This window comes from Bicyclus anynana, chromosome Z (assembly GCF_947172395.1).
Source record: "Bicyclus anynana chromosome Z, ilBicAnyn1.1, whole genome shotgun sequence".
Lineage (NCBI taxonomy): Eukaryota > Metazoa > Arthropoda > Insecta > Lepidoptera > Nymphalidae > Bicyclus > Bicyclus anynana.
This window is the reverse complement of record NC_069110.1, coordinates 7,950,823-8,015,412: the sequence shown is the minus strand read 5'-3', so window position 1 is coordinate 8,015,412 and position 64,590 is coordinate 7,950,823. Positions and strand designations below refer to the sequence as shown.

At 36.2% G+C, this 64,590-nt stretch overlaps 3 protein-coding genes across 3 annotated transcripts; 2 read left to right on the top strand and 1 right to left on the bottom strand.

Annotated features, from left to right (window-relative positions):
* Positions 1-4,746: 4,746 nt before the first annotated feature.
* LOC112056911 (uncharacterized) lies at positions 4,747-11,865 on the top strand. The gene is made up of 7 exons (XM_024097430.1): positions 4,747-4,914; positions 5,628-5,789; positions 7,857-8,037; positions 10,023-10,274; positions 10,978-11,052; positions 11,341-11,456; positions 11,746-11,865. The coding sequence occupies exons 1-7, from the start codon at positions 4,747-4,749 to the stop codon at positions 11,863-11,865; spliced, it is 1,074 nt and encodes a 357-aa protein (XP_023953198.1).
* A 3,614-nt stretch (positions 11,866-15,479) lies between these two features.
* LOC112050839 (V-type proton ATPase 116 kDa subunit a1-like) lies at positions 15,480-36,589 on the bottom strand. Its single transcript, XM_052890657.1, has 16 exons — positions 36,473-36,589; positions 34,753-34,932; positions 33,981-34,141; positions 31,175-31,340; positions 28,640-28,816; positions 27,207-27,419; positions 26,149-26,299; positions 24,931-25,092; positions 23,816-24,024; positions 21,435-21,544; positions 20,993-21,117; positions 20,076-20,083; positions 19,149-19,373; positions 18,092-18,299; positions 17,281-17,455; positions 15,480-16,234 (listed from the first exon to the last, which is right to left on the bottom strand). Exons 1-16 carry the CDS (start codon positions 36,587-36,589, stop codon positions 16,099-16,101), a joined length of 2,523 nt encoding a protein of 840 aa, XP_052746617.1. The 3' UTR covers positions 15,480-16,098.
* A 6,615-nt stretch (positions 36,590-43,204) lies between these two features.
* On the top strand, positions 43,205-62,235 carry LOC112050753 (uncharacterized). The gene is made up of 3 exons (XM_024089129.2): positions 43,205-43,327; positions 49,111-49,400; positions 61,312-62,235. The coding sequence occupies exons 2-3, from the start codon at positions 49,119-49,121 to the stop codon at positions 61,804-61,806; spliced, it is 777 nt and encodes a 258-aa protein (XP_023944897.1). The 5' UTR covers positions 43,205-43,327; positions 49,111-49,118; the 3' UTR covers positions 61,807-62,235.
* Positions 62,236-64,590: the final 2,355 nt, after the last annotated feature.

The following is a 64,590-nucleotide window of genomic DNA, read 5'->3' as shown; positions in this document are numbered from 1 at the left end:
TCGCTTCAACAACGCATGGGCCTACAAGACCCAGTGGGTCAAAGATTTGACTGATTACTGATAATATGTGACGTTTAGTAACCTTATCACGAAGTTTAATGCTGATTGAGAACGATAAACTATCTACATCCGAGATCCAGTTTAAGCCTAATGTTTTGGCTGATGTATTTATATTTACACTGTTTGAAATCTCTAAGATAGTATCAATTTTGGAAGATGAGGGTGAAATAGCTTCAAGAATTTTTAAATTATTGGACTTAAGTTTTCTTAAATTAAATTGAGCCGATTTTAATGTATCTATAACACCTTTACAAAGCTTGATAGTTTCATCGAAGTCTGCCGCACCACCTAAAAAATCGTCTACATAAAAATCATGTTGAATTGAGCGCGCGACCATTTCGTTCGGGGCACTGGATGCCAAACTAACTAAACACTTGGTCGCTAAGTATGGCGCAGATGCTGTTCCGTATGTCAAAGTATTTAGAGTATAAGTTTTCAAAGGTTCTGTTGAATCATACCGAAAAACTATTTGCTGAAGAGAGCGTTGAATAGGATTAAGTTCAATCGCTCTGTACATTTTTTCAATGTCCCCGGTGACAATATACTTATTTTTATTTATTTATTTATTTAATACACTTTATTTGTACACCACAAAAATAAAAGAAAACAAGCAAAACAGAAACACAAGAAAAAGTAGAATACAAAAGGCGGCCTTATCGCTTAGTAGCGATCTCTTCCAGGCAACCTTAGGCTTAGGAACTTATTAGGACAACTGTAGGTGGTGTGTACGTAATAATATTGTACATATACATACATACAAATAACTAAACACTAATACATAAACCATAATACACAAATTATATAATAATTATAAATATCATAAAATAAACTAATATATAAATATATCATTATGTCGTATGATAAATATTCTAATAAAATAAAATATGTAACTAGTGACTAAGATAATATGTCTTAACGGATTTTTTAAACATATCAAGGGATTTGGATTTCCGAATGTCGACTGGGAGTGCATTCCATAGCTTAATAGCACGAACAACAAATGAACACTTATAAAATTTACTCCTATGGAAAGGCATACACAGAGTAAGAGCACGACATGTTCTTAGCTCTGATTGCACTCCCAGAAATGTGAATTTCTCCTTAAGATAAGGAGGATATTTTGGATTAAAGAGCACACAGTACAGAAGAGAAAGTACATGCAGATCCCGGCGACGGCGAATAGGAAGCCACTTGAGTTTCTGACGAAATTCAGATATATGGTCATATTTGCGAAGGCTAAATATAAACCGAATTGCAACATTTTGAAGTCGCTCAAGTTTATTAAGATAGTCCTCAGTCAAACTGGGATAGCTTGCGTCCGCATAATCGAGAACAGAGAGTAGGAGAGAATTTGCTAACATAACTTTGGTAGGAATTGGAAGAAGAGAACGTAGGCGTCGTAACGAACTCAACGTCGCAAACGTCCTCCTACTCAACTCCTTGATATGCATGCACCACGATAATTCCTTGTCCATAACAACTCCAAGGTTTTTAACCGAATCACAATACGGTATCATGACACCGTTGTAAATAATAGGTGGTACGTCGCCCCAAACAACTCTTGAGATTAGACTAGGACTGCCAATAATAATTGTTTTTGATTTAATAGGGTTAACCTTAAGCCCATACTGTTTGCTCCATACTGAAATTGCATTTAGATCTTTATTAATAGCAGACACAGCAGAGCCAAGGTTCTCAAGAGTTGACGAGCGATATATTTGCACATCATCTGCATACATATGGTAGAGAGAAGTGAAACATTGAGTGATAGAATTAATGAATATGGAAAAGAGTAAAGGAGATAACACGCCACCCTGAGGTACCCCGGCCGAAACATCACACCAAGATGAGAAAGAATCGTGAACGCGAATACGCTGTTTACGGCCATTGAGGTAACTCCGAAACCAGTCAACCACCGATGGAGATATGTTAAGAGAGCATAATAAACCCAACAAAATGTCATAGTCAACAGTGTTAAAAGCATTACTAAAATCTAGCAGAACTAAGACTGTGAGTTGTCTATTATCCATCGCCCAGCGGATATCATCAGTAACTTTTGCTAAAGCTGTGACCGTACTATGACCAGGGCGAAAACCGGATTGAAAGGGACTTAGAATGGAATGCTTGCTAAGAAAAAGACTCAACTGCCGGAAAACCAATTTTTCAAGGACTTTTGACAGAAAAGGCAAAATTGAAATAGGTCGAAAGTCTGAGAAGGAATTAGGGGTAATTTTTTTAGGTAATGGAATAATTTGAGCACTCTTCCATGCCTCAGGAAATTTACTGGAGTGGATGGAATAATTTAGGATATGGGTAAGAACTGGGATAACAATATCAATGATGGGAATGATCATATTACGGCTCACGTCATCAGAACCGACAGCATTTGAGACGATCGATAAAATGCTCTTCTTAACATCACATTCAGTGAAAGACTCAAAGAAAAAGGGTAAATGATTAGGAGTTGAAGCAGAAGAAAGAATGTTAAGTGTACGTTCTTTATCAATACTATCAATCGTATCGGAAGTAGCAAAATGTTTATTCAGATGTTCGATATCAATATTGATAGGATTATTAGGGGAAGATTTACCAACTCCAAGAGATTCTAGAAATTTCCAAGTTTTGGCAGAATTGCCATTTTCTACTGATTTAAAAATGTGGCGTCGTTGTGCATCTCTACATAATGTATTACAGCGATTCCGAGCCTTATGATATTTAAGACGATTCGCTTCAGAGTCAGTTGTTATTATCTTACATCAATACTGTAATTTTTGAAGCCTTATGAGTAAGTTAATGTCTTCTAATAATCATGTACTGTAACGCTGTTTATTATAAACTAGCGAACGCCCGCGACTTCATCCGCGTGGAATTCAGTTTTTTACAAATCCCACGGGAACTGTAGATTTTTCCAGGATGAAAAGTAGCCTGTGTGTTAATTCAGAGTAAAATCTATTTCCATTCCAAATTCAGCCAAATCGCTTCAGTAGCAGCGTAAAAGAGGAACAAACATACTTACACACTTATTTTTTTATTTATTACAAGTTAGCCCTTGACTACAATCTCACCTGATGGTAAGTGATGATGTAATCTAAGATGGAAGCGGGCTAACTTGTTAGGAGGAGGATGATAATCCACACCCCTTTCGGTTTCTACAAGACATCGTACTGGAACGCTAAATCGCTTGGCGGTACGTCTTTATCGGTAGGGTGGTACCAGCTAGACCTGGACCAATTAAAAAACCAAAAGAAAACCTCAATCGGCCCAGCCGGGGATCGAACCCAGGACCTCCGTCATTAAATCCTTCGCGCATGCCACTGCGCCACGGAGGCCGTTAAAGAATAAATTATAGTAATTTATCAATCGAGCAGATACCCATTTTATTGTAAGTGTAAGCCATCGGCTATAAACAAAGCAAAACTTCATTCAAGGGGCAAGTTCTATAAAGTGCCGTCTCGTTATGTTCCAAGCGGCTCCGAGCTCATAGAGAAACCCTTCGTTTTTACGCACACGTGCAAGCTAACTAATATTATTCCTCAGTCCGCGAAATATGCAATAATACAGGATATGTGGTAGCTTTTTTAATAAACCAAATTGCCTATAGGGATCAGTGTTACGGGATAAATCTTTTGATTCATGGTTTTAATATTTGCTTGCTTTTATTAATCGATGCTTAAAAATCGGAATAGTTCTTACTTCGTGTGTGTGGTAGCGTACTCGTATTGTGTTTATTTTTTTGTGCTAACATAAATCTACCCTTTTAGAGTAGGAGGGGATGAATGGGGCTTAGACCCACCACACTATTCCATTATGGGTAAGGTGGGTAATGTTTGCCAGTTCAACAGTTTTATTTTCAGGTCCTTTTTTATAATGACTTAATTTATCTAAATACTAGCGGAAGCCCACGACTTCGTCCACGTGGAAATCAATGTAAGCTCAATCCCTATTTCACCACTTTAGGGATTGAATTAAAAAAAAAATCTTAAATCACATTATATTTCGTATATTTTTTTCATGATTTATGTTCATATTTTAAAAACTGTAATGAAGGTCTTTCTATTTAAACTTTCAACCACTATTTCACCCCTTTATATTTTTATTTTGTAGTCAAAAAGTACTTTATGTCTTGCTCATTTATTTATGCCCATTATTCCCATTATTCCAAAATTCATATTGATCGGATCAGCTGTTTAGCCGTGAAAAGGTGACAGACAGACAGACTTACATTCGTATTTATATTAGTATAGAAAGATATATATATTTAGAAAATCCATCTATATACATTATAAAAATATGAATAGCTGTTAAGTACGTAAGGCTAAAAGTCAATTTAGTTAGTTTAATCACGAGATAGATTGATATTGTGCTCTTACACTTATAGTACTTATAGTACCTGTAGTATGCCTGTAGTATGCCTGTAGTGTAGTACTCGTAGTAAAAGTATGGACTGAGAAGGTAACGTCCATGTAACGTCCACTAATTAAACCATAGATGATATTATACTCGTTACTCGTATCTATGGATTATAGATATAAAACCGTAAATTAGTGAAATCGATGACAATATGATGACAATCACAAAAATAAAATAAAAATCAAACAAGGACATTGAAACATGATCCTGGTGCAATCAGTATCTCATTGATTTGATATTGTTGTTTTCTATAAATTTTATAAATAATTATCAAACATGTCCATAAAGAAGGTAATGAAAGGAATACAAGGAGAGCAGCTACCAGCGGACGGTTTGTTGACCAGAGACTTGGAGGCTTTGGCTCCGAGTCAGGTCACATGTACTGAGAGACTTGGTAAAACTTTACAATTGGAACAAGAAACATATTTACTGCAGCATCCAGAGGTACTTCTATACTCTACTAGCTCTGCGCCGCTATTTCAATCATAGACTCTTTTATTGGACTTCTTTTCTCTTTCACCTTTCTATAGCTTTAGTATGAGATTATACTAATATTATAAAGAAGTAAACTTTGTGGTGTTGTAGGGAATAATTTCTGGATCTACTGAATTTAATTTGATAATTCTTTTACCATTAAAAAGCTACATTATTTGTGAGTGTCTGGCTATATTTTGTCCCCGTATTCTCACATGAACAGGAACTATGTAATAATAAGAGAAGGAGGCAAGATTAGATTCTTTGTTTGTTGGTAATATTGGCTCCAAAACTACTAGACCTAATTTATGAAATTCTATTATCAATGCAAAGGTACAATATACAACGGAGAAAAAGTATAATAAATTTATTGTACAATTTTTTTTGTACAATAAATTTATTATTTTTTTTTCGCGATCAATAACTATTCTGAAGGCGAAAGTTTATTATGTGTGAAAGTGTGTATACTTTCACCTTAACACTACAACTACTGCACCTTACCTTTGCCAACATTTGGAATAAGGAACAGGGCATATTATACCCTGGATTAACACGTGATAACTTTTGATACCGAGAAAATCATAGTTCTGCGGGATTGTGAAAAAAAGGTTTCCACAAGTACGGAGCCTCGAGTGTTTGTAGTAGTTGTGTACAAATTCTGATAAACAATTATCCTCTATCAGGTAAAAGCTATGCTAGAAATATTCATGAGCAAAATGATGCAGAAAAATAAAAGGAACGGAGTTTTTAAAGAGGCTGCCGAGTACTTTACAAGACCTACCGAGGAACTTAATAAAGAAATTCTTGAAAGGCTTAATTTGCTCTCTGAAGGATCTTATACACAGGTATTCTTTTGTAAAAAATCTGAAGATTTAAAATTGTACAATAATGGGGATGATGACTAGGTTTGAATATATTGATTTTTATGATACATTCGAGTAAATAAGGTCAATGTTAACTAATTTATACATAAAAAGCAACGATTGTCTGGATATTTGAAAAATAAATGAGATAATAAAATTACAAAATCTATTAAAATCTTTTATCGTAATTAGATGAAAATTCATACAGTTTTAGCTTCCTTACATTAAATGTGACATTTTTCAATAAATGAACTATAAACATAAACGCAGAAATAACAAAGATATTAGTAATTTTGTTTGAACGCCCATACAAACCTAACGATCAGCGAGCCAACGACGTCACTAAATCGTGCCATTTCTATGGAGCGTTTTTTCAGGGATCCGCGGCAGCGCCGCAAATCTGACTCTTTTAAATCCCTGTAGCTCCGAAAGTAATGATCGCAGATACCCTGTAACTTTTACAAAATTGCTTTGCTATTAGTATACTCTTAATTTATATACAATTAAAAAAAAAACTTTCATCATCCGTATTACAAGCGTGTCGCAAGCGTAACGTATTAAAACTTTAGAATTAAGCACCTATTTACCCCTTTAGTAATGCTTGATTGATTCTCAACCATCATTTTTATATTTCACAGGTAACAGAGATCACAGATCACAGAACAGAAAACGCTAAAAGCTTACGCTTACAGATCTATGTTATAGTACGTTATGATACAAAGTGCAGTAAGTTGAAAATTACAGCCGAGACGATATTGCAGCTCGAGCCAAAGGCGAGAGCTATAGTAAGGAAGCAAAGGCTGTAATTGTCAAAGCACACGTATGTCATACGACGTTTTATAACACATTTGCGAGAAAACACACTTTGAACACACTTTCTGAAAATGAATTTGCATCTTTGCCTGTTTTCCTTATGACATTTTGATACGCTTGTCATTTTTGCACAGATGACGAAGTACGCACACCAGCGTTTGTTTTTTTTAGACAAATGCACCAAAAGCAGTCAGTATTACTAATAAAGACAATTAATATTTTTGTGTTTCTGATAAAGATAAATGGTTTACATTTATTGTCAATATTATTGAAATTAAAGAAATAATTGTCTTTTTATGATATTTTATCTCACAAAGTTAATTTTATTCATAAAATGTTGAGCACTTTTCTGACATAAAAACTCTTTGCCAAGATTTAGAAACCGTATCGTTCGTTTTTAGACGGATGATAAAGGTTTTATATTATATTACATTACGGCACATGTGCGTAATGAGATACATTACGATATTGAAATTGGTGAAATAAGCGATACTTTACGAGCAAATGTGTTATAAAATATTTTAAGTAATATTCATCATCATCATCTACTGCTGGAAATAGGCCTCTTGCATGGACTTCCAAACAAAACGGTCTCGAGCCGCCAGCATCCCGCGGCTTCCTGCAACCCGCTTGATGTCCTCAGTCTACCTAGTGGAGGGTCGACCAACACTGCGCTTTCCGGTGCGGGGTTACAACACTTTGGAATTCCAACGCCCATCGGTTCTTCGAACTATGTGCTCTGCCCATTGCTATTAGAACTTCGCGACTCGCTGAGCTATGGCAGTGACTTTTCATCTGCGGATCTCCTCATCTTTGATTCGATCTCACAGAGAAATCCAAGCAAAAGGTTGCTCCATCGCCAGCTGCTCCAAAACTCTGAATGAATATTATATTCATTACAAATTCATTCATTCGTTATGAACCCATATTCAGTTCAATGCTGTGTTCGAGTCTCCTCTCAGAATGAGAGGGGTAAGGCCAATAGTCCACCACGCTGGTCCAATGCAAATTGGCAGACTTCACACACGCAGAGAATTAAGGAATGCAGGTTTCACGTTACGTTCACGTCACGTCATATTTAATTTCTTGAAATGCTCAGAACTGAAAAGTTTGAACCCACACCCTCCCAAATCGGAGGCAGAGGTCATATCCACTAGGTTATCACAGCTCTAAAATTATTATAAATAAGTTGTTTCTAATGGCTTGTGACATAAATTAAATTACAATTTATTTTAGGGTGTGACTGTACCAAAAGATTATGAAGATGATAATTTGATGGGTGATTTAAGGAAAATCAACGATTTCTATTATAAAATGGAATCACCGAAGTATTCACCCACTGCCGGGACACCAGTTGACACAGAGTCGTCAACATTTTTGTCCGTTAAAACATCAGATACAACGCTAGCTACTCCTGGTAATGAATCAGTTTTATGACTGCACATGATATTCACTACCTCAGTGGTATTTTGGTTAACCTGTGCTCAAACATAAGGTCCGTGATTCGACCTCCGGTCGTAGGTTAAAGAATGTTCGGTAGCAGCCAAGAGTTACGAAGCTGGTTAAAATTACTTTTTTTTTTTAGTGTAATTTCACGATCAAGCGATTTGTCACTCTGACGCCTGAACGTAGCTTCTGGTGTATTTTTTTGTATTCGAGGCTGGTGATGTCACAAAGAAGCTGGTATGTCCTGGTCACGGTTAATCAATCTGCCAGAATCGCTACAAAGTCAAACAATATCAGCCTTATTCTTCTTTTTATATATACGGGTGTTATTTACTCGTATACATTTTTTAAATATTTTTAGCAAAGCTTGTAAAAACTGATAACAACAAAGAACAAAATTAAAGTGCCAAAGCAATCCATGGTCAGGGCTCCATAGTGAGAAATCTCCTCGAAATACGCGCCGTCTCAAGGATTACCGTCTTTTGTATTCGATTCTTGATCCAACAGCCAAGCGAAAGCTTCTTGTGATGTTGGTTGAAGCTTGTCGCTATAAGACCTTTAACTGGCACTAGTATTATTTGTATAATTAAAACAGATTATTTAGATATAAGAGCCTTGTTGGTCTAGTGATTAGCTTAGGGTTCAAGTGTCGGGCTATGAAATAAAGAGCTTTTTTTTTTCAAAATATTCTCGGGAAAATTTTCACCCTGAAATTAAAAATCTGGTACTGTTATATCTCTGTGCCTCGGAGACCACGTTTAGCCCTAATATGATGTCCATAGCGTAATAAGAACTTTAGATTTAAGTTTTCGACCTAAATTATCATGTTATAACATTGCCTCATGTTTTAAAAGTACTTGTAAGTTAAGCCTAATTGAAATTTGGCTGGTGGCTAGTTACCACCCTACCGATAAAGACGTACCGCCAAGTGATTTAGCGTTCCGGTACGATGTCGTGTAGAAACCGAAAGGGATGTGGATTTTCATCCTCCTGACAAGTTAGCCCGCTTCTGCAATCTTAGATTGCATCACCATTTACCATCAGGTGAGATTGTAGTCAAGGGCTAACTTTTAAAAGAATAAAATAAAATTAATGAATTTTGAGTATGTTTTTTTTCTTGATCTTTGATATCAGTCACTACCACTAGTTAAGTATCACTAACATTCTGTTAGCGATCATCCATCCATCAATATCAGCCGATGGACGTCCACTGCTGCAGGATAATTCACTGTCTTTGACATATGCTAGTTGATGTATGAGCAAACCCCCGCCCTGCCAATTTGATCAGGGATCCATCAGCTGACCAAAGTGGGTACTCGAAATACGGCGAATGGCACCACGAATCGAGAGCCTTCAAGTATTGATCAGATTATTAGGCAATGAAAGACTTACGGTCAAAAGGTCGAGAGTTGATCTCGGTTGGTTGACCCTAGCTGGCGGGCTATATGCAGTGTAATATGGGGAGTGTAGGTAGAAGATTATTGAGTATCCGTGTTTCACTTTCCTGGGGTCCACAGCAGATTGTAGCTCAACACGTGCAATCGCCACTAGTGTCAATTGTCCCAACTAATTATCACATAGGTATATACACAACAGTTCATAGCCCTTCGACACGCGCGGTTCACAAATCACTACCGCGGTAGACAAAATCGGTCACAGTCAACGTCTCAGCGCAACAAAAAGGGCACACGGAAATCAAAAGCACTTCAAAACGGCACGTCCAGCGTACCGACTTCCCATCAAAAGTGACTTCAGCTTGGGACCCCAACCTCCATCGGCTCTTCGAACTATGTGGCCTGCCCATTGCCACTTCAGTTTCGCGACTTGCTGAGCTTTGTCAGTGACTTCGTCTACAGATCTCCTCAGTCATGATTTGAAACTCCAAGCATCTATAAAAGTTAATGCCCAAATATAGACTGATAACGATGATTAATATTATTCTTATTTACTTTTAAGAACCCATACCGACGCCGGAGATGACGTTGTCCGAGACATTCTTCACTTTTATTTCGAACACGGTTGATAAAGCAATATATTTGCGAGTCGATGACGAGATTTTGAACTACGATACTGCTTACATAGAACTTTGTAAAGCTGTTGAGAAAGCAATGGAGATACCAGTGATTGAAATCAGAGAAGACATTGCTTCACTATTGTACAATGCCTACGACATGTTTGAGTTTAATATCAAAGAAAAAGAGCGAATTGGTAAGTATACCTACATACAAATCTTATACTTATTATACTATGTTTTCAACCTAGACCATTGTCCTGGGATCTGCTGAAAATGTTGCTCTACCACGGGCCAAACCAAATCCGGCACCATGGTAAAGCCATAAATTGTTAAGATATTCGTCTTATCAGTCACAAAATGTAGTATCGACATATTCCTTATCGTGGTAACCACCCTCCGATGTTAACAACTGGTAATATTGCGAAAGTCGTCATCATCATTAAGAACCCATACTCGGCTCACTGCTGAGCACGAGTATCCTGTCAGTGTGAGTGAGGTTAGGCTAGAATCGAAGAAAATTGTAAGGTATGCAGGTTTTCTCACGATGAATTTCATTCACCGTTTGAGAAACGTGTTATTTAATTTTTTAAAATGCACAAAACTGCTTCCAGTTGCTAGAGTTAGACAAGTTAGAGGTACGTGCCCCAGTCCGGTTTCAAATTTACGACCTTCGAATAAATGGCAGAGATCATATCCGCTGGGCTATCATGGCTCATATCCTAAAATCGTACCACGGCGTAATTCGTAAATAAGACAGTTGTGTCTTTATTGGTGGTTTAGACCTACATTATTGTCAACGATATTGACAATGTGCATGTCTTACTTTTGCAAATACTTACATTAAAGACTAAATATAACCCTTATAAATTATAGTTTAATATAACCTATTTATTTTAGCTGCCGCTGCTGCTTGGGAAAAGAGAATGAGGAAGAAGTTGAAGAAAACGTTGAGGCGTTTAGACAATTTTAAAGGTCAATTGTTATTTTATTAATTTATTAAATTATATTGTATGGTAGCAAGATGGTTGAATTTCCGTGTTAGACAACAGTTGACCTATTCACTATTTTGGTCTTTAACAGCAACCTATTATAATAAACAACAAATCAATTGACAAAATGTCATCTATGGAGTCCTTCGCGCATAAATAAGAATAGCTTCTAATTACCTACAATTTTATTTTATTTATTCCATTTACTTAAGTCTCCATTTCAAATGTGAAAACTGATTAATACTTATATTAACTAGCTTCTTTTTCCAAGGATACGCAACGCCGCCTACGCCAAAGAGTGAGATTTCTTCCCACGAGAGCTATAAAATACCACCTCCTCGTCCATGTATATGCCATCCGCAATTTCACTATAATCGATATCCAAAGGTACGTACATAATACTACTGAAGTTACTTCATTTACTTACATTCACGTTTATCAAATAGTGTATATGTTTTGAGAGCTTGTATCAGTGTTTAATTGTATACAGGATCAGGCTTTGATGCAATGACAGGGGATATAGAGGATCCTTAGACTACGGTTCATGACTATCTCATAATAGATGCACGTAAACTCAATCTGCTGATTATATTAGATTACATATTTAGATAATATTTTTACTATGCTAGTCTAGCCGAATATCAAGTAGTCACAACATTAAATATAATTATTTCAGGATAGATTTGGCATATATTTGCCGAGTGAAAATAACTTCAACGATGGAAACGTGACAGTAACGCCGGATATATCTGAACCGAGTGATGATGAGCAAGAAAAAGTTGCAGCAACTTGCTAATACAGTTTTTGAATATTGTGGTTGTGGTCTTAGTGACGTTATTTGTGTAGACAGTTTATAAATAAACATATTAGAACAATATACACATCATTTATATAGCCCCTAAAATAAAGCTAGCCTGTGATATGCCTAACAAAATACGAGAGCTGATTTAATTTTATTTATTTATATAGTCTATAATTATTCTGTTAAGATGAAGCGCTGACTATATAAAATCTTACCAAAATAACGTATAAACACACCCACACATATTGGAAAGTCATACTCATCATTAGTTGAGTTACATCCCAGTTGTGGGAATCAAACGCACGGAAGTGGGTGCAGAAAACAGATTCATTACTCGGCCACGCGACCAAACCACAATTTCAAGTATATTTCATGCAAGCTCCACATTAGTGCAGATTGTGCTCGCTAAGATTTCACTGCTCCAATCCATGCCCTCTATATTCACAGGATGCTCACAATCGTTTGAAAGCCGCCGCGAAATGGACGTAGAAACTGCTGCTGTGAATGTAGATGTGTATGCGTAAACGCCGCGCGACGGTGGCGCGAAAACCCTTTGTCGCGGGTCAAAATACCGACCCTGATAGGGGAACAGGCGTGAACGTGCGTGAACCCCGCAAAAACCGTCCACATTCACGTTTGCGCCTGTTTGCGGAGCTTCACGGCACTAATGTGGAGTCGGCGTTGTAGTTATCCTGAAAATGAGTTATACTAATCCGTATATTCCTGAAGGGTAGATTATTGTCACAAAGATATAATGTCAATGATCAAATTGTCCAAACAAAGACTACGTTGTCATCGTACTGGAAAATGTAACTGCGCACCAAGTGTGTTATAAAAGAAAAATCTCGGGACACGTAAAAGAGACGCCTGGCCTCCGGAGAAGCTTACCGCATTTCACTTCGCCGACCGCTCGCTGGCAACGGGTTTTCGTTACTTCGGATGTAACGAAAACCCGTTGCCAGCTGTGGTGCTGGTAGAAATTTTTAAGTAGGCAAGTTGAAAGCTTGTCTTGTACCTGGTCCTACCCTAAAACTGCACCAAAGTCTTGTCTTGGAAGCAATGCGATGTTTTTTTCGTAAAAAATATAATTTAACTCGGCTTATTCCCCGTGATTATTGCGAGACATATATTACTCCCGAATTAAAAATATGTTGTGTTCAATGTTATACTCGATTTTTCTTCAATAAATCGGGAATACTTGCGATGTATTTTTACAGATTAAATCTATCTTATCTTTATCTTATCTTATCTTATTAATCGACTTCGTGTTGTTTGGTTGTCCTCACATATACAGTGGATATCGGTTAATAAAGTTGATGATGATTGGTTGAGATATACAAGCGCATAAAGATTGAGGATACGCTTCAAAGCTAACTAACACCGTAAACATTCACTACACTAGCGAAGCTGTGGAGAAATGTACATAATTATTCAAGAATAATCACAGCAGCGTAAAGTAAATATCAACATCATGTAAGCAAAGATATATTGTTACCGTGTTTGTTTTGAAATGTATCTAATGAAAAGCTTTCTCTGTTGCACTCAACTGCCTGAAGCTTGCTAGTTTCAAGTTGATAAATGCAGAGATATTGGATTTTACGTTAAAACGTTTACATCTCCGTTTACTCCCTTAGGGTTATTTCCTTAGGCATTCAGACAGTAAAGGAACAGTTAAATATTGTATATAAAGTAGACGGGTGACACTAAAAGGAATGCCACTCAGCACTTTGTATTTAGAAAGTAAACAAAGTCAAATGAAATGTACGATATTTTTCACATCACCTTTTGTTTCTTAACTTTTATTCTTGGTGTTTGTGTCATTTAATTAAATCTATTTGCGGCTGTTGTTTGAGTTGTCTCGTTATTTTCTATTTACAATGATCTAAGAGTTAATTAATTTCTATTTTTGTTTTATCTAGAAATAATAGTTTATTCCCCGTGATTCTATTGAGAAATATACTACTGCTGAATTAAAAATATATGCTATTATCAATGTTCCAATTGATATATTTTTAAAAAATCGGAAATACTTTTAAGGTATTTTTATTGATTAAATCTATCTTATATGTATATTACAAGAAATCGAATATTTTTTTGAAAATTTTGCACCTATTCTTGGTGATATTAGAAAGAACATAATCACACCCATATTTAATAATTTTTTAACCGACTTAAAAAAAATGAAGGTTGGTCCTGCAGGGTTTACGGAGCACTACAGGAAATAAACCCAAATAATTTAAAGTTCATTAACACTATTTTTAATACAATATTATGTTTATTTAATACTAATTAATTAATTAAGTTAGTTAAACTGAAACTCGAGAGATGACCAGATCAATTCCTTCATGACCTTAAGTATAGGCAAAGTTAAGTAAATTAAAGGTATGATGTGTGTGTATGTATCTTTGTAACAAATTTTGCCCTTCGTGAAAAGATATTAATTTAAACTTAGTCACTTCAGTTTTATTTATTTGTATAGTTTAAGTATAATTTTGTACTAAGTTAGTAGCTAGAAAGCGCAGTGTTGGTCGACTATCCACCAGGTGGACTGACGACATCAAGCGAGTCGCAGGTATTCGCTGGATGCAGGTGGCTCAGTATCGTGATGTTTGGAAGTCCCTACAAAAGGCCTGTGTCCTGCAGTGGACGTCTAATGACGGACATGATGATGATGATGATGAAGTTAGACATAACCAAAACTTAGGAGTGGTGGAACACCTTGTCATAATGAATGTAATGAATGTTGAAAACATTAAATAAAGTTAAGATATTATATATATTGTAGTAGTACAGACAGACGTCATGAAACAAAGGCATGAAAGAAACGGGACGTTATATAAAATCTGCTTACAGAATAATTAAATTTTTCTTTGGTACTTTAACAACGGCTTAATCCTATTGTCTGAGTGCTAATGGATTACAGCCTGCCAGTTATGATGAAGATTAAAGAGACCAGCTTGAATATTTTAAGCACCTGAAAAATACAGAGATATTTGCAAAAGTGAAAAAACCGGCCAAGAGTGTGGCGGTCCATGCGCAGTGTAGGGTTCCGTTCCGATTAGGTAATCACTTTAATCTCTTATGAAATGCACGAAAATTACCTTACCTTACCTTATCAGCTGACGGTCGTCCACTGCTGCCTCTTGCATAGATCTCCAAGCACAACGATCTCGAGTCGCCAGCATCCAGCGGCTCCCTGCAACCCGCTTGATATCCTCGGACCACCTAGTGAGGGGGTCGACCAACACTGCGCTTTTCGGTGCTGGGTCGCCATTCCAGCACCTTGGGACCCCAACGTCCATCGGCTCTTCGAACTATGTGGCCTGCCTATTGCCACTGCAATTTTGCGACTCGCTGAGCTATGTCAGTGACTTTAGTTCGTCTGCGGATCTCCTCATTCCTGATTAGATCACGCAGAAAAACTCCAAGCATAGCTCGCTCCATCGCCTGAGTGTCTTTGAGCGTTCCAATAATGCCAGCGACCAAGAACTTTGTATAACGACTTAAATAGGGATATTGTAGATACAGCAGGACAGCTGCTGTACAGCCAAAGCAGCGCAGGTAAAACAAAGAAACAAGTACTACACTAAAATTTACTTATTCCTTTATTTAAAAATCAATACTTTTTGAAGTTTTCTTAGCATTTTTATGCTCCTAGTAGCAACAAACTAAGAATAAGAATAAGCCTTATAGTTAAATTTATAAACTTCAAGTTAACCTTTCCCTATTTAAATCACGTAAAAACTAAACTTATAGTAAAACGAAACTAGTTTTCAATTAACTTTCGCCATGTAAAATAAAAAAATACAGAAGGTTAACTTAAAATTCTGAACAACATATCCCTAAATAATAAAAATTATCAGTATAATGGTGAATCCATTTTCTTTGCTCTATCTCTTATTTTATTATACCCACGCTTTTGTTTTTCAGTGGAAATTATTGGAAAATATTTCAATAAGTAATAACAAGAGTGGGCTTATAGTAGAACAAGCCTGGAAAAGGTACGGATTTTCTACTTCGATGTCAAGAGTTACTTATATAAATTACCATCTACACAAGAAAATTATTTGATTTTCGTTATTACAACAATAAAATGAATTACAAGTATTCTGATAACTCAATTGAAATGATAAGAAAAAAAGCAGCTTTTTTTTAATAAGCCCCACAGAAGTACTATATTATATTAGTCTTTAAATACTATGTCAAAAGTAATAGACAATATTGCAATCAGTGGGTTGTGGCTTTTTTCTTACACATAGCCTCCGCTTTGTCGTCCTTGGTATCCCTGGATAGAATGACTTTAAAACTGAAAGGCTTAAAGGGGTAACCGCTGCCTGAATAGAACTTGCTCATAAATTCAACCCTGAAATTACGAGGTCTTATGTAAGTAAATGTAAAGGTAGCATTTGGTTCTTGGCGACCGCGACCTGCGACCGCGACCGGGTCGTACGACCCACTGCTTAGTATGAATGGAGATTACTACATCATTGATGAGTTCCTCAATGATAAAGATGCTTGGACCAGCTTCCAACTTCACACAGGAAGCAAAACTATAAGAAATTGTAATAATTTTTTTTAATTGTATAATTTTTTTTAAAAGAACAATTCATGAGTTTCTTGCCGGTTTCTTCTCAGCAGAACCTGCCTTCCAAACCGGGGGTAGAATTTTTACAAATAGTTAAGTGACGTTTCAAAAGTGCTTGTAAACTGAGCCTACTTGAAATAAATGAATTTTGAATTTATTTGGAGCGCTAAACAAATTACAGGACAGTCTTTTTTTAGTGCTACATATAAATTCATACTTAGTAGTGGATCGTACGACCCGGTCGCGGTCGCAGTTCACGGTCGCCAAAAACCGAATGCTACATTTAGAATATCAAAGCTTTTTTACCAAATTTTTAACAGTCACGAAAATATATGAACAAACACAATTCATCATCCATATTAGACTAACTGTTGAACACGGGTCTCCTTTCGGAATGAGCGGGAATAGGTGGACTAATAGTCCACGCTGGCCAAATACGGATAGGCAAACTTCACATACGTAGAGAATTAAGAAGTTTCAAAATAATTTTTTCTTTGCTGTTTGAGTCATTTGTGATATTTAATTACTTAAAATGGTCAAGCACTTGACTAAAATGTCGTAAGTGCATGCCCTGAACTGGATTCAAACCTACGCCCTCCGAATCGAAGGCAGAGGTCATATCCATTGGGCTATCACGGCTTTAAGTGAAAAATGTACAATATATTTGAACCTATGCTTAAATCGGAGGCAGAGGTCATATCTACTTTATATCTAACACGACTCTCAAAATTCTGTTACTGTGTGTATAAATTAGGGTTCCGTTTTTGGACTACGTACATTCGGAACCCTAAAAAGTAGGCTTAAGTTCGATAACAAACACTAACCAATGTAAACGCAGTGTATGGAGAAACGCCGAAAGTCCTTCCATCACTACTAATATGGCGAAACTGAAAACTGCCCAAACAGCAAAAATGGCAAATATTTTTATGCTTCCGATGCGTGATGTATCTCGGAGTCCAAGTTTGGCAAACACCATCGACCATAGCATTTCTGATAGTTCTGCAATTGAAAAGCTTAAATTATAAGTAGGCTTAATTTGTAACTAGAACTTGACACCGGGCCACCAAACACAACCAAACAAACACAGTACAAACATTCATCATTCATAATCATCATTGACACAGTGGTATACTCGGTGGATTTACAAAACGGAGGTCCTGGGTTCGATCCCCAGCTGGGCAGATTGCGATTTTCTTAATTGGTCCAGGTCTGGCTGGTGGGAGGCTTCGGCCGTAAATAGTTACCACCCTACCGATAAAGACATACCGCCAAGCGATTTAGCGTTTCGGTACGACGTCGTGTAGAAACCGAAAGGAAAAGAAGTTCCATCTTAGACTGCATCATCACTTACCGTCAGGTGAGATTGTAGTCAAGGGCTAACTTGTCAAGAATAAAGAAAAAAAAAATCCGAGCCAGATGTCAAGTTAATCTGCACGAGCTGTATGTACTCGTATTCACTGGTGGAAAACGGGAATAAAGTATAGCCTATACACTGAAACCTAACCTTTATTTGTGAGTGATATGCTTTATCTTGGTAAATGTATTTTCTAATACAAAAATTAACTCGTACAATCACACAAAATTACCAATTTCACCTCTTTCCAATATATGTATAGATTTTAAAATAATATTTACGTTCATGCGCCAGTGACAAAGCCCATAGACGGAGGTACGAGGCAGTATGGGATATGGTACTCAACACAAATTCAATAGTGTGGACTGCCTGATGGATCATTAGTTCACCGAACGGTGCCGAGTATTTAGCAATTTCTTTAACAATTTTAGATTCCGCGTATTTGTCGGAGTCCTGCCTCTGGTATCTTCTGAATTGACTTATTTTTTTCTAAAAAAAAGAAGCTTTTTTAACATAATTTACAAAACTTAATATACTACATTTATTACACCACTTTAAACGCAAGTAAGAGCATGTAATACTTGCGGTTGAAGCGATCTATAAATTTTCATTAAAGATTACTCATCACACTTCATACCAAAATTCATGATGTGAATGAAGGTCAAGTTTTGAAAACTATCAAAGCTTTTCTTAAAATTTTGCTAAATTTTCAAATAAATATATAGATTAATACCCTGGATTTTTTAATAAATGAAGATTGTTTTTCGGTGTAATACAGAAATAAATATTTAGATAAAAAACCTTACGAAATCACGCAAACAAAATCGTGGTTGTCCGATAGTATTAAATACGAGTATTATAGTATTTATATTGGTAGCAAAAACTTTAGGACACGCCACTGTATAAGCCTGAGCAAACGCTTTCCGTTTTCTCTAAGTAACAGGAATAAAATATTATGATTTTCCTGACTAAATGCCTCCTAATCTGTTAATTTCTTGAAAGAAAATCCCCTATAATAATTTTTGTGCCCCGCTCCCGGGGATTTCCAGCGCTAATTCAGCAAGTACAAGTAGCAAAGGATAATAATTAAGTACTGCCTTACTTATAATACCTTTATTATTTTCTAACTTTATTTTTACATTAAACAGCCAATTGGGGAAGAAGAAAAAATATTATAATCCATTCTCAATGTACTTTCGCCTCTTACAAATTCCTCGTTACAAGCGCAAAAATATGTTTTTATCTTGAAATTTCAAGTCTCTACAGAGGCTGTAAGTGGCGTATGTTAGTCAGGATAAAGTATTTATAAAATAATACTGAAAATTAAGACATACATACCAATGCTTCTGCTTTTTTCTTTTTGTAGATACGGTTAAGATATATCGGTGAACCAAGAAGTAAAATTGGCACACAAATAACTGCAATCAAAACTAGGATCTTCTGAAGTTGTTGTTGACCTTGAAACATGTAAGCATCACAATCATCCTCAACAGGTTTCGTGGTAGACAGCAGTACCATATCGATAAACAAAATCAAAATCAATGGGGCACAGCCTGCACTAGTCTTGACATCAGCTACAAAGAAAATATTACTTTAATTTTTGTAACATCAAATACATTAATAACAATAAATGTAAGTGCACATGGGCCACACACAACAACAAAAAACGCCGCTGCCTGAAGCGAAGCCCATAAAAATAGGTAAAAAGAAGGCAGCGGAGCCGAGAAACGGAGAAATGTTAGCTCCGCTGCCTCACTCCGCTTTGGTGGACAGGCAGTCTAAAGTTATCTTTCTCGACAAAATGTTATGCGTCATTAAAATTTTTAATTACGCTAGTCATGATAAATAATCTTCTTGAATGATGAAAGATTAAAATGCCGCTGTTAATAATTTCACTTATTACACATCACTGTTACAAAAGTAGATGAACTGTTTACGGATTTCAAGTGTTTATGAGCGTTTCAATCGGCGTTTACGACGATATCTATATGGCAACCCTCAATGCCTCAATTTGTGGCCAGTTTATATAGAATGTAATTAAATAGCCATTTGCAGCTCAAGTAGCGGCGTTTTGTAGCCATTGCTGTGGACCATGTGCAACGACTAAGAAAGTCAAACTACTCGACGTTAAAATATTACTGAGAAGAAGTAGATGGACAAAACTTTTGGGTTAGCGAATCATCATCATCATCATCATCATATCAGCCGATGAACGTCCACTGCAGGACATAGGCCTTTTGTAAGGACTTCCAAACATCACGATACTGAGCCACCTGCATCCAGCGAATCCCTGCGACTCGCTTGATGTCGTCAGTCCACCTGGTAGGGGGTCGGCCAACACTGCGCTTACTAGTGCGGGGTCGCCATTCTAGCACTTTGGGACCCCAACGTCCATCGGCTCTTCGAACTATGTGCCCCGCCCATTGCCACTTCAGCTTCGCAACTCGTTGAGCTATGTCGGTGACTTTGGTTATTCTGCGTATCTCCTCATTTCTGATTCGATCACGCAGAGATACTCCTAACATAGCTCGTTCCATCGCCCGCTGTGTGACTCTGAGCCTTCTTATGAGGTTAGCGTATTGTTAATAGTAATACTCTGTTAATAGATATAGATGTACAAAGTGAACGATCTTAACTATCGGAAGCGTTAGAGCGGGGGCACACGATGCTTTGCGGCGGTGTCGCTGCATCGTCTTACATAGAAATATCTGTGGCATGTCACATGATGCGCTCCGGCGCCGCACTTGCAACCACCGAGACGAGGCGGAGAGGGGTGAATGCGTAGCGACGTCGAGCGACACCGCTCAGTTGTTTATGCGAATGAGTTGTTAACATACTGTCCCATGTTGCTATGGCGCCGCTGCGACATAACGTTGCGGCGCCGCACCGCTCGTGTGCCCGCTGATACGGTGAAACCTTTGCAATGCCGCAACGCACCGTGTGCTCCCACTCTTATTCTAAAAATAGTTTTTTTTGTAACTTAACAATTTGATTTTTGAATTTTTCTTCATCTATTTCTGTTTATTGCATCGCGCTATACAGAGAGATAGAGGTATATTCAAGACTCACACTGTCATGTAGTAAAACAGCATTACAAAATGGCGCTACATACTGCACACACATACGTGAATTCACTTCAAATAGGAACATTACAGTCGTGAAAAAAATAATTGAATACTTACTATGTTTCCCACTGTACATATACCATTTCATGAAAATCATTGTGACTAGCCAAAAAAAGAGGGAAGTCAAAAAGAGAATTTGAGGTATAAACTCTAATATAATAGCGTAGTGGCGTTTAAAATAACTGCAAAAAAGAGTTAAATACAAAAAAAATGAATAAATAAGATAGTACGAGTATGCATTTTTATCGACAGTTTAGTTAATGTTATCTCTCTCTCATACAAGAAAATGACACCTGCTTTAAAACATTTTAATTGGAAAATTGTTAAATTTTCATTCTACATAAGTTCATTTTATATACATAAAAATACGAGTAAAACTATAATTCTACAAAGTCTTAATTCTATAATTATTTTAAAATAGTAAAATAATTATAGAATAGTTTTACTGAATAATGCGAAATTAAATACTTTTGAAAAATCCATAATAAACAAATCTTACACGTGGTTGAACAAACTTAAGCACAATCCAAACATCATATGAACAATTCCAATTATAATTGACATTTTCATTTTCAATGAGTTCAAAGCCATTATTTTATTTTTGGATAACTGTAAAAAACAAATTAATAGGTAAATATTATGTTAACTCCACGCCTACATCATAGTTAAACTGTTGAAATTTTTCACCCACCTCGCTACACTCGATCGAAAAAGTTGAAATCCTAGATGACATTTCATTATAGACGAAACGACCAAGTCCTATTTCACGGTGGTTATGGGGGACTTTAATGCAAAAGTGCGAGTATAAGAACGGAAGGTGATTCTAAAGTAGGACCGCATGGAGTTGGTATTAGTAATCATTATAGAGGACAATGCTAATTAATTTTCTAGAAAAACAAAACCTATTCGTGATGATTTCATTCTTCAGAAAAAAGAAAAGGGATTTGTGAAAAACTGAATTTAACGCGGACGAAATCGCGGGTATCCGCTTGTTCTGAGTAATCTGACATTACATCGAACTTTTATGCTATACGTTATAAATCATCATCATCATCATCTCCTTTCCCCTATCCCGCTGAAGTGGATGGATATGTCAATCTTTTTCATTCGCCCCTATTACTCGTCAACTCATCATCCACTCCCTTTACAAACATGTCCTCTTTCGCACACTCCAGCCATCTCTTCTTTAGCCTTCCTCTCCTCTCATGTCCTTCCACTTGCACTTTCAACATTTTTCTAGTAATACGACTTTCCTCTCTACTTATTACTTTATAAATACCGTACGCTATACGAAATACCTATTTTTAAATAATGTATTCATTGTTTACCTATTGATACTTTATGGAATTGTAATTTGTATGATAAAATTATTAATTTATTTATCAAATGAATTATTAATTAAAACATCAGTAATTTACATAATGGTGGGAATAATAACATCGCAATTTTGTGCAATATAATGAGATAGTTACTTTATAAAATTTGAAAGTTTATCAGCACATGCTCCTACCATGGGCAAGTACCGTACGCAACCATAAAGTGTGTCCAGATCCTCACAGATACTCACAGATGCTCAGAGTTACTCAATATTGATCAAGAGAAAGGAAAGAGAACGGGCAGATAAAAAAGGAAAGTGAGAAATGAGAAATACCAAGTTATTATAAATGGCTGGCGGAAATAAAAAAAAAGCGTTTCAGGTCCTCAACCGTCATATGTCCTTTATTAAAACTTGACTTACTACAAACATTTTAAGTTTAATCTCTAAAAATTTTTTAACGAAAAGTTGCCAATTTAATTAACAGATTGCCAGTGGACCAGTAAGTACTCTATATAATCACTTGGATTTGTACAAATGACCTAGGCAAATGGATAATGATATTCAAAAACATTTCATACATTGCCTGGACGCCCCAGGTATTGTATAGAATACCTAAATTGTAAAGATTATCGGTAATGTATTATGAACACGAATCCAGGTTTTTTCATATCGTATCTATGCATAAAAACATAAATCGTCCATGACGAGAGAACCACTCACCACTTTTGCCTGAATATAACGTGTAACGCGACCGCAACTAATGGCCAATTAGCATGTGTTGTACATTAGTTTGAACGGCAAAGTCACTTTATCAATGGGTGCATTCCGACGACTTTTGATCACGAAGCTTTTTACCCGACCGCAGGAACGGTTATGTTTTTCGCGCGTATCTTGTATGTATATTTGTTAATTATTTTATTACATTGTATCCTAGTATTCCTTTTTTATTTTGTATACGTAGGTACATGTCATAGATATTATAAATTATCTTTAAAGAAATATTTACGACAAATAAAATATGAATAAATTAATCTTAAATACGCAGAGTCTTAAATCTTTTCTCTTAAGAGTCTTTAAAAAACAAAAAGAACAAAATATACCGGATTTTTGTTTATAAAATAACATAGTAAGCTTAATCTTAATTAAGTAGAGTTAACTTTGTTTATAGTTTCGTATTTTTTTCTATTAATAATAACAACTTTGTTTCGGTTTTTCGGAGCAGTGGGGTATTTTTTTTTTTTATTTGTATATTTTATTTACTGAGTTATCCGTAAATCTGCGCAGATTAGTTTTCACTCTGTTAGCTATGACACACTGAAAACTATATAGGTTAAATATTCACCATTATTTACTGTGTTCTGTAATAAAAGATGAAAGTATCTACTTGAGTCATATTCATGCCTATGCAAAAAATAAATAATACCAGTTAATATAAAGCTTCTTCATCAATTTATTGATGTGGGTGCAATACTAATAGTGCTTAAAAAACTTACCTATAAATTTTGTTTCCACTCTAAATAGTAGGAAAAAAATATTATTTATAGTAGAAATAAAATATTTACCGACCAAATTGGATCTACTCCAAACATGTACGGTGGGTTTGTGTCTAAAACTGGATTTAGCTCGATGTATGTATATCTTTCAATATACTCTCTTTCATAAGTATTAATCCAGTACGGCTTCGTTAATGAAACTGCCTTACAAAAGAATTCATTGTAAAGAAAACCAGTATACATAGCGAATAAGCCCATCAAAAGGATAATGTATCGACCTGTGAAAATAATATTTAATTTATAATGGAAGGGTAAAAATGACGTAATTTAAAATATATACTTTACCAGGAATTTATATAACCCTGTATATATACAATGCCTAGGCAATTTATACAATATCTAGGACGTTTTGGCTCTGAATGTTTAAGTATTCTTGATTTTATACTTTGCGAGGTATTCCATTCGTTTAAAATACATAATGCACAGCCGGTAATGTGAAGTGTGTGTGTGAAGACAGTGAAATGTGTGTTTTGTAAAGCACGAAGCTATAAGAAGATACTAAATGAAGTAAAGGGGTGTAAGGGAGAGGCTAGTACCAGCCAGTTTCCCCAACTGCCAACCTCGTGGTACTCTGCAGATGGACCGAAGAGGCTCTGGCGATCGACTAATGGCGACATAACCACTTGAAACTGGCTGGATTTTGTAAATGGCACAGACTGGTGTCGGGCAGCACCGCTCGCGGCTCTGGCAGCAGTTGTGGTAACGACGGGGCAAGAGGTGTCAAGAATCTCCGGGGAAATTCCACTGCCAACCCCGACGACTAGACTTGGCAACGTTTAACGCATGCTCTTTGAGGGCGGATGAAAAGAAGATCGAGTTGGAAGAAGTAGTGAGCAAGCTTATAATCCTCGAATCCAGCAACTTGTTATACTACCTGGAGGGCGACCAACAGTCCCTGGGTGGTGTTGGGTTTATCGTCCACAAGTCCCACAAATAAACAATGTTGTACGAGTAAAGTAGTAATAATTTGTCTATAACGTTGCAGCAATCCCAAGATTTTATAATATGTTTGTAAATCAGTATTTACATAAAAAAATAAGGTAAAATGTCCTTGCCTTATACATTTAGAAGGCAAGGACAGCTTCTGCGTGTAATAATATTCTTAAGTGATCTCAGATAAATACCTCCAAAAAATATAGCCCAAATCTCATTCTTGGATGGATTATTCATATGCTGCTTCTCTACTGATATCATCCAAGCAGCAAACGCCACAATTATGAATCCGTGGCAAAAGTCGCCAAACATCAGTGCGAACAAAAATGGAAATGTTATTATTGTGTACAGAGCTGCAAAGTCAATACAAAGACCATGTTTTAATTTAGTATTTACACGCTAAACTATTGTCGTATCCACTCCTAGCCGTCGCCTTAACTAAAATAAACTCCTAATACCATCTTTCCAACTAATTAAAGGGTATGGGACTATTGGTTATATTTAAAAAAAATGTACATAATCTTTTAAAAAAACTTGCACGGAACATGTATACGTGAAGATGCACCCATCATTATGAAGAATTTACCCTTATTTCTCTATTTGAATTCATCAACAACATACCCTACCTACACTCATTAATACTGTTTGATGTCAAGAATTTAAGGCGCTAACACCTCTCCGTATGAGGTCTGCCTCAAAGAGAGAATACTAGCAATTTTCTGCATGCTAAGAGGGATTCTTAATAACGATGACAACTTCTCACACAAAGTGGAGTAAGTATTTCAAATCGCCTTTGGTGACATAAACTGTCTGGCAAAAGCTAATTGGCAGATTTATGTTTTCAAGTGCTCTAATGAGGCACTAGTATTGAGGCAAGTTAGAGCTATAGAAATGCATCATCATTACCATCCTATTTTAATGGCCCACAACAACGCTAAGCTTTCCTCCGTTGCATAGCGGGCTCAGGGTAATAATAATGTTGAATTCATTATCGACCACTGGTCAAATGTTCATGATTTTGATGCACGGATTATATTTCCTAATTTCAGGCTGAGAATTTCAACTAAAATTTATTTAGAAGAAAGAATGGTCATGATCTCATCGCTCGACCAAGGATTTGAACCCAAGACCTCGTGATCCGAAACAGTGGCGTAGCTAGGTAACCAAGGGCCCGGGTGCAAACAAAAAATGGGGCCCCATTAATATCCAAACTAGTTCGGTTTTATCCAGTAAAAAATTTAAATATATACAAATACATAAAAATGTTAAGCTATTTTATCATCAGCTCTCGTTTCGTTATCGAAATTTTTTAATTTCCTTTCAATCGCAATTTTCTGGTAAGGATTCGAGGCCTAAGCCTGACATGTCTATAAATAAGTCTATAGAAATTAATGAAAATAAATAATAACCTGGATTAAGTTCTCTATAAGTAGAATCACCGTACGCATTGATAAGCATTTGAAAACCTCTCGTGAATTTGTTGGTCCGATGATATGTGGGCGGATCGTCGCTATCGTCAGACTTCAGTACAAAGGACTCTACGTTGCTTTCAGTTTTCTCCTATTAAAGTTAATTTAAACTTATATCATATTAAATGCTAATACATTTGAAGGTAGGTCAACCTTAGATATAATTTGCATAAATATGGTTATAAATTCTAAACGAAATTAGCTATGAGAAATTTCTGAATTCAGAAGGCAATGGATATAAATGCAGTGAAGCATTTTTGGGTAAACGAGAAACCCCTGTTATGTTAGTTAATTATTTTGATAGGACCAAAAAGATCTATCACAAAGGTGTGTAAAAGTCCAATTGCAAACGAGTTTTATCCACTTTCAGTGAAATAAAAGTCACTCTTCGCGAGAAATGTCTTTGGTCGAATCTAAAGCCCAGCGTGCCTAGTGGGAGTTTTCAATATTTTTATACTGTTACTATCGCGTTGACGTAAACGCAAATTTATATGGGATAAAAACAGTTGTGCAGAGAGCCTAGTGGCAGTTTCATACTGTTACCATCGCGTTAATGTAAACGCAAATTTCTAAGGAATTGAAACAGCGCCATCTCGTGGCACAACTGTTTCAATTCCATATACATTTGCGTTTACGTCAACGTGATAGTAGCAGTATGAAAATATTGAAAACTCTCACTAGGCACACAGTAGTGCCACTAGATGGCGCTGTTTCAGTTCCTTAGAAATTTGCGCTTACGTTAACGCGATAGTAACAGTATCAAACTGCCAGATCCTCAGAATGCCGTATTTGGATAGAAACTTACAAAATGGGATTTTTGACAATTTTTGTACATAATTTAAAAGTATTCCAATGGTAGAGTAATTTTGTAGAATTAACAGGGCTTATTCTGCGATTATTATATTCGGAGATAATCGTACAACACAAAACATGGGCTGCCGTGGATCGCTCAAAAACGCACCATACTAAATAGGACATTAATATGACATTAAAATTACCGATACTCTTGCCAAAACGTCTTCAACTCTATTAAGATCCATATCAGGTATCCAACACTGGCCGATGAGGCACTTTCTTGTTATATCAAGAGTGAACATATTCATTGTATGATATATCGCTTTCGATTTCTTTATTTGTACCATCCAGGGATCCCATTGCTTGCTAACAGTACGCAGCGCCTTGCAACGATAGTATTTTGTTTTTTTCATTACCTAAGCGAAAAAAAAATGTAAGACAATTTTTCATATTATACTATTAATACGGCAAATTTTATTTTATCTTTGGGGTGGACCATCCTTGTCACTTAGGGGTACGAAAAATAGATATTGGCCAATTCTAAGACCAGGCTGAGATATGCCGTATATCCATCATGCTACGTTTTTAAAACGTTAAATTCTGATCTTCTGATTGAGTTTCGTTAAATCACCAACGAGACGGATTTGAAAAAACTTCCTCCTTTTTGGATGTCGGTTAAAAATATGGTTAATGGATCTATCTACTACTCTAATGCAGATGGGCGGGATCAGGGTAATCCTACTTAGGCAGTGATCATAATAATCGGCAGTAATGTGCGGGGCCGCCAAATTACACTAATTAATTGCGTTACTTTTCGGGGGCAATTTGGAAAATTGACTGATCTGCACACATATGTATGTGTGCAGATATATGATCAGGCTTATTTATAAACATGTATTAGGATTTAAACCTCAAATTTCCTTGAAGTAAAGTGAAATTTAAACAGTGAGTAGTAGTAGTAGTAAGTAGTAAGTAGGTCCACTTTTCTTTGGAAAAAAGTTGATGTTTAAATCTTCATGCGTAGAAGTTTCGTTTAAAAGTATTAATAAATTATCATCGTCATTATCAGCCGATGAACGTTCAGTGCTGCTTGAACATAGACCTGTCTTAAAGACTTCCAAACAACGCGGCTTAGAGCCTCCTGAATCTAGTGGCACCCGGAAACCCACTAGATAATGAAGTCACTAGTATATTGAATCCAGAAACACGCCATGCTGCATGTTGCCAGTGATGATCTATGGTTCCCGAGACTTGGTCAGAGTGGTCTTCGCTCAGAGTCACCAGCGGGCGATGGGACGAGCTATGTTCGGAGTATCTCTGCGTGATCGAATCATAAATTAGGAGATCCGCAGAAGATCCAAAGTCACCTGTATAGCTCAATAAGTTGCGAAGCTGAAGAAGCAAGGGGCGGGACATTGATGTTGGATTCCCGAGGTGCAGGAATGGCAACCTGCATTAGAAAGCGTAGTGATGGTCGACCTCACAAGGTGGACTGACGACATCAAGCGAGTCGTAGAAATTCGCTGGTTGCGGGTGCCTACAAAAGGCCTATGTCCTATAGTGGACGCCTTTCGATTGATATGATGATGATGATGATGACGACGACATTGTATCTGCGGTATAAAAGAAAAATTACTCTTTCCAAGTCATCAATCCTAACTGCAAGCTGCAACATCATATCCATCCGTTCGTTAGAAGTCTGAGGACAGTGGTACAGGTTCACATGAAATCCACTGCAGACTTTTTCGAGGCGGGCACTGATCTGTTCTCCCTGGCAGATCGCCAGAAACGCCACCTTTCGAATGTCTTGACCCTGCAAATGTTGGGGTTTATTTTTTATTGCTCACTAAGATCACTGTACAAGTGCAATGTAAAAATCTTTGCTTTCTCCGCTGATAAAAATAAATCTACACCTTTTCCTTGAAAACATTGACCTGATATAAAAAAATGGACACACAAAAGCAAAAAAACGTCTACACATTTTTTTTTTGCTATAACCTTACAAATGAGTGCCAACACAACTTTTAGGTGGACTATTATAATACAGTAGAACCCGTTTAATATAGTGAATTTGGTGTAAAGACTATCTAATTATGCTACTTATATAATCACTTATTCTGGTATGACAAAAAGATTTTGATGCATTAGCAATTACGAAATCTTCAATTAAATTTACTTTTGCAGTGCGTTTTCAAAATTTTCAGTTTAGAATCGCATCATGTCAAGGGTCGTTTACTGTCAGGGTCTTCCAGTTCCTTAAGATATCATGTATTAGTCTTGTCCTGCAACCTTGTTTAAGGACCTTTATGCTGTCCTGATGTAATTTATTTGTCGCATTTGGAATTACACGCGTGTGACATGTAGGCGTATTAAACGGGATGACGAATCGTATTAAGCGTTAGGAAATGAATGAAAACATGTCTCAATTTGTAGGGACTGGCGTAAAATGACGTATTATGCGAGAAATCGTTTTAACCGTGATCGTCTTAAGCGGGTTCTACTGTAGTCTCATTGCAAATTCAACCTTAAACCAAACATTTGACTAGTCTAAAAGGTAGACTTTGCTCTTAATTTGGATATTTTTCTGTTTTTGTTTAAACAAATGTATTTAGATTTAATTTTCTTTAACCGCCAAAACCAAAGGTGGGCAGTTTTCCATTTTTCAGTAGAAATAATAATAATATGTGTATTGATAATAATGACATTCAATCTCACTGTTTGGTAAACCACAGAATGGTTATTGATAATATTCACATTTTAAAAGCTTTACTCATCTGTTCAAATTACAATACTACCGGGTTACAGGTAACTGCGACTACGAGCTACGTACAATTATTATTAATAACCACACGGGATTCGTAACATTGGTCAGTTTCACTCTCCCTGAAAAGTTGTTTGATTTTCTTATTTGATTGATCGATGAAAGATTTAAAAGCAACAGAGGGCCTAGTGGCAGTTTGATACTGTCACTATCGCGTAACGTAAACGCGAATTTCTAAGGAATTGAAATAGCGCCATCTAGTGACACTACTGCACAACTGTTTCAATTCCATATAAATTTGCGTTTACATCAACGCGATAGTGACAGTATTAAAATATTGAAAACTCCCACTAGGCACACTGTTCTATTTATTATGCTTTTAAATCTTTCATAGTAGAACGAACACCACATTTTGTTATGTACAATTGCCTGAATTGCATCCACTATATAACAAAAAAAAACAAAACACGCAAAAACGGAGCATCAACAGACATTATGTAAACAGTTACTAGGCATATCAGAGCACCAAATGTCCACATAGCATCTAGGAGTACAACGCAGTAACAGCATTAAACCTAAGTAAGTTAATTAAGTAGCAAGACCTTTACATTTTGCATCGAGCCCTTCAAATAACCCTGCCTCCGAAGAGAACGCTTAATAACCTTGTGCTTCACATCCTCGATACTAACTAAGTTCCCGCACCATGTTCTACAAGTATGTTCTCATTAAATGTTACATCCGGTATTCACGTCCTAGCTCTTAGCAAGTTTAATTAATTAGTTTGGAATCACTCCCATATATTTGTTTAGATATTTTTTGTTATTTTAACAATGCTTATAATATACTAGCGGACGCCAGCGACTTTGTCTGCCTTTAGACCTCCTTAATCCGGCCCTCTTGCAAAATCCGTTCTTAGCGGACGTCTACTAATTGTAAATGAAAAAGATGTTTGTGTGTCAAGTGGTTATCGATATTTCGTGATGAATGACCTTTCGTATTTATATAATAAGATAAAATAACCCATTTTTTTTAATTATTAATTTTACAAAAAAAAAATTGGATAAAAAATGCAATGCTTCCATTGCAAGGCTTTAAAGTGTCTCTGCCAACGGTGGTTGGATTCCAGAGAGAGAAACCTCCTCACAATACTCGCCGACTCTAGGATAAGGCACCTACTGCTTTCTGTATCTGAGCCTTGATTCTACAGTGTCGAAGCTTTAAGGTAGTAGATAGTAGTAGACTTAGTATGTAATATGTTTTTAATTATGACAACTTATTATTCTATCTTAAATGAGGTACAAGGTTGTTATATCCATATCAGTTCTGACGTTTACTACGTGGCATGATAGCGTATAGCTAAATATCTTGACAGTACGTTGCCTTTAAATAAAAATTAAAAAAATAACTCACTGTGTGGGGATCTTGTAGAATAGCATCCTGGGAAGCTCGTTTGTAGTAAATGTTTCCATGAGACACTCTCCACATCATCATTTCGAACGGAAAACTTCTGCTTCTCTTGACAACTCCCGTGATCACAAAAAGCCGACCAATAAAACCAGTGTCACCACCAGCAGTTCTAAAATAAAACACGCACTATAGACCATAATCGAAGAGGTATTAATTACTAGTAAATTAAAAGTAGTAAATATAACAACACAGTGAGTTGTGGAAGAATATGGAGGAGACCTTTACCCTTTCGAACCCCTGAAAGGGTAAAGGTCTCCTCCATCTTCTTACTTAAAAAAGAACACTAATTTAAGTAAACTAGCATAACAATTTATGAAAATTTACCTTCTAACAGCATTTGAAATATAATCTATAATTAATGTAAATATGGAATAAATGGCCTATTGATTATTGTGTTGCCTTGTTGAATCAACATAATCACATTATATTGTAAATACTAATATTCAATTCAATACATATAAATTATATTATAACTAGCATTTTTAACATTATTGTCCGTCTGTCTGTATGTCCTACCTAATCTTTGGGAAGGCTGGATGGATTTTATTAAGAGCAACTTTCAAAAATAACTAAGCAACATACATGGTTTGCCGTAAATTAGTACGACATACTCTACAGAGTGATATCTGACATCATGGCCTAAATAACGCAATATAAATATAAGCTACTTTTTATCCCTAAAAAATTAAACCGAACTTCATGCGTACGAATTATTTTCGTCTTTCGTTGTCTTTTATTGTATCTTATACAATAAAAGACGAAAAAATATTCACATATATTTTTACATCAAGTTGTAAGAAATAGAATACCATCAGTAAAATGTATGAAAATATTCTTGTCAAACGATAGTATTTATGCAAACGATTTTCTCTTGATGTTACAACTTGCCTAATTAGCTCGTTACGAGTCAAAGCTCCATATAAACCTGTATCAAAGAGTCTTTAAGTCCCGTAAAGATTCCGCAGTCAATAAGAAACACGTGTAACTTCTGAAGACTTACAGGGAATTCATGTCAACTATCTTCTAACTACCACATTTGCTTTTGCAATTTCTTTGTGATTTTATCAAAGTATTGATAAAGTTCAGGCTCTATTATAATGGGAGACGCTCTATAATACTAGGGACGCCCGTATTAAATTGTTTATTTAAACCACCGATGCAAAAAGAGGTGGGTTATAAGTTTGACGTCAATGTCTATCTGTCTGTGGCATCGTATCTTTCAAACGCAGAGGCCGATTTAGATGCGGTTTTCATTTGAAAGCCTCGTGGTGGTTTTTAGCTATGTTTGGTTAATATTGATTTAGGAGTGTAACAGTATTAGCTCTTTTTTATATTGATGTAAGGCATTTTTTGCGAAAACTTAAAACGTAAATTAGTTTTGGAAGTAACAGTTTTTAGTAGATGATATTTTTAAAATCCCTTGAATTTTAAAATAGATACGTTGCGATCAAAATAACAATTAATTGCTTCAGGCAATGACAATAATAGCTACCTTTAAATAAGTATTTTTCCAGAATCCAGTGAAAATAGACGTTCATTTATAACATTTTATTCTTGTATTTCGTGTTTAATTGAACTTGTTGTGATGACATATTTTTTCAGATACAACTGTGGTAATTATTATTTGAATGAATTCTGTCATTCATTCAAACTATACTCATTATCAGTCTGTTTTTACGGCCTACTACGGAAGCCAGGCATCTCTACTTATAGTAGAGGATCTCAGACTAATTACATAAAGACTAATATCGCACTCAAATTCACGAACAAAAGTGTATGTATTTTTTTGAGGAAAACGAGCTTTAGCCCTCATTCGAACGAAAGATTTTTAACGAGCGTTAAAAAAGCGTTTAAGCGTTAAAATAGTATTAAGTTAAATAAAGATCTATTTCCAACGCCCAAAATAGAACATGCCTCTGCTCGAAAAAAAGCGTCGCGTTTTAAAAAAGCTCTCGTGTGAATGTGGGTTTATATTAGGTATATATCTTATATTATCTAGAAATTGTTGACCGTTTTTTACACTATTCAACTACACAAAAAGGTATTTTTATACAGCTCTTTAACCAATGAATACGATTATAAAGGGAAAGTTTCTATAATCACATTAGATAGTTGATCATATACTTTGACAGAAGAGTAACGAGGCAGCCCTAGCGAGGCAGGCCCTTATGTAATTGGTCTGAGTAGGTGGAGCTTCAAACCACTGCGCTGCTGCAATGTGAGTTGACGGGCTTAGAGACGTAACCACCACGACCACTAATATCAATAACATTATAATGACAACGGCCCCACTTGAAGGCTTAACTTGGTTTTCGAGGCACGGGCGTGTAGCACTTTCCACTCCGCGCTTAGAATAGAATAGAACTAACTACTGGATTGACGATATGTACTTGACGACCTCTCTGACGCAGTTGGTAGTGATGTGGTTTTCAACAGACAAGTCCTGGGTTCGATTCCCAGCAAGGGTCAGTTGTAAGGATTTAATATTTTCTAAATTGGGTCAGGTATGGTCTGGTAGTACGCTTCGGTCGTGGCTAGTTACCACCCTACCGGCAAAGACGTACCGCCAAGTGATTTTATGTTCCAGTGCAATGTAGCGTAGAAATCGTCAGTGATATAAGCAGAAGAAACTCGTACCTCCTCCAAGCAAGTCCGCTTCCATCTTCGACTGCATCGTCACTTAGCTCAGGTGTGATTGCAGTCAAGGTCTAACTTGTCATTGAATAAAAAAAAATAGAAGTTGCAGTACCTTCCAAATATTGACTCCTCTGTGATTTCAGATTCACCCATCAGTGGTCCTACGTGATTTAAGACGTAGTTCATTTCACTCAGCTCCAGATAATTCTTTAACAGCGTTGTTTGATGCTCAGACATTTCTAGTACATCATTTTCCCATTTTTCGAGTATGTTCTGAAACAATAGATAATAGCGGACGCTGTTTGCGTAAATTTTTAAATATAGAACATATTTCACTATCATATTTCATTTTATGAAAGCTAAAAGTCTATCAGGTCATGCTTTTTTTTTAATCGGCCAACATTTACTTTTCATACCCCCAAGTGCTAAAGGCAAAACAACGTTTGCTGGTTAAACTAGTATTATTGAAGTGATAGCTTCTTATGGGAGGGTAAACAATTCCATAACGTAACGCGTTACGCACCACATTAGCTGTTTTTTTTTCTTTACAAGTTAGCCCTTGACCACAATCTCACCTGATGGTAAGTGATGACGCAATCTAAGATGGAAGCGAGCTAACTTGTTAGGAGTAGGATGAAAATCCACACCCCTTTCGGTTTCTACACGACCGGAACGATAAATCTCTGGAAGGTACGTCTTTGCCGGTAGAACCAGACCAGGACCAATTAAAAAAACTCAATCAATCCAGTTGGGGATCCAACTCAGGATCTCAGAACTCCGTCATATTAATCTACCGAGTATACCACTGCGCCACTTAGGCCGTCAAAAAAGGCTACCCTTTCTCTTTTTAAAAATTTTAGTTGTATAGTATAGTAAATTTTTACCTCCAGCGTAGCAATTTCGTTAAGCGGCAACGGCTTCGGCTCAAGACTGTTGTATTCAAAGACGTTGATATTGTCCTTTATCATCTCTCCTTCCATATACAGTAGCTTACGTTCCATCTCGGCACAGCGACATAATTCCATCACATAATTTCTTTGAAATGGCTTCACGTCGGGCGTCATCTGTAAAATCAGACTTAATATTATATATCAAACCATCAGCAATAAATTCATTGACAAATTACCAGACTCCACGAATTCGTTTAAGTGTAATTCAGTTTTTCACAAATCCCGCGGGAATCATGGATAAAGGTAGCAAGTTACCATCCTACAAACAAAGACGTTCCGCCAAGCGATTTAGCGTTTTGATACGACGTCGTGTAGAAACCGAAAGGGGTGTTCATCCAACTCCTAACAATTTAGCCCGGTTCCATCTTAAATTGTATCTTCACATACCATCATTGTGTAAAGAATAAAAAAAAGTTTATAATGAAACCAGCAGACCCCTCGCGGGATGGATCCCTGCACCTTTCTACCGCGTAGTTTATATTTCTATAAAATACAACCTATGAAAGTCACCAACATGGTTTTCTTTAAGTAGAAGAATTTTGAAAATCAGTTTATTATAAAAGGGTCTCTGGATCTCCAGACCATTTAACCCTTCACACATTTGGACCCCACAAAACAGTAACTTAGTTTATAATATTATTAAATATAAGTATATGTGAATAATAGAATAGGTAGGTAGGTACTTATTACAGTACCCATAACACAGGCCACGCTCACTATAGGGCTAGATATGGAAGTGTATATTGTTTAAATAAATGTATTTATTTATTTCGAGATTTTGTCGCAGTAAACACGACGAGTTTGATAGCTGTTCCAAAGGATACGTAATAATCCATTGAAGCGTAAAGATTTGCTTGCCCTTCCGTCGCAAGCAACAAGCTAATAAGTGCACCGGATGGGTACAGACTAGTTGAGCGTTTCCGGGAAAATCACAAGTTGTGCCTTTATGTGGCACAAAGTCTGTTTCTGTGTCAGTACTGTAGTAGTACTAGGAAACGGGTCTCCTTAGATCTTTAACGGGTATTACAACACTTTGATGACATCATTGTCGCAGAGTTGTAAGCTTTCTTTTAAACCACTAGGTCTCTTCCGTGTTAAGTGACTGGAGCTATTATGGGAATTTACATTTGGTTTGTAGAAAGGTTTGGATTTCTTTCTTTGTTAATTTTAATAGTTCACCTTGGTTAGGTCTACCAGTAAATATTGTCCAGTTTTCTGGTAAATATATTCTGGTTGTAAAATTCCGATTCTAACTACGACACATCTTGTAAAGAGAAAAAATCATATTGTCGACCAATAGCGGTTGAAATAATCTCTAGCAAAGCAAACGAGTGATATATTTTAGTCTTGAGGTATGTCGTGGTCTCCATATTTTAGCTCCCGTAACACAGGCTACACGCATCCTTTGAGGCTAAGTGTGTGTACTGTTTAAGTATATTTATTTTATAATCTGTGAAAATTTCAACTGTCTAATTATCACGGTTCATTAAATACAAACGGATGGACAGCGGAGTCTTAGTAAGAGGGTCCCATTTTACTCTTTGGAAACCTTCTTTCGGAACCCTAAAAATAGGTATAACGTCTCTTTGTTGTGGGCTATTGCAGTTGTGTTATTATTAACTGCTAGTAATTTTTATTGAAATAAATCACTTACGTCTACAAATTGCGCACAATCCATTTCGCCAAGATGTCCAATTACTTCGAAAGCTGCTTCCGGTTGGAGATACATATCACAAAATGTCATACGGTCACTTCTCAACATACACCCCATTTTTTAAAACAAAAGTTTCGCACTATGCTGAGTTGTAATTAATATATAACATACGATATACGTTATCGAATTAATTTATCACAATTAAAATGAATGGTATATTTAAAATCAAGGACGAAGAAGTAGAAAAAGTGATAACGGAGAAGAATTGACTTATAACATTGACAGATTTCACTAATAGAAAAAGAAATGTAAAACTATTTCGTTTTTAAATTTAGAATTTTGTTATTGTCCCTTTGTAAACCAAATATATGAACTTTTTATTTCGAAATCTCCAGTGGATATAAAAAGAAATGCCACAAAAAATAACACTTGTAAAATATAGCGGTTCTCGCAACTCAGTAGTTCTACTGTAAAAAGTCGTGAGATCCATGTAATACCAAGTCAGTTACTTTTTTCAGTTCGTAATTCTCTCAAGTTATTACGTAATTAGCTAACCTAACAACATCTCATAAAGTGACCATATCAATATTAAATATCATTTATATTTTAATTAACATAGATCGACTTGACCATCGCATGAATACTAAATATATCTACTGTTGAGAGAAGGTAGTCGGCGAAAATGTGTTCAGCTTTATAACATGGTTGTGTGAGCGCGGCCATTATTTTTCCTTGTTTTGTACAGTGATTTTGTGTCATAAATGTATTTTGTTTATTTATCTTAGTTCTATATTGAAACGGTTGTCCATGGCTTCTCTGATTGATTAGGAGAGAACAAAACGGCTAGAGAAGGGGAGTGTCGGCGCTTAAACCTACAAAAAGAATTCCTTAAACCTACACCTGTTGGTCACAAGTCCACGACTTTGCCCGGAGTTTTTCTATCTGCCAAATGATGGCCATGGCACCCAAACGTTTTGAATTATAATTTTGCTACACATTGTTGTTTTAAAACCACGACTGAGTGACATTATTTTAACACTGCCTTAAAAGCCATTCGTAAATCTTGATTATTTAATATTTTTTTTTTATAATGGAAGCTAATTTTAATGAAAGTTTTAATTTAAACGTACCTTATTGAGTCTAAAAACTATATTTGTATCTTCAGTAAAAGTGTAATAAATGTTTAGTGGAAACAAGGTTGATTTTCCAACTCGTACGTCTTCTGTTATTTTGTTTCTCCAGGGAATGGTAGCCAGTCAAATAATTTACCTACTGTTACATAGGTAACTTTTGAGTTGGGCTTTTGGTTCCCAGGGGTAAGTTAGTCTATTGTCTGCTCACACATAGTCAATATCGAATACTGACTAAGATGGAAGAAGTAATAACAACAGAGTAAAAGTTATTTGTTATACTTTTTTCTTATTTGCATGTTGTATGTATGTATGTTGTATGTTTGTATGTTGTTTTATTATATATATTAGGCCTCATTCGCATAAGAGTTAAAAAAGCGATGCGTTAAAACCCAGCATTGGCAGGCGTATCGAATTTTTTAAATAAAATATATCTTGGTCTATGTGTGGTTTTGAGGTACATTTACTCGCATAAATATAAAATAAGGCACAAAACAATATACAGAGAATTTTTATTTGTCTAGAATAAAAATACGGGGAATTTTCAAACTAAAATGACATACATAAAAAGGAGACGTGGTTTCTTTTCACAGGAACGATATACGACTTTTTAAGTTATGCGATGGTGATAATAGATTTACTCGTATTTTACGAGCCAATATTTTAAAATCTATTTTACAATATCTGTATAAATAAAAAGGAAGGGCCTTCACTTTGACTCAAAACTCGAACCCAGAACCTCGTGATCCATACCTACATAGGCTGGTTAGCCTATATGGGTTATGTACTCGTATGTTTCGCTATTCCAGTGGACTATAGCTTGGTAACTTCGTTCGTAACATTCCCGATGTTTCGCGCGGGCTGGGGGGCGTGTAGCGATGAATAAAACAACCACGATTGATGCACGTCACTTCCCCGCACGCACGATTTCACACCCGCGCAGTCTTTCCCCCTGTCGCCCACATATCATGGGAGTGTTATCAACGAACTTGCCAGACTATAGCGAGACAGTTAAAATTCATAATTATTATTAATTTACACTAATATTATAAAGAAGAGAGAGAGAAAGAGACATAAAGAGAAGGGAGAATAAGGAAGATTTTTAATGAAAGCTACATTATCAGCGAGTAACATAAGCTATAATCCTTCTCCCCCCGTATTTCAATCCTCGTATTTCTTTGAAATAGGGAACTACGCAGATGAAACAATGAGGTCCACTCGTCATCATCATCAAGAGCTTGTATACGGATACAGGAACAGGATGATGATGATGTAGATTAGTGGACTCTCAACTGTGGGCTATGTCCAGCAATGGACGTCCACTGCTGGACATAGGCCTTTCATTATTCTTTGCGCCGCATTTATCCAGCCACTTTCCACTACCTTCTTGATGTTGACCATGACCGGACCCACGACTTCGTACGGCTACCGTATTCGGGAATAGAAGGGCGACCGAGAACTTGGGGCTTTCGTGTGTTGGCACCTCTCATAGTAAGATTTGCTCATAATGACCACGCTGGGCAGACGGGTTGGTCATCGCAGTGTACAAGTGTCGCTGCTGCCCAACGCCGGCATGTAACATTTACCTCAGTCTGGTCCACTAGTATTGTAATAATTTCAACAAAATCCTACTTAATACACGACGAAAGTCAAACAATGAAACATGTATCTGACTAACTTTAAACGAATTGAATACCGTTGATCATAGTTTAATATGAACAATGTCGGATACAATACAAGTTTGTAATTAATGTCTCCTTTCTTGTACGACTAACTTTACGTCTCCAGGCGAATCTGATATTGTGCTTGTTAGCAAGTGAACGTATTTCGGTAAGTTTGCAAGCTAGTGTATCATTTGATCATATTATTGTCTTGTAAGGTGACCAAAAGGCAAAGACCACATACGTACATTGTGTATCAAATGTTAACTTTTTCATCATCAACAACCCATATTCTGCTTACTGTTGAGCAAGAGTCTCCACTCAGGATGAGAGGGGTTAGGCTTATTTCACCACGCTGGCCCAATGCGGATGGGCAGACTTCACACACCTAGAGAATTAAGACAATTCTCAGGTAAACAGGTTTCCTCACGATGATTTCCTTCACCGTTTGAGATACGTGACATTTAATTTCTTAAAATGCACGCAACTGAAAAGTTATAAGAATAGATAAAATCAATATATCACGTGTATAGGTAACACAATCTAAGACTGATTATATTATAAAGTTATGTATAAGGATTCCCTTAACCTCATCGGACACGAAAAATCTCATCACCAATTAACAATTTTGATAAAAATCAAAACCTTTGATTGGCTCTTCTCAGGCTTGGCGCGTTTGAAACCCTTAAAACTTTGATTTTAAGTTTTCGATTTTAATTATGACCATTAATTAATAACATTACCTGGTGTTTCAAAAGTGCTTGTAAACTTAGCGTAATTAAAAATAAAAAATGTATTTCGACTTGACTCGACTTATCATTTTGAACTCATCAACTAAATAGAGTAATGACTCTATATTTTAGTAAAATACGTATGTATGTCGATTCCAGATATGTAAGTATGCAGATCATTACTCATAGTGTAGGTTCAGCGAATACACTAAATATTCCGATTTTCAAATAGGTAATTAGCAGCTGGCACCCACACGAAACATTTCAATGCTAATACGGAATTACGGTTAATTCCCAGAAACAGCCGATGTTTTGCTATTTCCGAATCAGTCAGAAACAATTATTCTCTCTGCCAAAAGCCTCTTAAATTTAAATAGAAAAAAAATATATATGTCATTTTACGAAGCGATTTGGTTCTTCGCTTCTTAAACGCATGGCTAGAGTATGAAACTCTCTCCCGAAGTCAATGTTTCTTAATTCTTATAACCTAGGCATCTTTAAGAAGCGAGTGAATAGCGACTTGTAGGTAAGCGCGTTCCATCTTAGGCCACATCTAAAAAACATTATAAATGCAACATCATTAAAAATACTATTTAGACTTTATTTTTATCTCTACAAGTTAGCGCTTGACCACAATCTCACCTGATAGTAAGATATAATATTACTACTACTATCACTAAGTGATAAATCACTCTAAGATGTAAGCAGGCTAACTTGTAAGGAGTAGGATGAAAATCCACACCTCTTTGGGTTTCTTTACGACGTCGTATCGGAAAGCTAAATTGCCTAGCGGTCTTTGCCGGTAGGTCGGTAACTTCCACCAGCAAGACCTGGACCAATTAAGGAAACCTCAATCGGCCCAACCGGGAATCGAACCCAGTACCTCCATCTTCTAAATACACCACGCATAGCACTGCGTCACGGAGGTCATAGTATAAGATATAGATATAAAATATTAAGGTATTTTCAATATCAATCAAAAATAATAATTTGCTTGGAAAATGTAATAAGCAATCTGTTTTCCAAAGAAGCAAATTATAATGTAATTTTTCTGAAAAACCTGATATAGATTGGCGAAGCCACACAAATCCAATAAAATACTCAAAGCTCATTTCACTAGGACGCCGGAGAACCTTCTACAGTCGTTGATTCGATAATGCAGAGTAGATACTAATATGTCTTATCTTTTATATAGAGAATACAGTAAGAATCTAAACTTATACTAATACGGCAGGCGTCCACAGATCCGTATTGTACGTATCGGACGCATCGCATCAAGATGATTTTTAATTTTACGATATTTCCATGCGATACGTACGATGCGGATCGCTGGACGTACTTATATGACTTTCTATACAAATAATACTACGATACGTTTAACGCGATACGTCTATGAACGACGCGGATATCTGGACACTTATCAGTATTTATACAAATCACGTGGAATGGTCGCAAGAATAGTGACGTCATCAGGGTAGAAAAACAACACGTAGGTATGTTTAAGTAAAGCTATTGGCGTGTTACGGTAGAATATAATATTATTTGTTACTTTTATTTATTTATTTTACGGAGGATGTACCTATACACTAACAATGATCCAGGCACCGGATATATTTCCTGTAGCGGTGTCAACAAATAAAATGTATCAAATGTGCATTCAAAGAAATCCGAGAGCGTTTGAACATATTACTTAATACCAGACGCCACGCGGTTTTACTCGCATGGTTCCCATTCCCGTAGGAATGTAGGAATAAAATATAGCCTACAGCACTCGGGGTTAGTGTAGCTTAAAGATTTTTTCAAATCAGATTAGTAGTTTCAATGAAAAACAAACAAACAATCAAACCATTCCTCTTTATAATATTAGTAGAAATATAATATTTTTTTTTCATTAGGAAATTGAAATAGAAAATTGTTAACTTTATGATTAATATAAATACTTGTAATTAAGTACATAATATAATAAACCTCTAAAACAACTTAACTCAAAATATTTTAGAATTTAAACTATCGTGAGTGTTATTCATATTAATTGATTATGAAACACGGTTAAAACTCACGTGATATCATGACTAAGGGCCCCGTATGGGTTCGAAACTAGTCGGGCATACTCCGACGTAATATCACGTGAGTTTTAGCCGTGTTTCATAATCAATTAACTCAAAATATATTTTGAATGATACTCGTATATATTATTTCAGTTTACACTCCTAGCAATGACATGATGATTAAAGAATAAAATTGGAGCTGACAACTTCATAACATGGGGGTATTACACCACCAACTTCCTTAACCTGGACCGCTGTTAACGAATTAGTGGAAGAAAGAAAAACCAAAAATTTCTCAACCCGACTAAGGAGTCGCAGGACTTGAACCAAAACATAATCCAAAACCTTTAAATCCTAAATAGCCCTTTCAGAGCCGGACGCTGAGAGTTCATACGTTCGATCCCCAACTGGTGGATCATTGTCCTACCCACTCCTAAAGCAGTTTTTACAACTATTTGTGTGGTATTGGTGGTTTATTCGTCAAAAGATTAAAAAAAAACATAGAAATGTATACACGCAATATTTGAGGATAAGCCTCGTTTCAAATAATTGAATTCGAAATAACTAGAAATGTATTTTTTGGTATCAGTATTTAAAAACTTTTGTATAATATTTGATGTTTTTTTATTTTGCGGTTTTAATTAAACAAAACAAAAACTACGAAGTTTATTATTTTTTGAACGAAATCCTATTTTTTTAGAAATCCCGCGGGAATCATTGATTTTACCGGGACTTAAGTAGCTTATGTTCTGTTCTTATTTTTGTTTAATTCATGAAAAGGTAACAAGTAAAATATAACCAGTCTTATCTTTTACATATTTAACATGATAATTGAAAATGGAATTATCTATACTAATATAATAAAGCTGAAGAGTTAGTTTGTTTGTTTGTTTGTTTGATTGAACGCGCTAATCTCAGGAACTACTGGTCCGATTTAAAAAAATCTTTCAGTGTTAGATAGCCTATTTATCGAGGAAGGCTATAGGCTATATATTATCCCCGGATTCCTACGGGAACGGGAACCACGCGGGTGAAACCGCGCGGCGTCATGCAGTTATAAAGTTCAAATAAATTAGTAAAATATGGAAATTTTTATCTTATAGCAAGGTTTGGCTTACATAGATGAACTAATTTTCCGACAAGGAAATCAGTAGAAACAAAAGTCAATATATTTCGGTATGGCTCACGGTTAAACATAGGCTCACCCACGCGTCTCTCGCGCCGCAATCGTCGCCTCCCGCTCGCCCAGTCCCGTCTACCTTCTCGTCGCCTTTACACGCAACAGGTCAGTGCATACAATCCAAATCATCCTTTATTAATTTACGCTGTTTGCGAATTCCACGTAAAACACATTTCAATTGCAGTGCGATATTCGTACCTATTGTATCAAGTGTTGTTTTGTTTATGTTCACGCATTTGTAGCATATTTGTTATCACATTTGTAATTTCAAACATTTTGTCCGTTCGAATTTGGAGTGGCCGTTTATTTTCGTCTAACCGTATAACATTCGCAGAGTGCATACAATACTCCTGTCCGAACAAAAACCGGGTTTCGTATCTAAAAATATCCCCATATCGAATGTTTGCGATATCTATTTTGGAATATGTTCCACTCTCCTCTGCATACAACGCTGCTTGATGTGGAACATCCATCAAGAATAAATGATTGTAGTATATTTTGAACTCGTTCTTTATGTAGTTTTGTTCCTCACGTAATTAAATTCTATAGCGTTCGATTTTTTGTTTATATCTATTATTCCATTCACGCTGAAAGAAATCTCATTCATATTAACATCGTTGTTCCCATGCCAAGATTTCGCTTTTTATCGTGCGTAGCTTTACAGAATTACGTCAAAATGTGTTTATACCTAGAGTTATTTATCGTGATTCAGTAACGGAGTAGTATTTTCTTTATGTTTTGTTTCGTTATTTTTGGCACATGATATTATGATTTTACATTAGCCATTGAAACGGGATATTACGTGGTTCTAAAAGCTGGTGCTTTTAGTTGTTTCCTATTGTTGCCAACGTGTGGATTTTATAGCTGTCGTTAAACATGTAAAGATTTCTTTCAAGGATTTGTAACACTATTTAATATTGTCATAAAACATAGTAACATTTTGATAAATATTCTTACAGTAAGGTAACTCTATAGATATAATAATATATCCAAACATTTATGGATATTTTAAACATAATAAAAATGGGATTTTGTTGAACAATCAGATTTATTCGACTTTGCCTGTGTAGAAATATTTTGTTTCAGATAACTGTTTTTCAATAAGCGCGATTCTATTTTTAATAAAGCGTTTGCCACCAAACGTCTGCCTTCCAGGCTCTTAATTTAACCTGAAAAAGTTGAAAAAAGAGTCTATGGTTAGCGCACAAAAACTGACAAATAGCAACTGAAACTTTTTTGAATTCGACGACCTTTTCGACTTCGATTTCAAAAATAAACCTAGTAGTGCTCCCTCGACTTATATAGTTTTACTGCGATACTCGAACCGTGATAGCCCAGTAGATATGACCTCTGCCTCCGATTCCGGAGGGTGTGGGTTCAAATCCGGTCCGGGCGTACACCTCCAACTTTTCAGTTGTGTCCTTCCTTCCTTATCAGCCGATAGACGTCCACTGCTGGACATAGGCCTCTTGCATGGACCTCCAAGCACAACGATCTCGAGCCGCCAGCATCCAGCGGCTCCCTGTGCATTTTAAGAAATTAAATATTATGTGTGTCAAAAGGTGAAGGAAACCAATGTGAGGAAACCTGCATACCAGAGAATTATCTTAATTCTCTGCGTGTGTGACCCTGTCAATCCGCATTGGGCCAGCGTGATGGACTATTGGCCTAACCCCTGTCATTCTGACAGGAGACTCGAGCTCAGCAGTGAGCTGAATATAGGTGGATAATGATGGTGACTATAAGAATATCTCCATTTATTACAAATACAATTTCATTCTTAATTTGATACTTTTTTATAAAAGTTTCAAATTCAATCAAATGATGCTCTCCATATTCCATAACAAAATATTAAAACATTTAATTAGAAACATAAATTCATTCCTTTACAAGCTATCCAACTGTACAAAGTTTATATTTTCAAATGGAAAAAACATTTCAATATCACAGAGAGCGTTATTAAATAACCTTGATACCTACGTTTTAAGAGTGGATCTCGAAAGCGTTCGCAATTTCATAGAGAAATTGAAATTCCGAACCATCAAAATTGCAGCAGATTACAACAGGAGTAAAATGATAACAGGTGGATTCGCCAGCATGGAGCATCACGGCAACAGAAAGAAAACAGTTAAAAATAAAATTCCCTAAACTTTTTGGCGCAAATAGTCTGCATGCACCTACTTACTCTCACAGAATAAAGAATGATCCAGAACGAGTCTATACAGACAGCGTAGTGAAGTCGGTGAAATCCTTGAAAAAACATTACACACAAAACGTCTCCTTGACATCCGCATATACAAACTTTTTTCATAATTAATATAATAATCAATAATTATTATACTGACTCTTATTATTTCACTGTAAATTACTTAAAGAATTCTTACATATTAATAATTAAATTAAAATAAATAAACTAATAATTAATAGTATTGACGGTCTCCGTGGCGCAGTGGTATGCGCAGTGACTGACAGAGGTCCTGGGTTCGATCCCCGGCTGGGCTGATTGAGGTTTTCTTAATTTATCCTACTCCTAACAAGTTAGATTGCATCATCACTTACCATCAGGTAAGATTGTAGTCAAGGGCTAACTTGTACAGAATTAAAAAAAAGTATAATAAATTTAAATTTATAAGAAATACATACCACATAATTGTTAATTAATTAATCAATAATTACCAATAAATTAAATCTCCATTTCTTTACTTTTTAAAATATTTAAAAACATAAGACGCCATTTTTCTTAAATAATATTATTAAAAACTACTGATGCAACGCTTCTCGGGAATGTGTTCGTTTTTGAATTTTATATTTGGAACGGCTACGACATGGTCGTATTCCGTGCGTACTATCTGTCTATTCTTTAATCTATGCTTACTCTATACGCTATACGAGTTCAAATATTTTTCAACAGTTGAGAGTCTATGGAACGCTTACAATGAAATTAACAGACGCATTTTGTACTTTCGTCGATAATGATGATAATAGGTATAAACATAAACTTGTCTTACACCTTATGGTATTAAACTGCAGGTAAACGAGTAAATTTACTCGTGCATTTATATAAACTGGCACAGATTTGATCGAGTGCTCTCAATAGCTCGATTTATCTAGTATAGTTGTTTGCTTATTCGTTTAGTTGTTAGTCGCGGCGGCTTTCGAGGCTCTAGAATAGTGTTGTGAGTTGGCCTATAAATTATGGAATTGAATTTTTTTAGTTTCTCAGTGGCAATCCAGGGTGGAAAAGTTGATGTTTTTTTTTCTATTCTTTACAAGTTAGCCCTTGACTACAATCTCACCTGATGGTAAGTGATGATGCAGTCTGATGAAAATCCACACTCCTTTCGGTTTCTACACGACATCGTACCGGAACGCTAAATCGCTTGGTGGTACGTCTTTGTCGGTAGGGTGGTAACTAGCCACGGCCGAAGCCTCCCACCAGCCAGACCTGGACCAATTAAGAAAACCTCAATCGGCCCAGCCGGGGATCGAACCCAGGACCTCCGTTTTGTCAGTCCACCGCGCATACCACTGCTCCACGGAGGCCGTGACAGTCGCCACACCTCGGAGAGCACTTTGCACCTCACCACTCATTATATCTTACGTTAGCTGACTGTGATAGTCATCATTCATCCATATTCGGGTCACTGCTGAGCTCGAGTCTCCTCTCAGAATGAGAGTGGTTTGACCAACAGACCACCACGCTGGCCCAATGCGGATTGGCAGACTACACACACGCAGAGAATTATGAAAATTCTACGTACGTAGATTCTAGGTACGCAGGTTTCCTCACAATGTTTTTCCTTCATCGTTTTGAGACACGTGATATTTAATTTCTTAAAATGCACACAACTGAAAACGTTGGAGGTGTATGCATCGACCGGACTCGAAATCACACCCTCCGGAAACGGAGGCAGAGGTCATATCCACTGGGCTATCACAGCTAGTTATAAGTTATAGTCAAATATTATAACTATAAGGCCGTCAGTTTGCATCGTGCAGCGTGATTCTTGATCTTAGCTCCTAATATTCTCTTAATAGAAGAAAGGCTTGAACCCTACAGTGGAACAATGACAAAGGTTATTAGCGATTTCTTTTCGACTGTAATATGGTAAACCTAGCTCATGATCAACTTAACATATTTCATTTAGAAGTATGTGTTAATGAAATCTGTTGTATGAATTAACTGTGAATGTTCAAGTATAGTTGATACATTGTTGATCTTAAGTCACCTGAGGATGCTTAATGCGTAGTGTTTTTGTCGGATCTGAATAGTGTTGGCTCTTTGATTTCCCAATTTTATGCGTAGTTTATTAAAATAAATCTATTAACATCGTTCTTAAAGCCACACTCAGTGCTGGGACGAAAATGATGACTTGTTGCCCATTCTGCAATATCACAATGCTTTGTGATAACTAGATGGTGACCAAATTGGCTTTTATTTTTTACTCTTCCCATTGAAAGCAAACTACACACCGGCCATTGTTTATAAGTTGAATAGCTTGTTGTTCCGAGCTCGATAAGATAACCCACTTATCATAATACTGTTCCCATCAATTCTATTGTTCATTCCTACTCAGAGGGACACATTAGATAATAGTACCCATCCTTTAACGCTGTATGAATTCGCTAATTGTTTATTCTTATCAATATCAGAACATTTCAATTTATCGTTATATTCAGCAGGTTTATTATGTAATTCGGTGTACCATTCAAGTAGTCTGTCACTATATCATTTTTCATCATTTTCGTATCCACTAACGGACATAGGCCTTTCACCGTTCACCGGCTCACCGGCTGATGTCACGAAATGATAGCGGAAGATGATGATGAAAGTATGTTTAAAAATTCAAAATTAATTAATTTCAATTAGGCTTATAAGCACTTTTGAAACATCAAATTTTGACACGATTTAATGGTAGTAAGTAAAGTCGAAAACTTAATATTAAAGTTACGGGGGTTATGAGTGTAAAATTGAATATATATTTATTATGTAACTCTATATAAGAAAATATACTGGCAGCATCCGTGCAAGTACGAATTGAATCAAAATTGATGAATTAAGGTCAAATGGACTATATACAACTAAAGATTAGTCGTATATAGTCCATTCGCAATACTGAATTGCTCGCAATCGACTTTTTAAGTGGGTATTACCGACGAAGGAATTTATAGTGACGTCAACGTTGCGCGTAATCACCTCTGATGTTTGGTAGAAGTCATTATGTTATTTTCAGTACAAGCGATTCACTTGCTATTTGAAAGTATTAGTAACTGTGCTTAAATTTTGAATAATTCAATGAATCATAAACACAGGTATCTTAAATTACTTGTTGGTAATATTGTTTTACGTAGTTGAATATTTTTTGGAGTACAGTGTTTCAGGCAAAGATTTGACTCAGTTTCAGGCAAAGAATTGACTCAAAACCAATGTCTAAAGACTACAGATTAATCTTTATATATAAATGTGACAGGTCATTCATCACGACATCTCAAAAACCGCTACTACCTCCCTGCCGAATTTTATCTTGGTACGTCACCAAGATGAAATTCGGCAGGGAGGAAGTTTATAGTTAGTAGGTGTCGCTAAGAGCGGATTTTGCGATAGGGCCGGATTAAGGAGGTCAAAGGGAGGGCTCATATTATCCAAAAAAAAAATACAGAATAAGTTTGCATGTAAGCGTTGTTTGTACAGGTATTCGTTTGTTATTTCTTCACGCCAGTACTACTGAACCGATTTGGTATGAAGGTTAGATTAAACCCTGCATTAATAAACATTGATACTTTTTTACCTCGAAATATTCCATGGGCTCATGAGAAATTTGGAAACAGAATTTCAAACGAACTAAGGCGGTCATTGGTAGTTTCATATTTTTATATGAACTTTACAGATAGCACGATGAGTCGCGTTGGCCGAGGCAGACGTACCCGCGTCTATGATTGCAACTACAACAAAGGAGAGAGCTATTACCGACCAGTTTTAGATCGCCTAGATGGAAAGACGCCGATTGTCCGTGAACCAGAAAACGATCGGATCAAAAATGGCGTCGGTGACCGTTTCCGCAGTCTCCTTGATGAAGTAGATGCTACAAAAGATGAGCTCTTTGACTCAAGAGGCGCACGTGCGACACGAGGCAAGCCACTGTCGTCTGCTTTTGAAGACGAAGAATTTAATGACGAAGTAAGTAAAAAAAATTACATGCTTAGAAAGATTTTGAAAAATGTGAAAACATTTTATTTATAAGATCTAACGCTTATTTGTAGATATTTCAAACTACGTCTTTGATATAATCGTGACATTGAAATTTTAAATAGAGCACAGGTGGGCCTTTGTGATATGTTTAGATTCTTTCACAACATACCACTTTGTTACCTAGGATATCACACTCAAAGGGCTTGGACCGTCTAAAATAGCATTCTAAGAAAGTTGTGTCCACTGGAATGGAATGGAATCATCTTTACAGTGTACATAAAAAAAAATTAAATCCTGTCTGTGAATAATACTTTTATCCGCTTTTTACGTGAATTTATATAAATGAATTTTACAACGCATTTCTTGTATGCATTCATGCATAAAGAATGCTTTAAGTGATCTTCAATGTCTGATATTGAAAGGCTCATCTACCTACGTTCTACGCACTTGTACAGTGTACGCACTTGCACTGTGTACGCACTTACACAGTCTATAAATTCCCAAAAACCGGCATTTTATCTTGAACTGTAACTTGGTCGTGTGAATTCTTTGAACTAATTCTATATTTCCTATTGTATCTTTTATACAAGAATGTATTATTCTCTCTTTCAAGAACTTCCAACGACTTTAGATCTAAAATCAATATGTATTTTACTCTGTTGTGCGCCATTACAATTACGTACGTTTCCAGACAATTTAAATTTTCAATTAAAATTTCCGAACATTTTTGTTTATTTACATTTATTTATGTGCATAACTGTCATTTAGGTTCAACAGATTTGCTGGGATCTGTATCGTAAAGTTACGAGGATATCAAACGTGCGTTTTTATTCGTCAGCATTATAACCTACGACTCTTTAATAGCAGACGCCTGATTTTAAACGTTCCGTATCAACCTAATAGAAACATACAAACAAAACTAACAAAACTGTGTTGATAAACGTGAGCCTCCGTGGCGCAGTGGTATGCGCGGTGGATTTACAAATGGAGGTTCTGGGTTCGATTGAGATTTTCTCAATTGGTCAAGGTCTGGCTGGTTAGAGGCTTCGGCCGTGGCTAGTTACCACCCTACCGGCAAAGACCTACCGCCAAGCGATTTAGCGTTCCGGTACGATGTCGTGTAGAAACCAAAAGGTGTGTGGATTTTCACCCTCCTCCTAATAAGTTAGCCCGCTTCCATCTTAGAGTGCATCATCGCTTACCACCAGGTGAGATTGTAGTCAAGGGCTAACTTGTAAAGAAAATAAAAAAATCACACAAACAAAGAAAAAGGTTGAAATTAATTTGCGTATAAGTTACAGTGTCGAAAATAAATAAACATACTACGTCGCTCTTGAATTTGGCATCTTATTATCCATTACCTATTTTGGGACATTTCTATTTTCATGGAACACTGGTAGATACCCATATTGGAATGTATGCGTCAATGTATTTTTACGAGTACATAAACAGGTGGAAAGTCATCGTGATGTAGGCGAGGCAACTTTATAAATACATTTTGAGTCGTTTATTATTGTGCGGCTACTTAGAATTTGTCACCGCCTTCCTTGTTATAGAATTACTAGCTGATGCCTATGACTTTGTCCGCGTGTAATTCAGTTTCTCTTAAATTTCCCTGAAACCAAAAAGTAAAGAGATGAGTTTATAGTAAAGAGATATGACTTGAGATTGGAAGTGAAGCCTCATGATATGTATGTAATTACATCGGCAACTAAGCTATTGTTCATACTTCTATCTTAAAATCGTTTAGGTATGAAAGCATAACAAATATCTCGTGAGTTTTTGCAGTAAATAACACTTACGATTGTTTTAGATTAAATTTATGATTGATAAAAACAAAAAGAAATAATTATTTTATGCCTAAACTTTTAACTAGGCTAATTTGTTGTTTTTGTAACGCTAATGTATCCAGACGCAGATGTTTGGAAACTCATATTTTATTCATTTTCCAAATTGATCAGAAATATTGTTTTATCAAGACCATTTACTTTTTGTTGATTGAAAAAAATTCTTTTTCCTCCCTCTTATTTGATAATTTTATATTTCTCAACGGATTTTGTTATTAATTTCAAGCTTGGTATCATTTCCTGTTACTGTATAGTCGGCCGTTTTAGCAAGTTACAGCCTCAAGAATTACCTTCCATTTTTTCCGTGTAATTCCTCCGCCTCGAGAACGGAATTATTGTGTCCGCAGCAGGTGAACAGAAATTAAATGTTTACGTAACTTTTCTTTTATATTATATGACTAGCCGATGCCCCGCGGTTTCACCCGCGTAGTTTCTGTTTCCGTGAAAATATGGGAATATAATATAGCGTGGCTTTCTAGTGGTAAAAGAATTTTCAAAATTGGTTCAGTTGATCTAGAGATTACCTACAACAGCACAAACTTTACTCTCTGTTCATTATTGTTTCTTCCTTGTTTATTGTGTTTGTATAGTTAATATTATTTTATTTTCATTTCAGTTTCATGAGTCACCTACTTGAGAATGTTTTCTTTCAATCTTACGCAAAGTTTGAATTTACGAGAACAATTCACAAAGGATGGCAATTATCGCGGAGTTTTTCCACGTTTTTTGAAAACACAATATTTTTGGCTTCCTCTTGACCTTTTGCAATTGTGTTGAAACTTTGTTGAAAGTTGTTTTTTTTTTGTATATTCTGAATAGACTTTGGTAGGTTTCAGGCGTCATGTTGGGATCTTGCGAAATACTAAGGGGTGGAATTTTTGTTTTTATGATAGGCCAGCGGACGCCCGCGACTTCGTTCTCGTAAAAATCGATGTCAACTTTTAACCCCTATTTCAAAATATTATATTCAACAGCGGACCCACTCAAGGTTCGCTTTCACTTATGTGCACTTCTTCCATAAACCCTAACTTACCTTACTACCAACCTAAACCTACCCAGTCCTCTTGCATGTACTTCCGGACACCACGTTCTCGAGCCGCCAGCATCCAGCGGCTCCCTGCAACCCGCGACCAACACGGAGCTTTTTTGCATGCGGGGTCGCCATTCCAGCATCATGGGAACCCAATGCCTATTGGCTCTTTGAGCTAAGTGGCTTGTCCAAGCCCACTGCAACTTCAGCTTTATGACTCGCTTTGTCAGCGCCTTTGGTTCTTCTGCGGACTTCCTCATTTATGATTGGATCACGCATAGAAACTCCAAGCATACTCGTAATTCGCTCAATCGCGCGCTAAATGACTTTAAGCCTTCTAACTAGGCCTATAGTTAGCGACCAAGTCTCGGATCCGTAGGTCATCACAAAATACACATATATGGTGTATAATACTTAGACAAAATATTTATTCACAAAAAGATACGGATTTATTCAATTTCAGCCTCAGGTGTGTAGTTAAACCAATCGAATATTTATTTCATGTAATTAAATACCAAGAATAAAACAGAATTAATTCATAGAAAGTTAAACTATTACAGTACGTAATTAGCAGCCATTGTATTATTTTACAATTGTGATATCAAATTAATTTTATAATTAGGTACCCGTCATGTTTAATATCATTTCAATTACGAAATCATATGGAAATTATTTAAAACAATGTGTTATTCGTATGTTGGTTTCACTATTTTGATAAACGTACGTATCATGCTTCGATATAATTTACAAAAATTTATTTAGCGTACGAGAAAATTACTAATACCTATTTGCTTTGTAATATAGTCACACTAGAGTTCGTGTTTAATACAAGAACTCTGGTGTTGTTTCTAGAGAAGGCACTAGATCTTAATATTATTAAAACTTATCCTTACATAAATACAAAGACGCTTCCCGAGTTTGTACGCTGAGAAGATTTTAAGCTAAGTAATGGATTTTATCCGTGATAGCCCAGTGGATATGACTTCTGCCTCCGTTTCCGGAGGAACCCGGTCCGTGGCACATACTTCCAACTTTTCACTTGTGTGCATTTTAAGAAATTAATTATCACATGTCTCAAACGGTGAAGGAAAACATAACGAGGAAACCTGCTTATCAGAGAATTTTCTTAATTCTCTGCGTTTGTGAAGTCTGCCAACCCGGATTGGGACCTGGTGGACTATTGGCTTATCCCCTCCAGCAGTAGTCGTTCATTGGCTGTGATGACGATGATGCTCAATGATGATGATGATGATGATGATGATGAAACCCACCTCACAGTGGTGACTTATAGTTTGTCACAGCAACTATTTGTCACTTCATTCATGCCGGGTTAATATTCATTACATAATATAAATACTGTTGAGTAAATGACAAACGTTTATCTATTATTTATTATATTTTGCTTCTATTTTGATTGAACTAAAATTCTCGGATCTTGTATACTTGACCTAATTCATAATAATACTCCACGAAAATACATTTAAAACAACATACGCATCCGTCCAATAATGTAGTAAACGTACGCTAGTGTAGTGATTGCCCGCCGCCCAAAGGCGACTCTAAAACCCCTTCAGGTCCTTCAGGAGCGATGCATGCGTCATTGCGTATAAATCACGCTCCGTGGTTTATACGCAATAACGAATTACATAGAGACCTAGATCTCCCCACAATAGCCCAATGTATAAAACAGCTGTCGACAACTTATTTTGTGAGAGCCGCCACACACCCCAACCATGGCAAACAATTTAAAACGTTATACGAGTATAAGAATATCATTTTATTTCAGTACTTACCCAAAATAAAGTCGGTAGTGATAAGCCCTATGCAAGGAAAGCACGAGATGTCGTCGGTCCTGGTCATTATAAATAATATCTGGTAGTGTAAGTTATAAGAGTAAATATTATCACCCAATTAAGGAGCCTATGTCATCTGCATCATTAACAACTTATATTCGGCTCACTGTTGAGCAAGAGTCTCCTCTCAAGGGAAGAGAAGCGTTAAGCCTTAGTCCACCACGCTGGTTATTGCGGATTGGCAGACTTCACATAAGTAGAGAATTAAGAAAATTCTCAGGAATGCAGGTTTCTTCACGATGTTTTTTCTTTATCGTTTGAGACACGTGATATTTAATTTCTTATGAATAATAAAATGCACAAAACTGAAAAGTTAAAGGGTGTGGGTTCAAATCGGATCTTGATCGGATTCGAACCTACACCCTCCGGAGGTCATATCCAAACCGGTAACTTAAACTTTTCATAACATTGACAGATTTCATAACAATATGGATGAAAATTGTAAATATATTTTTAACATGTTTAACCAGTAACATTATTTTACTGAAATATAAAAACACGTTTGAATTCTAAATAACAAAGTTTATGTTCATGAAACCTGTCAACATGTTTTACTCAATATTTTTTTAGTAACAACAAATTTTGGAGCGCTTTAAGAGTAAAATTGAATTTGGCGTTGCAACTGTAAATTTAAAAGGGAATTTCAAAATATGAAACGCTTTTGCTACTTCAAACGCTAATTGAAACTATCAAAACGTCTGTATCATGTTTAAAATATTGAAAAGTCTAGTTAAATACCAATACTCGCAAATTATTATTGGTTCATGTTTCAAGCTTACAGAATTTAACAAAACGGTGATAATGATTTTGTTGTAACCAACCAAACAAACAAATATAAATGGGTTATAACCATTTGTTAGGTATTTGGTGGGTTTGTAAGTAACAAAACCTGTTAGGAGGTTTTATATTTAAGAATGAGATGTTCGTTCCTGAAGATAATTCCTCGCGGATTTCACCCACGTAGTTCCCTTTCTCGTGGGAACACGGGGATGGAAATAATTAATGCAGCTTCCCACCAATGAAATAATTAAAAAAACAGTATAGCGTCGTAGTCGTGAAAGCGTAAGTAACAAACAAATTCACTTATTCATCCGTAATATTATAATTATGATTTTCGACAAATCGTCTATAGATACCTAATATCTCGTTTCAGAGAAAGCGAAATACTACGTCGAGCAAACAGATATATAATTATGCCCTCTTAGCCTCCTGACATTCTGAGCTCTTTTAAAATAAAGCAAACTTTAAACCACCGGTGAGGTCAAGACAATTTACAATTCTTGTTATTGTAATAAAATCCAATAGATGAGGAACCGAAGAGGAGATTGTAGGATTTACTTAAGCGCGTCTAATTATTCTGTCGGAGAAATCTTCACGTACCTCCACGTATTAGCCCTTAATATTAGAAGGTACGCTTAGGAACAAATCTGACAATTTGAGCGTAATCTAAAGGGAGGGTTAAAAATTTACTAGATAAAATCCTTGTATTACAGTTCTATGAGTGTGATTAATTATTTTTATTTTGAGAAATTAGAAGAAATAATCCCAAAATAATTTTAAGTATGTTTTTACGATTTCGATAAGCTGAAGTAATATGAATTGCATTGAAAGTGGAAATTGTAAATAGCCTTCCTATGATTTAATCTACTATATGTAAGAACTGATAACACGTGATAGCCCAGTGGATATGACCTCTGCCTCGGATTCCGGAGGATGTGGGTTCGAATCCGGTCCGGGACATGTACCTCCAACTTTTCAGTTGTATGCATATTAAGAAATTAAATATCACGTGTCTCAAACGGTGAAGGAAAACATCGTGAGAAAACCTGCATAGGTACCAGAGAATTATCTTAATTCTCTGCGTGTGTGAAGTCCGTCAATCCGCATTGGGCCAGCGTGGAGGACTATTGGCCTAACCCCTCTCATTCTGAGAGGAGACTCGAGCTCAGAAGTGAGCCGAATATGGGTTGATGACGATGTAATAACTCCCTGTGACGCTTCAGTATGTAGACGTTTTGCGTCATGGGCTCCTTTACTATAATTAGGTCTTGTGGAAATAAGATCTTTTTTACTCGTACGGTTCTGAGAAAATAATCTATCATTAACGATGTAATATGAGTTCCAACAAGTTCTTAGAAGAAGAAAAATTTATTGTTAACATAACACTTTCATGTTTAGAAAAGATAATAATTTTGCTTGTTAAGCCATTTACATAGGTCATAGTCGCAATACTATAATAATCTCAATATATAAATGCGAAAGGTCATTCATCGCGGAATCTCGAACACCGCTTGACGTATAAAGATAAAATTTGGCAGGAAAGTAGCTTGTCGGTAGCTTGTACTCAGCTTAGAACGTATTGCGATAGGGCCGGATTATGGAGGTCAAAGGGCGAACGAAGACGCGGGCTTCCGCTAGTTATCTATATATTTCAGTTACTAATAATTATAATGTTAACGCTGTGTTTGTGTGTGATGTGTGAAGTAGAATTCCCAACTGAATTTCAAATCTCGTTATATATTTCCCAAGTTCTTTTTATTATAAAATCAAAGTTAAAATTCATTTAGTTCAGTTAAGCTTAGTTTACATACAGATTTTTTACTAGATTTTCTTTTTGTTGGCCTGTAACCCCCGGACCTGAACCAGTTAACCGCGGAACCAATAGGGCCACAGGCAGTGTTATTATATAGTAGCAAATTTATAAAGGACAAGACTATTTAGAGCCAATTCATGATGACAACCTACATGTTCCACATTATGTGGTATTCACCTATCACGCAAATGCCAGTGGATCGATATAAAATTGTACAGATAAAATAATCTTCAACACACGAGTAATCAAAATCCACGCTTGTAATATTGTAAATTCCAAAGTAACTCTGTATGTATGTAACCTTATTCACGGCTAATCCACTGAACCGATTTTGATGAATATTGGATACAAAGATAAATTGGACGGCAAAAACATATTATATTAAACGGGGTAAAACAGACCTTAATAGTTTGTTTGAAAGATCTTCACTTTTAGAGTTATATTTTTGAAAGTTAGTGCATAAATAACAAGATAAATCATAAATATATGATTTAAAAATTTTGACTTCTCTAATAAAATTTAATGCTGAAAGCCGTGATAACCCAGTGGATATGACCTCTGCTTCCGTTTCCGAAAGGTGTGAGTTCGAATCCGGTCCGGGGCATGCACCTCCATCTTTGCAGTTGCGTGCATTTTAAGAAATTAAATACCACGTGTCTCAAACGTCGAAGGAAAACATCATAAGGAACCTGCATACCAGAGAATTTTCTAAATACTCTACGTGTGTAAAGTCTGCTAATCCGTGGCTATTGTTAAAATATAAACTATAGCGAAATTAAAAAGTGAATGAAATTTTTCACTGATTTTATAGCTGACAAAAGACGAAGTCACGGGCGTCCTACTGTATTAGGCAGTTATAGTAGCACTACTACTATTACTTTACTTAAAATATAAATAAAAGGGATGTATTTTTGTATAGTTCATTAAAAATACATTAAAAAGCGTCATTGAAGTTATATTCCACGTCCATGCCTCAATTCAACAGTCGGAAAACATAACGACAACATTAAGGGGGTGTTCACACTTATGAGTACGGCCATGTATCCACGGTCGTGGGTTCGATACCCGCAACTGGAAAATATTTGTGTGATGAGCGATGAGAGATTAAGTTTAGTATATGTATACATATATACATGGTAAAATTAGTTATATTAGTACCCATACCATAGGAGGCATATACGCTTACTTTGGGGCTAAGTAGTAATGTGTGTATTGTTTTTACTACATTTATTTATTCTGCTGGTTTTGTGACAACCGTTACGCATATTACGGTTTTCACATACATATTCAACTAATCTGTAATATTAGAAAGATATCTCGGACATCTGCGTAATAGCATGTTCTAACTTCGTCGTCGTCGTTATCAACCCATATACGGCTCACTGCTGAGCTCGAGTCTCCTCTCAGAATGAGAAGGGTTAGGCCAATAGTCCACCACGCCAGCCCAATGCGGATTGTCAGACTTCACATACGCAGAGAATTAAGAAATTCTCTGGTATGCAGGTTTCCTCACGATGTTTTCCTTCACCGATTGAGACACGTGATATTTATTTCCATAAAATGCACACAACTGAAAAGTTGGAAGTGCATGCCCCGGACCGGATTCGAATCCACACCCTCCGAAATCGGAGGCAGAGGTCATATCCACTGGGCTACCACGGCTCTTATGTTCTAACTTAGCGTACTTATAAGCTTTTGGATTTCTATACTTTTTTATTTATCTTGCTGAAAGTCCCAGTTTGACTTGAAATTTTTAGATCACCAAACTGACCTCATACTGAAATAATTAACCAGTGGTAGACGACAAAACATTTAGTGCAAGTTTTATATATTGGAATATACCTTCCAAGATTTGAAAAATATCTATGGTCGTGAGTATGCTATGTAAATGTGCACTACGGGTGTTGATTGCTATACCTACACTACTTTCATCATAGAGATAGTTTTTTTTTTCAAGAATATTTGCCATATTTTTAAATATGACCAATATTCCCATTCCCCTCCAACTAGCCGGAAAAGACTGTGCTAGGAGTGGGTACAACAATAAACCAACGGGGCTGGGATCGAACCACCACCCCTCGGTGATGAGTCCGACCGTTCTTAATGTTGAGCTATTGAGCCTATGTTACAACAGTTATTTCACTCCAGTAACCAAAATGTACAACTCTCAAAAGAAAATCAAATCAAAGGAATAGACAATTTCTATTTGTAAACAAAAAAATTGTAAGAAATTGAATTCTCTACAATTTTGGTTCCTTAACCTTTTGACGTAGAACCAAAAATTACAAGCAATGCCGTTCCAAAAATTTAACTGACAGCTCACAGTTCATGATTACCTCACGTCAAGTGTGTACACGCCCTTACAATTACATTCACAGTAAATGTTATCGTTTGAGAAATGAGCAATTATTTTCTCGTTTGTTTGCTCAGTTGAGGGAACATTGCAGCTCTGCCTTTTTATAATTATTTACTATTTTATTTTTGTTATTGATATCCTACATATACTTACTCAACAATTCACAGTCGATGATTTTAATATTAATAACTGACTTATAATAGATACACTTTTTATTTATTTTCCAACATGTGTTTATTTTGAATAAGAAATAAACATCGTTATTTCGCAATTATCTATCGAAATTATTTACCGTTTGAGCCTCAATAGTTCAACGGTAAGAGCGGTCGGGCTTATCACCTACGGGTGGTGGTTCGATCCGCACGCCGTTGGGCTATTGTCGTACCCACTCCTAATACAGTTTTTCGATATTCGATTACGACTAGTTGGAAGGGAATGGGAAGAAAGAAATAAAAGACGAATTTCTTTTCTTTCCTTACATGTCGAGGTATGTTTGGCTATGCAGGCTCTCGTAGGTACTATGTCTCATTAACACTTCTTAAATAAATAAATAATTATATACTACGCTACGTCGTAGGCAAAGAAACACGCATTTTTTATGCGCAGTGGAGCAGGTCCTGGGTTCGATCACTGGCTGGGCTGATTGAGGTTTTCTTAATAGGTTCAGGTCTGGCTAGTGGGAGGCTTCGGCCGTGGCTAGTTACCCTACCGACAAAGACGTACCGCTAAGCGATTTAGCGTTCCGGTACGATGTCGTGTAGGAACCGAAAGGGGTGTGGATTGTCATCCTACTCCTAACAAGTTAGCCCGCTTCCATCTTAGATTGCATCATCACTTACCATCAGGTGAGATTGTAGTCAAGGGCTAACTTGTATAGAATAAAAAAAAACCTTGTTAATGGCAAAATAAACATAAAAGTAATGAGCTATTTTCCTGCGTCTACTTTCCTATAAATATATAATAACTCCCTACGTTGTTTATAAAGTGGTAATAGAATGCGCGTAGAAAATCTTTTGATCAAGAAATTGCAGATTGAATATCAATTTCATGGCTTGTTGCATGCTGCCAATGTAGCCTTCACCTGTCGGGCCAATGAATAGCACAAAGGAAGCTGACGGCTACTCGATATTACTTTTATCGAGCTTAATAAAGATTGTCAAAACGTTAACGAGCTAGTTGACGTGTAGGTGTAAACACAGTCTTTTGTTAGCGAATACATTTTGTTTTGTTATGTCTGGCGTTGGATTTTGCAACACAGCATGTTGTTCAATCAATACACTGTCTAATGGTGTAATCATTAGCATTATCAGCTTACTTTAACGGATAATACAAAGCCAAGCCTCCCTAGTTGTACGAGAGGTGATATGGAGTTTGGACCCATCATTCTGCTTCAGAGTGGGTTGGTAGGCTTCATCATCATCATCAGTATCAACACATATTCGCGTCATTGTTGAGCTCGAGTCAGTGCTGATTGGCAGACTTCACACACGCAGGGAATTAAGAAAATTCGCTGGTGTGCAGGTTTCCTCACGATTTTTCACGTGATATTTTATTTCTTAAAATGCACACAACTGAAAAGTAAGAGGTGCATGTACCGGAGCCCTCCGGAATAGGTGGCAGAGGTCATATCCACTGCGCTATCACAGCACGGGTTTGCAGGCTTACGGTGATAAAATTAAATTCTTTAATGACCTCTATTAGATGGTAATAAATAAAGACACGCGGGTGTAATGCCAACTTTCCAAATTTGGGATAGAAAATTGCCTTACTTTATTTTGCTGGCCTGACCGAAGTTTGTGGGCCGCATTGACTGGAACCTACCTAACTAACCACTGGACCCTTAGGGCAAAAATATTATTTATGCACTCCATGTGCATAAATAATATCTCACTCACAACCGGTGGTAAAAACTACATCAAAACTCGTTGCGTGGTATATCGAAGAATATAATATAACTTCGTCGGCGTGGAATTCAGTTTTTCACAAATCCCGCGGGAACCATGAATTTTTCCGAGATAAAAATAGGCTTTGTGTTAATCCAGAATAAAATCTATTTCCATTCCAAATTTCAGCCAAATCACTTCAGTATTAGCGGCGTTAAAAAGTTAGAAACATCTATACAAACATCCATTCGCGTTTATAATATTAGTAAGATTGTTGAGGAAAACTTTGTTGTATACTATTTTATTGATTAATTTACGTTCAATTTCACAATTTCAGATCACAGAGTCACTGAAGCGTCTACGCGCTAAGAAGGCTTCTCGGATTAATGAAGATATCGATTTTGATAACAGTGTAGCCAACCTTGAGAACAGAATAAAGATATCCGACAAGATTCTCGAGAGTGTGGGTATTGGGAGCTCTGAAATCAGCGGTGCCAGGCGGGCTTTAAAAGAGAACGAGGAGCGTACAGAAAAGCGTATCGCACGTAGACTAAATGAGGAGAACGCATTAACAAAGTGGACGGCGCTTAAGGATTTTGACGATGAAACAGCGGCTGTACAACGAGCGAAAGCAACACGAGCCCGTCTGACAGATCTTGAAGACGAAATGACAGAGTTAAGTGAGAGAACTGCTGCTAGAGAAAAACGCGCAGCACGCCTTCGAGCTTTAGTTGCCGAAGCTGAATCAGACTCGACTGTCACGACATCTAACGTTGCCGCCTCTAAAGTTAGCATCCGCGCAGAACGTGAGAAAAAGCAAGTCACTTTCTAGGAATTATTCGTAATCCAAACTGCGCAGAGTATAAATCAATATAGCCAGACTAGGCAATTATTTGCTAAGGAAATTAATAGTCATTAGATATTTATAGGTAAGCCATATTTATCTTATTGTTTTAAATACGACTTCAACGTTGCTGTTATGGCTCGTTGATTTAGTCTTTATATACGGTACTGTATCTTATCATAATATATATTATTCCTTAATTTGAGTAGATAATATGCCCCAAACTCACTATAGTACCTATGTGCAATTATACAACTGCGTTTGGGTTTAGATAAATATTACTGGTCTTTGTAATCCTGCATTTGTCAATTGTACCACGTTCTAGTCAGTGTTTCTTTTATATTAATGTATAGAATAAAGGAATCTGTATTTCCATTGTTTTATTTAAGTCTTTAATAAATAAACTTTTATACGATAGGGGGTTTGTTTTTTTTTTGTATGAGTGTCGTAAATTATTACGTATACGTTTTGAAATCCATAATATCTAATGAAAATTGATATAAAATCAATTTTTATATTCTAAAAAGGATATTACGAGGAATCACTAAGAGAAACTCAATCAAATACCTCTAATGTTTATTTTTATATTTTAGGACTTTTGATAGTTTAGCAAAGCAATATTAAATTGTAAATCTGTAATTGAGAGTCTCTTGAAACCGTTGCGAACCGAATATTTGATTCACAAAACCACTTGATCATCTATCGCTGCAGGTAAAGCTTTGTTTTGTTGCGTTTGCTACAGAATGCTTTGTTTCGACAGCGCATTCAGCGCAGCGTATCATTGAAACAATCAAATTTGATATTATTTGATTCGTTAAATTGTATCAAAGCAGGTCGGCCACTTTCATACAAGCTGTGTCCAACCGTAAAGTTCCATGTCCACAAATAACCTGATGTTTTATCGATATCTATGCTGCAATCGAACTATTTTCTGCTTTATATAAGTATATCTTATATATAGCAGAAAAAAATTTTGTAGTTCATCTTTTGTTGAGTTTAGAAGTGAATTAAAAACTGACACAATTATTCAAGAAAGACTTCTCGTCTCATTATTTTGTTCAAGTTAGCTCCATATATCAATAAATTTATTTTTTAACAATAAAACACACGAAAACAAATAAACACATTTTTAAAAAGTTAATAACTTATTTAAATATCCTCTTTATCCAAATCATGTAAATTCCAATTTAAATTATATGGGTAAAATATTTTTCCCTATTACTTATATTAGGAATTATAATTACTTTTGATTTCAGTAAGTATTTTTTTAATAATTATAGAAATGCTCCTGGCGTCTAAAACAATAATTATTTTATGAATATAAATAACTTATCTTTATTACATGTAATACTTCTATAGCTACTAATATTATAAAAAGGAAATATTTGAATTATTGTATGTAAAAAAATAACTCAAAAACTACTAGACCGATTTGAAAAATTATTATTAATCAGGTATCTAGACTAATATTATAAAGCTGAAGAGTATGTTTGTTTGCTTGCTTCAACTAGTGGTTCGATTTGAAAAATTCAGTGTTAGATAGCCCATTTATCGAGGAAGGCTATAGGCTATATATTATCCCCGAATTCCTACGAAAACGAGAACCATGCGTGTGAAACTGCAAGGCGCCAGCTAGTATTTTAACTGCAGGTATTCTTACGGGAATGGAAACTACGCGAGTAATAGTTATTTATATTACGTTGATAGGTGGCCCGCGTTTTGCATACCAGTTCTCAATACACGTCCTATAACTAACGCACAAGTTACGTGAGAAATTACCAACTAAGCTACAACTAGGGAATACCATAAAATCTTACTGAATTATGTGATCATGAAATTCGAAAAGTTCATAGTTGAATTCCTGAAGTTACTAATACTTGGTGACGGAGTTTATAGCAAGTAACATTTCGTTTTATTACATAAGTATATATATATTTTTTTATTCTGTACAAGTTAGCGCTTGACTACAATCTCACCTGATGGTAAGTCATGATGCAGTCTAAGATGGAAGCGGGCTAACTTGTTAGGAGGAGGATGAAATCCACACCCTTTTTCGGTTTCTACACGACATCATACCGGAACGCTAAATCGCTTGGCGGTACGTCTTTGTCGGTAGGGTGGTAACTAGCCACGGCCGAAGCCTCCCACCAGCCAAGGTTCTTTGTAGGTTCTACAGTTTACTTTGAAACTCGAGTTTATAGCCGAATTTATATTCGTCTGACGTTTCGTGTCGTGACGCGTCAGAACAGAACATTTACACTTATGTGTTGTGACATGTCGTGATAGCTTCTGATGTCCATACAAAATGTATGTAATCAATTCTGTTCTGATGCGTCACAACACGACACGTCAGACAAATGTATAAATAAGACCGATACAACGTTTTTTTTTGGATACTTTAGACAATATTCGCTGCGTCCACCATTTTGTAATTATTGATATTAACATAATTGCCCATGAGTGAACAAATATAGATTATTCCTGAATTACATGACAAGGTCGTCGCTCGAAGTCTTTATACAGAGTGAGCTTAATAATTATTTTGTAAAATTTAGGTATATGTGGACACGTGATATATAATATAAAGAAATGTGAGTGCTCAACTTAATTTAAGTCGATCTGCGGTCCGAAATCTTTATCGGAGGTACCTAGAGACGGACTTGGCGACGAACAAAGCCGCCAGGCTTTGTTCGTCGCCAAGGAAGGCCACGATCTCGGGTCACAACTGAAAAGCAGGATCGATTCATCGTTCTAACTGACGATCAGTTTGAA

Excerpts from the sequence above, each read along its gene's own strand:
- LOC112056911 (XM_024097430.1), top strand. The coding sequence starts at position 4,747 with ATGTCCATAAAGAAGGTAATGAAAGGAATACAAGGAGAGCAGCTACCA. Across the intron at positions 4,915-5,627 it reads ATTTACTGCAGCATCCAGAG|GTAAAAGCTATGCTAGAAAT; the intron begins GTACTTCTATAC and ends ATCCTCTATCAG. Across the intron at positions 8,038-10,022 it reads TACAACGCTAGCTACTCCTG|AACCCATACCGACGCCGGAG; the intron begins GTAATGAATCAG and ends TTTACTTTTAAG.
- LOC112050839 (XM_052890657.1), bottom strand. The coding sequence starts at position 36,589 with ATGGGGTGTATGTTGAGAAGTGACCGTATGACATTTTGTGATATGTAT. Across the intron at positions 26,300-27,206 it reads ACGTTTTGGCAAGAGTATCG|GAGAAAACTGAAAGCAACGT; the intron begins GTAATTTTAATG and ends TAACTTTAATAG. Across the intron at positions 21,545-23,815 it reads GAGTAGATCCAATTTGGTCG|TTATCCAAAAATAAAATAAT; the intron begins GTAAATATTTTA and ends TGTTTTTTACAG.
- LOC112050753 (XM_024089129.2), top strand. The coding sequence starts at position 49,119 with ATGAGTCGCGTTGGCCGAGGCAGACGTACCCGCGTCTATGATTGCAAC. Across the intron at positions 49,401-61,311 it reads ACGAAGAATTTAATGACGAA|ATCACAGAGTCACTGAAGCG; the intron begins GTAAGTAAAAAA and ends TCACAATTTCAG.